Source organism: Natrix helvetica (assembly GCF_964273705.1).
Source record: "Natrix helvetica genome assembly, chromosome: 4".
Classification (NCBI taxonomy): Eukaryota; Metazoa; Chordata; class Lepidosauria; order Squamata; family Natricidae; genus Natrix; species Natrix helvetica.
In genome coordinates, this window is record NC_138550.1 from 28,778,948 (window position 1) to 28,851,036 (window position 72,089).

Consider the following 72,089-nt stretch of genomic DNA (forward strand, 5'->3'; position numbering starts at 1 on the left):
TTTGAAGATGAACTGTTACAACTTCTTCAGAAAGTGAGGGATTCCAATTTAGAAAGAGGAAGGATACCTGAAAGCTGTACAGATGCAAATATATATCATTTTAACACAAAGAAAGTCAGGACCCAACTTTACCAAAAACATTTTGACCAATGTCTTATCAAATATTGATTATAAAGTATGATTTTAGCTGAAAAAACATTTTATACACGAAAAACAATATGGCTTTTTTTGCATAAAATACAGTTAAGAAATAATATATTAGAACATTTGGGACATCATAATAAAAACAAGCTGGGTTAATTTTTAGAAATGTAGAAAAAGCTTTTGACAATTTGAATTAGAATTTCCAATTTAAACCTTTGTAAAATATGGACTTGGGAAGAAACTTTATTTAAAAAATGAAATTGATATATATATTACAAACAGCCTAAATAATAGCTAACATAAAACGGTTATAACCCCATAGATACAAAATGGACATTTAAAGGATGTCACTTTTTTCCTACTACTGTTTATTTTGGATCCTGAAGTTTTCAATAGAGGCACAAGACAAGATGGATGAATACCAGTGGTGAAGGTTAAAATGAGTAGTATGTAAATTAAGGGCATTTGTGGGTGATTTTATGTTTTATGCTGAAAAATCCTTTGGAAAGAATAGATATATTAATGGAAAGTTAAGCAATTTGGTCTATTATCTGGGTTTAAAATTAATAAGGAGAAAATGAAGATGTTAGAAAACGAAGATGTTAATAAATATATGAGAATGGAAAATTAAAATAAAAATGGTTTTCAAATTTAAAAACAAGTAAACTATTTGGTCATTATTATGGTTAACATGAATTATATGTTATTTCAAAATAATTATATTAAGATAGGGAACGAAATGAATAATGACTTATTAAGATGGAAAAGTTTTACTTATGGTGGTTTCCAACAATTTCTGTGACAAAAATGAATGTAATATCTAGAATGTTGTTTTTATTTCAAACAATGCCTGCTTTTAAAAAAATGATATGCCTTTTAAGCAATAGCAAAGAGATATATTTAGATATATATGACAAGGGAAAAAAAAACCAAGGGTTAAATATACAGTAAAATTGTTCAAGGTCCAAAGGAAAGAGGAGGATTATGATTGCCAGATTTTAAACTGTATTTTGCAGCCTGCTAGTTGGTTTGGATGAAAGTGTGTGTGATGCTGAGAAATATGAGAATGTTTAGAATTAGAAAAAAAAATAACCTGATGTTTGCTTGGCAGCCTCTTTATGCTACGATAAAGTTAAAGTTGATGTGGATTTTAAAAACCATTTTGTGAGAAGTGCCATATTAAAAATATGACTTAAATACAAGCCAGGCTGTTTCCAAGGATACTTTTTCTGATCTCAGCAAAAGAAAGATTTCCTGGAAAGTAAATAGCAAGCAAAAATCAATTAACATACCAAGATTTGCTAGTGCAGGAACAAGGAGAACCTGCTAGTGGTACACACACACACACACACACACACACACACACTTAAATATGTACTACACACACACACATACAGTTAAACATGTAAGGATTTGTAAAACAAAAATAGTGGAGCCGTTGTCTTATTATTTCCTTTCATGTCATTAGCCAAAAAGCAATTATCAAAATAAAGAATATAGCACATAACTCCACTAGAAACACATTTCGTCTCGTCTATATAACTGCCATCCGTATACTGTTCTTATGCGAAGCTGCCAGCCAAAACAGTCTCCATGGGCTCTGAAGCAATCCAAAATCACACACACACTGAGAGACACAAAAATACAGATATATAATCCACAGGAGAGCTGAAATGAAAGTAATGAAACAGCCATTACAAAAAGACAAGAAAATGAACAACCCCCACCAGATGTGCCAGTGACAATATTTGTTTAACAAATATTTGAATGTGAATGTGTTCTGATCTCATGATTAAGTAGTATCAACAATTTAATCACAAGCTCAACCGTATTCTCTCCTATTTTCTTGTTTGCCTGGAGATGTAAAGCAGACTTTTTCTCCACCTTGACATTCTTTCTATTCTCCTAGGATTTATCTAGTACAATAACTTTTTGCTCTTTATTATGCAAACAGTATTTTTTAAAAAACAACAACGAACAAACCAAAAATGTTTTTATATTCACATTTTGGGTACAAATGAAATTGTCAGCTAAGACATCTTAAAGTATTTTTTTCCTTCAAATATCAAATTTAATCGGAACAAAATAATGTCGGTGGATCAAAAGATGTACCTCCAGATATGTTTTCCAATTCTTTTAATTTAACTCTCTGTTAGATTTATTTTGTTTTTATTTCTGCATATACACAAGTCTTGTCTGGGATTTTGTTCCCCAACAATTGTGTTTATCTTGCCACAAGATTATTTCAAGCGACAGAATAAAGCATCATAACAGGCTTCAGAATTAGTTTATTATGCAAGCCAGATCCAGATCTCCAAATGGTATCAGTTCCTCTATTAAATAGGAAATGGATGGTTATTATTTGAGTAGTCAGGAGACAAAGAGAAAAGGAAAGAAGAGGAAGAAATGGAGTGAAAGCTTTAGAAAATGTAGGGTTGAGCTGGTGGAAATAAGCAACTCAAGAAATCAATTTAGATCCATTCTCATGGATTATTAACAACAGGGAAGAGGGGGATAACTCCCATAGGATGAATCAGAGATCTGGGGATTAGCCAAGTATGGTTACCAATGCGAGAATGTGATTTGACTGGATGGGGCTGATACTTTTAGCCTTTTGGAGAAAGGGATTTATGCTTTATTTTAGTGAATAAAGAAGAACAATGGCTCTTCCCAAAAAAGACAATGAGCTATGCATTGTTAATTCCTTAGCCCTCTGAATTTCTCCAGATGTTGATAAATGCTGATTTAATGTTTGCATTGTAGATGTTTTCCTATAATGACAATCTTATTAAACACTAATTGAGTCAATAACATTGGGTAGTTTAGAATTAATATAAATAAATAAATAAAAACATTTCAACAGCCATGAAAGGAAAGACGATGATGGGGCAGCTGCGATCTATGGTTCAGCAACATCTGAAAGGTGACTAATTCTTAATTCCTGACATTCACCCTGCAGGCAATCTTCTTTCCCTCCCTACAACATCATAAGTTATGTAGGTTAAGCTATTAACAGGTGTTTATGTTTTCATACATATTATTTTGTTTACATGGATGAAAATTAAATTAGTATCTCACTGTTGACTGATCTGTAAAGTAAGAAAAATTTAGAGATGGTTGGGTGGGCAGCAAGACAAACTGACTGACTGATTTTAAAACTAATTGTCTCTTTCCAAATATTAATTTCACAAAACACTTAAAGTCTTAAAGTTGCTGACATCAAATACAATCCGGTTTGAACGGAGAATGGAAGAACAGGCATAAACATTTTTTTTTGGGGGGGGGAGAGAAATAACTAAAACTCAGAGGCTTCTTTTAAAAACACTCCAAATGGTCTCATATGTTCCTTCAAACAAAATATTCACTTTGATATCAATGAACCAATAAGGAAAAAAAAGGATTAGCTGAGTCACTAAGTGAGCTCAGTGAATGAGCAGACGTGAACCTCTTTCAAGTTCAGCTCTACATATGATGACACATGGGCTGTTGTGCTTACTTTTCTTCTGCTTCAGAAAGTATAATATACTAGCTGATAACTCGGTGTTGCCAAGTTATTGTGGAGTACTGTGAAGCTGTTAACACGGCAACTCCACTGTGCTGAACAGTAGAAGCCATTTTAAGGCAGTACAGTAGAAGCCATTTTAATGCACAATAGACTGTATCTTAATAGAACACACACACACAGAGGTGTTAGTAATATCTTACCCCCACAGCAGTGATGGGTTCGAAGTGGTACTGCCCAGTACGGGCGTACTGGTGGTAACTGGGAGCAGCGACCACCATACCGGAACAGTGGCTCGTTTGGCCCACCCGCCCACCCGCATTCCTTACTGCTTTTTGTTGCAAATGGGCCAATTGCACACATGCACACAGTACCTGCGAGACCAACTTCTGAGACGCTGTGTGTTGCACGCGTGCACAGAGCACATGCCCGATGACGACACCCTGCCCCATTGCAGCATACTGGTTGCGACGGGATCCGGAACCCACTACTGCTCCACAATATCTGTTTCCAGAGAGTAAATCATCTGTTACCAAGTTTGGTTGAAATTGCTTGAGGCATTCCAGAGTGGAACATACACACATATTTTTATTTTATGTATGTATGTATGTATGTATGTGTGTGTGTGTGTGTGTGTGTGTGTATGTATGTATGTATGTATGCATGCATGCATGCATGCACGCACACACATACACACACACATACATACATACAGCATATATGTGTGTGTGTGTGTGTTGTATTTGTGCTGATAAATAAATAAATAAATAAATAAATAAATAAATAAATAATAAATAAATAAATAAATAAATAAATAAATAAATAAATAAATAAATAAATAAATAAATCTGACCTTCAGTTGGGCATACCAGGGGTTGTAACACAAATACATACATACATACATACATACATACATACATACATACATACATACGTGTGTGTGTGTGTGTGTGTGTGTGTGTGTGTATTGGAAGGGACCTTGGAGGTCTTCTACTCCAACCCACTGCCTAGGCAGGAAACCCTATACCGTTTCAGACAAATGGCTATCCAACATCTTCTTAAAGACTTCCAGTGTTGGGGCATTCACAACTTCTGGAGGCAAGCTGTTCCATTGATTAATTGTTCTAACTGTCAGGAAGTTTATTCTCAGTTCTAAGTTGCTTCTCTCTTTGATTAGTTTCCACCCATTGCTTCTTGTTCTACCCTCAGGTGCCTTGGAGAATAGTTTGACTCCCTCTTCTTTGTGGCAACCACTGAGATATTGGAAGATGATGTTTGAATATCTCTCTCTGTGTCTGTTTGCTTGTATCTCTGTGTGGGGAGAAAGTTAGACAGAGAGACAGAGGGAGTATAGCACAGCAAATGAAATATAAATTCATAGAAAGTGAAATTATTTACTGTAATAATATTAATTTTAATAATCAAACAAATTGTACTGATTTTTCATATCGGATCTTTAATTACTCCTTTAAGTTGGTGTCTTCTTTGTTTAATGTTGTTAATATTTCTTAACATTTGAACATCTCTTGGTTCTAAGGAATCCCTTTTGTTAAAGTCCTGGTGACTTAGAATTAATTAAAAATATGATTTAAAACTAAAATACTAATGATAATAAAAATTATTATTTCCACTGTTAGGCTACATCTAAGAAGGCAAGAACCTAATTGGACAAGAACAATATAACTAAACTGATTAAAAATATTTTGCCATACACTCTTGGAGGCCAAATAATTTAAAACTTTGTTGGTTGATAAGAATGGCCAACAGAAGTATGCATTCAATTTTGATTTCTTTGTGATGAGACAAAGCCAATCATATGTAGCTATACCACAAAAACCAGCATCCAGAAGGATAAGATCTATCTGATGAACTTTGTCATGCCTTAGTACTATTCACTTTTCCCAGATGAGAAAAATAATTTCTTTAACAACTGAACTAAGAAAAGTACCACAGTAGTTTCTTTTGCTTGTTGATTCTGGAAATAGTCCCCAGGTGCTGTTTTCTTCATACTACAAGATGGCTATCTCAACATCCCAATTACCAGTAATTCCTGCTTATCATCACATTTATCTCTTGAAAAAAAAATAACGAGCATACTTTGTTATTGTAAGAGTTTGACATTCTCTTTGCTTCCATTTGTGTTGGTAAGCTAACACTGATTCCTGGATTTGACCTATTGTTTATTTTTTGAACAAAGGGCATCACATTTCTACTTTATCATCTGTTTCTTACTTTCTCAGCAGTTCTTCTATATATTTGCCTATTTCAACTAGATTGTGGGATAATTGTCAACAATTTTCCCTCTTCAGAAGGGCTTATAAAATGAAGGGGGATCCAGATGGATAATACACAGAAAGAATTATGGTCAGTAGAATGTGACACCTTCTCTGGCAACAAACATTTTAGCAGACACCTGAAGATGCCTGTAGCAGAGTGGCAACAAAAAGAAATTGTGTTGCACTGCTCACAAACAGAGGACGGATACCTGTAGCTGCCTTGAGGCTTGTTGTTTGCTTTGAAAAGGCTCAGACATCTACTGAGACACCTGTCCAAGAACTATCAATTCAATCATTTTGATTTGCAACAGGATTAAGCTAAACTATGCTAAACTATCCAATGTCTTCCCTCTTACTTGTCACATTAGGATTCCATCATTTTAAGTAATATCAGCATGTACAATGAACAACATTGTTGATTTTATCTGCATCTTTTCATGCTGTTCTATTCACACTAAAGAAAAGACAGTTGTCTTCTTTCTTTTTATCTGTCTTCACTATACAGTCACAACATTATGCTACATGACTCTGAATATTTAATCTAACAGAAAATACAATATATTTCAATTTATAATGAATATATGAAATACTTTCTGCATGGGCTATGACAATTATAGATGTTCTATTTGCAACTAACAAATCACAGGCTAAATAAAAGCAATATATCCTAATTATGGTGAGTCTGTCATCATAGTATGGTGCATTTCAAGGTAATCTGGACAGTAGTGAAGGTCAGATTCTTAGGTTTTGGTCCAACATTGACTAATAATAATGGCATATAACCTTAATTAATCCTGAAATGGCTGTAGTGGTCTATCTTTTAAGAAACCCTATTATCTAAAAGTATGACCTCTGGTTTTCTTTTAAAGGACTAGAATTTTATTCTAGAGACGGTAATAATACTGTAATGTTTCTATTTTTAAAAAAGCCAGCTTGGTAAAGTAGTTAAGCCATTAGAAGTTGGGAGACCATGAGTTCTAGTCCTTCCTTACAAAGCCAGTTTAGTGATTGGGATCAGCCATTTTCTATCAGTCCTAAGAAATAGCTAGTGACCAACTACTGCTGAAATCTTTTTAAGAAAACCCAAGGGTTTGTCCAGGCAGTGGTGTATTAACCATTAAGCAGACTAAGCACGTGCTTAGGACACCAGGCCCAAGGGGGCACCACAAAGTTGAGAAAGAAAAAAAAACAATGAAGATTTGTAGAGTATGTACAAAGGAGGGGGGCACCAAGATTTGTCAGTGCTTAGGGCACTAGTGAGCCTTAATCTGCCCCTCTGTCCAGGCAGTCACCAGGAGTCAAGACTGACATAAGGGAACACCCTCTCCCTCCAAAAATGCCCCTATAAAAACACAATCATATTCTTATTAGTCTTGCCTCCAGAAGTTGTGAATGCTCCAAAACTAGACATTTTAAAGTAGATGTTAGCTATCCATTTGTCTAAAGTGCTGTAGGGTTTCCTGCCTAAGCAGGGAGTTGGACTAGAAGAACTTCAAGGTCCCTTCCAACTCTGCTATTCTATTCTATTCTATTCTATTCTATTCTATTCTGTTCTGTTCTGTTCTGTTCTATTCTTCTCTTTTTTTCTACATGAACTTGTGTTTTTTATTCACTTTACTTTTATTCACTTTAGGAATGTTTCAATAGCAGTTGTTAAGGAACTATTTCTTGTGTACACAGTATTGGCTAATACCAACATGCCAACTGTTGAAAATAAAGTTTCGTAACAAGTTCTGTTTCTAAAGCACACTGAAACAATAAAATCAAGGTGATGAAATGTACAGTATTTTATGGATTTTAGTATATATATTTTTATCACATCTTGCCCATGAAAGGATTTTCTTCTGTTATTTAAATGGCAAAGTAGAATGTGGAATCATGAAGTTGACATGGACCATCTGATTGTGTACTGTTAAATAGATACACAATATATGTATAAACATGAAATCATGTGAAGAGAACAATGAAGTTTTAAGATCAATATGAAACACTTCCTGGGATAAAACAAAGCCTTAAGAACTATTCATTATATGAAGCATGAAGGTGGTTGACTAACAAGACTAATCTGAAGACAAGTTTCTGAATGACCAAATGAAGTGCAGCATTTTCTATTGAAGCAATTAGGATTAATGTAATTCTGGATAGAAAGAAGGTGATGGCCATGATTGTAAATTAATATTTTCCAGTGGCTACCCATGTACTCAAGTGTCAGTATTGATCAAACTTACCTCTGCACAATTAATGTTGATAGATTCAGCAGCACTACACGCTTGCTCATCTGTTAGCCAATTAAGATAAGCTCTGGATTTCTCCTAATAGCTGTATTTATTGTCATCAGAAATATTGATATGTCTAAGTGGTAAGCTATAACCAATACAAGCTCCAACCATGATAATTCTCCAAGTTTCAACTTAGGTCTAATGAGCCTTAATGGGGTGAACAACTATCATTTCCCTTCCACTGATGAGGACAATCTTGATCAGCAACAAATTTTCATGAATCTTCCTCCTCCTCCTCTAAACATACTGACAAAACAGGATAATTAAAGAGTGATGTCCATTATTGTCAGTGACAGGGTTTTGCAGATAATATGACACAGAAGGCACCATATTTCAGCAAATGAATATGTGTGCGTGTGTGTGTGTATGTGTGTATCAAATACTCTCTGTGTGCACAGATATATACATATAATCAGTAATATAAATCTAATGGACAACGATTACTAATATGGGCAGCTTTTTAAAAAAGAAAATAAGGCTTCAAAACTGTAATGCTTCTGAGATTCCTGTCTCCCTTCAATACACATCCGATCACAATAACATTGTTTTTACTTTTTTGAAAAGTTTCTAACTATGTAAATATTTTATTGCTTGAAAATTAACTTTTCAAAAAGTATACAGTAGCTCCCGTTTTCATTTTTGTCAACTAATATAAATATAAAATACTAGCTGAGCCAGCTATTGAAATCCTCTATTATCATGACCTCTAACTGAGCTATTATGCAAGATATTAGTTTGCCTGAAGGTTTAGGGAGTGGAGGAGAAGGAGGAAAAGCAAGGAGCTAATAGTTATATGTTGATTAAATTTTTAGGTCAAACAATAAGATAATAAAAGCAGGCTATTCCACCAAAACCAATGGTCCAATAAATAGAGTATAGAGCTAATGCAAAGTACTGAAATTACTCTGGGACCTAGGGTTATATTTTTACTGATCAGTGTTAGTAGTCTGTCTTGGAAGATAAAGGGTATAATCATTTCAAATAAGATAGATAGATAGATGATAGATGATAGATAGATAGATAGATAGATAGATAGATAGATAGATAGATAGATAGAGGTAGAGATAGATAGATAGATAGATAGATAGATAGATAGATGATAGATAGATAGATAGATAGAGATTATAGCAATAATATAAATACACACACACACATATACCTATACCTATGCATATATCTATACCTATACCTATACCTACCCTGTTTACCTGAAAATAAGACCTCACCAGATACTAAACCCAACCAGGCTTTTGAGTGCTTGCCCTCAAAAATAAGCCTTCATCAAAAATATTGCAACACAACAGCAGCCATGAGTTGACCACGCTCATTGCCTCCTACACCTCAAAAATAATAAGACCTCCCTGAAAATAAGGCCAAGTGCTATAAATCAAGGATATAGTACGTCAGAGGTACATTTCTCCATTCTCCCAATATATGATCACTAGTATGGGTTAGGATGAAGATGAAAAATAACCTCCCAATTTTATGTAAAATAAAGTAAGGGAGTTTATTTTTGGTAAAGTTCAGAGAACAGAAGCCAATACTTGGTACTGGATCATGTGGCTAAGAGAATACAGTACTTGTCTTCTTCTTTTCATAACTCTTATATATGTGTTTATGTGAAATTATACATATATGGAATTGAGACACAGTACTGTGGATATGCTACCTACAATTCTACCAATATATACTGTAAACAGAATTTTTAAGAAAAGCCACAAGTGATAAACATCAGATAATAACAGTAAATCATGCTTTTTATGCATGTGTAGTATGTCCCTCCCCCCAAAAAACCAATCCAATCCCATTTTAAGTTTTAAAAAAACAATTGAATTGAAGCATATAGAGTTCATGACATTTTTTATTAAGTGACTTTATCCCTTGACCCTAGCAGCCTATGATTCAACAGGTACAGATAGTTTACTGTTGTTTCTTTAATTTGATTTAACTCAAAAAAACTTGTAAAGCCATTTATTGGCTTCCAGCCTGCAAATTGGGCAAGAGTTATAGGCTAATATTTTATACCCTGTGGTGCCTTATTACTTAACTAATGACAATATTGTCCAGGGTTTTCAAAATCGTTTTAGACATGTTTAAAGAAATCTTGATTAAATAACGACAGCCAAAGTATTGGATATTAAATATAAATAAGAATAATATGAAGAGAGCTTAAGAATTGGGCTGTTGTGGTTTGCAATATATCAGAGTAATGTGCAACTCAGTTTTCTACTGAGGTTTCCCAATTGCCTGGGCTGATGCATGCTGCCTGCTTTTTCTCACCTAGAAAGAAACACATTCTGGTGAGACTTGTTTTTAATCCAAATATTATGTTATCAATTAGATTGCAGAACTTTCTTACTAGAATCGGTATTAGACCTCCAAATCAGCCTTCAACCAGGACATCCCCAGAAAGATAGACCTTCTTTTCTGGTATCCCCCAATCAATATGGCCACTCCTTAGAATTCAAAAGTACCATATTTTTTGGAGGAGGAGCCAACATTGCGATTATACAGACGTGCGGTCTCGATGCTCCGAGACCACAGCCGATACTTTTGCCACTGGGTGGTCCAATCGGACCTAAAACGTCCTGCAGAGATGGTGAACAGGAAGAATACGTCTTGCTGATCTCAGGGACATCATAATGTCCCTGATCAATGCAAGAGAAGTTCTTCAAATGGTGATAAAAAAATCCAGCCAAGGCTGATGAAGTCGGGGCGGCTCCAAAACGGAAGGATATGGAAAGAGAAAGTGTTTCCAGCTGGTGAGGAATTTTTACCATTTTAAAGGAGACTGCCTATAAAAAACTTAAAATTAATTTAAATTGGAGATCAGAAGAAATAAGCAGCAGAATTAAGTTTGGAATGGTTTTGGACAGTGGGTTATCTTACTTTTTAAATGCTATGTTCATGGATGGAATTTATGCAAGCCTTTTAAAACAAATGGATTAAGTTTTCTTCTTTTTTTCTTTTATTATTCTTTGTAACCTATGGACTAACATTCTCCTCTTTCATTACTGTGGATGTTTTTCTAACTCATTCAAGAATTGGACATTTTTTTAAACTTGAAATACAAAAAATATACAAAAAGAAACAAAGAAAATTGCAACAATAACACTGCTACTTGGAGCCTGGAGTTTTGTGTATTGGAAACAAAACACTTTTACTTTCTTACAGATTATCCTGGCTTGGCACTCCAAGGTCTCACTGCTTGTTTATAGAGAGTGATAAGAAGAAAAGCATACAGATGTCCCTTTGAAATATATCTTCAACCAGAAAAAAGTGAAAATAAAACTTTATTGTGAATCTATGCTTAATCTTATAAAAACCTTCCAAGCTAGAGCAGCAGTATTTGTTAGCTGGAGATAATGGCACAATTTCAACAGCAGAAAGAAACTTTAAGTCTGCAAAAGATATTCTTAGAAATTCAGAAATTATGGAACACATTTGAGAGGACAGAGAAGAAGTTGGAAGATTTAGAGCATCTAACAGTAAAATATGATGAAGAAGTTGGAGATGTTTATCAAGTAGAAAAAGTGGAGGTTAGAATCCTAAAAACCGAAGAGGAAAATGTCCATAAAGAAATTAAATTTGCTGATATTTATGTGATTAGTTTGTTTCTGGAAATGGAAAGAGTGGAATACTGAAAGAGGAATTAAATGGAGGGGAACTCTACCCTAGATGGCAAGACACAGAAGAAGAAAAAAACAAAAGAATTTATGGATTTAAAGAGAGAAATTTTATTAGCAACATCATTGATAACACTACTGATAATCAAAGATAAGCTGATTAAGGAAACAGAAGAAGGGCATCGAAATTACATGAGAGATTTTATAAGCAAGGAGTTGCTAAGAGGAGTCCATACAAATTTGATTAAGGAGATGATTAGAGGACGGACACCACAAATGGCAGAAGACATGAGACTGTTTTGCTACTGGAAAGATACAGGTTGATAGATGGAAGTGTATAATTTAAAACTAGTTTAACTTAGTGAAATTTAGTGACAATAGATATAGTTAAATAAATAATTGATAATGATAATAATGTATACAATGTGTAGTGTTATGATAAGTAATAATTGGATATGAATATTAAATGGTACCCATGAAAGGAAGATTAGAAATCCTTTTGGATTATATATAAAGGTTAATTAAAAAAAAGATCTAAGTTAGATTCAGTTAAGTCTTGATTATTAGGGGAAAAATGTTATGATACAGGATATAGTCAAATAAGTGTGTGTGTGTGTGTGTGTGTGTGTATGTGTGTGTGTATGTGTATGTATATGTATATGTATATGTATATGTATATGTATATGTATATGTATATGTATATGTATGGGTACAACATAAGGAAATGGGATGTTTCATATTGATCTTAAAACTTCATTGTTCTCTTCACAGTGATTTGGAAAGAAGGATTAGAAAACCTTGTTATGAAATATTATGGATGTTTAGCTAGAATAGGACATAAGGATTAAGTATTATTGGAGGATTTTAGAAATTGTAAATGAAATGCCAGTATGTGGTTATGTATTAAATCTTGGTATATTTTATGATGAAGGACATTTAAACAATTATAGTCAAACGAAAATGGAGGTATGATGATGGTAACATGTATAAATATCTGAGTTAAAATACTTAAGTTAACATGAATTATGTTTGTTGACTGTGGAAGAGATTCACGAAAGCCTTTTTGTAACCAACTGATACACTTTCTACAGTATGTAAAGAAGAAAGATTTTATGTATTGTATTTGTTTTGAAAAAAAAATATTTTAAAAGAGTACTATATTTTTCAGTATCTTTCAGAGTACAAGACGCACCTTAGTTTTGGGGGAAGAAATAATAAGAAAAAAAATTCTGCCTCTGCCTACCAGCATCCATGTTATTTAGCTGATACATGGCAATAAGACAATGGTGGGTGCAACTGATACACAGCAACGGGAGCCGGGCGTGCACCACAGGCATGTATGCTGCACTTGCATGTGCACCCACCCCCTGTGGTGCTCCAGCTGAAGGTAGAACAAGAAGCAATGGGTGGAAACTAATCAAGGAGAGAAGCAACTAAGAACTGAGGAGAAACTTCCTGACAGAACAATTAATCAGTGGAAGAGCTTGCCTCCAGAAGTTGTGAATGCCCCAACACTGGAAGTCTTTAAGAAGATGTTGGATAGCCATTTGTCTAGGGTTTCCTGCCTAGGCAGGGGGTTGGATTAGAAAACCTCCAAGGTACCTTCCAACTCTGCTATTGTATTGTATTGCATTGTATTAATTAATCTTGCTAGTAGATAAAGATAATAGAATATTTTAGGAATTAAAATTGGGCGGGAGAGAGGATGTTCAGCCGTAGGCAGAGATTATTGGCAGACACAGAACACCAGAAATTAAATAAAGATCGGGACTGTCAAAGAACAGACTAACCACTTTTTTTCCTGCTTACCTCTTTTCATTGCCCCCCAAAATTCATAGGAATAAAAGTAGTAATAAAAGTAAAGGAGAACCATACTGAAATTGATTGTGGCAGCAATTAATTTTCATTTAGATTTCATTATAGCACTTGCTATTCTCCCCCCCCCCCTTTTTTTTTTTGCTGGCATTGTTTGACTTGCTGTATATCAAGATGTAATGTAATTCCAAAGGTCTTGTTGAGAAAATTTATGATGTCACACGTCTCACCTAAGTAATTACTATAGATTTTCTGGCAGTTTTAAACCAACATTTAATTTTCCTTTTCTTTTTCTCTGTAGTCCCACAGCTGAGAGTGACAGTTGCAACTGATATGTTACAATGCTATAATCAGTTTCCATCTGTAGTAGATCTATAGGCACGTTTGTACCAGTTGAATGCAAAGGTAGAATTTAGCTTTGTGACTTAAGCCTTTCCAGGGTGTAGCGATTCTATCAATAGCCACGCTAGTTTAGGAATTCTGGAAGTTGAAACCCATAAGGTAAAGGTAAAGGTTCTCCTTGCACATATGTGCAACTTGTTCCAACTCTAGGGGGCGGTGCTCAACTCCGTTTCAAAGCTGAAGAACCAGCGCTGTCCAAAGACGTCTCTGTGATCATGTGGCCGGCATGACTAAACACCAAAGGCGCATGGAATGCTGTTACCTTTCCACCAAAGGTGGTTCCAATTTTTTCTACTTGCATTTTTATGTGCTTTTGAATAGGTTGTCAGAAGCTGGGACAAGTAACAGGAGCTCACTCTTGTTATGTGGCACTAGGGTTTCGAAAAGCTGAACTGCCCACAAGCTCAGCGTCTTAGCCACTGAGCCACTTGAAATCCATATAACTGGAAAATTATTCTTGTTTGGAAGGACTTATGCAAATCATGTTCTGTGCTTCCTTTTATTTCTTAAATGGTTTGCGAAGGTGCAACATGAGCCAGTAATGCTAATAATCCAATGTAAATCTGTTGCTGTTATTGTGAACATGACAATTATTCAACTCATGACAGCATCTCTTGAAAAGAAGTCCTGGGCTGTGTACTTTCCATAGGAAAAGATGTCTAAATACCCATTTCCCAAGACACCTAATATCCAAAGTCATCTGTTTCAACCTTGAAGGTAGCAGAGAGGAACAGATGCCTCACAGAGATTCCCTTCAACTCCTACTAAAGTCACAGAGATTTCCCTTGCACCTAACCATAAAACAAGAGGGTCCTGACAAGTGTTCCCCCCCCATGCCTTGTCACATGTTATTGGCTTACTTTTGTCCTCTGCTAATTGATGAGACAGTTCTTAGTTGCTGTCCTTAATTGTCACAGTATTAGGCTATCCCCCCCCCCCATTAATATGTTGATATTAAAAAGCAGCTGTGGTAGTGAATCACATATCTTAGGTTTTGCAGGGATTCAGAACATAGGCAAGGAGGCTAGAAAGGTAATACAACAGGACAGGAATCTTCATGCTGACATTGTTTTCTGTTTACTGAAGAATGAGTTGAGAACAGTCCAACTCAGTAATGAGAAAAGCCTATAGACCAGTGATGGCTAACCTTTTTTGGCTTCAGTGCTGAAAGCACACACGGACATGCGATAGTGTGGGCGCACATGCTCATACCCATAATTCAATCCCAACTGCCCCCGTATACGCCCCAGTACATGCACGCATGCCCTCCTGCTGCCCCGCTACTGCACATGTGCACACAATGCCCCACTCTCATGAAGCCTGGGGAAAGTGAAAACAGTCTCCCCTGGCCCCTAGGAGACCCTCTGGAAGCTGGAAACGCTCCATTTCTGAACTTCCATTAGGCCAAGTAGGTCCATTTTTTGGCCTCTCCAGACTCTGGGGGCTTTCCTGAAATCTAGGGAGGGTGAAAACCGCCTTCCTCTTCCTCTGGAGACCCTTCAAAGGACAAAAAACAGCTGGCCGGTGCACACATACTTACTGCAGCTGACCTAGAACAACAACTCGTGTGACCTCAGAGATGGCTCCACATGCCACCTGTGGCACACATGGCATAGGTTCGCCATCACAGGCTATAGACCATGGGTGTCAAACTCACAGCATCACATTGCCGTCATGTGACGTTCCACAATGTTTTTTCCCTTCGCGGGGCTGGGTTAGGCGTGGTCTGCATGTGAGGCATCTGCCCCTTGGTCCACCAATTTGTCACTCCTGCCATAGACATTGGATTTGGGAAGAAGCAAAGATGGCAGCAGGACACAATGTGACAGCAAATTACATAGGTATAAACTTCTGGGTTTCATTGCCATCATCAACTCACATTGATTAAGGTATTTCCAATATATACTTGAAACATATAGACTTGAGCTGAACTAAAACTTTTAGACGAATCAGACAAGAATTTGGATTATCAGTGCACAATTTTTCACGCTCTACTTTGCCTTCTATCATTCTAGGACTTTATTTACAATCTCCTTTTTATCACTTCCCTAAATGTAAATGATATCACATTTTTTTTTGTTTTTAATTGCATATGTTACCTTAACATGGAATATATATCTTTGTGATTAATTATAGAGTTCGAGCAAGAGGGAAAATCTATAGCAGGCAATTTCTTTTTTAAAATCAGTTTGGTGCGCAGTGAATATACTGACAACGAATAACATTATTTCTTAGGTTACATTATCTCCATCACACTTAATAATATTTATCAAGATTCTAAAAATAGAAGTCCCAGTGCAGAAAAGCTAACCTAATGTAAAAGTCTGAGATATATTTTTTTTAAACTACTACAGAATGCAGAAATAGATATTCATTTTTTTTTCATTTTATGTCCTATCTAGTCATGTCAGTTACTTAGAGCTTCTAGAACAAACTTAAAAACAATTTAACACCCAGGTTAAAATGAAGAAAACTGGATGTGATTGAATTCCTTACTGCTTATTAAAAAACAAATGCTTTTCAAGTGTTGCTTAATTTTTTTTTTAAAAAAACCAAAATAATTAGAATAATATGGTTTGAGGTCAGCAGCTTGGAGTTAGGGGCAATGCTGTACACTGATACTTAATAGGAGATACTGTGGTGCAAAATGTCTGAAGAAATTCTTAGCTAAGAATTTCTTCAGACATTCTTCAAGTTCCTTTGGGATTTGATTTATGTAGTTATTACTTTAAAAAAAAAGTGGGCCAATGACCTTCTGAAAATTTCCACCAAAGTTTGCAGATTGTTTGTAGATTTCCCCCCCTCCCCTGAATTCTTACATTTTGAGAAATACTGTAAGCTTCTCAAGAGCAGGACTCACTTTATTAGCATGGGCAGTTGAAAAAGCCCAATGGGAGAACTCATGATATTTTTTATTTAATTGGAATGTAGGAGAATTTGATATGTAATGGACAACAAAGAGAGGAAATTACACATATATCTTGCTCCTCTTTTAATGTGCCCAAATGCCTCAATGCACCACTGATATTTTTTTTAAAAAAAATCTTCTGCTTTAAAAATGATGCAAAAATCATTTCCACCAAAACCAATAAGAATTATTAAAGAAAAAATATAGCATAATTTTTCGGCATCCTGTTTGTGTCTCTCAACAATTGATTCTGTCAATACCCTTCCCTCAGACCTATTAGTTGTGCTGGCAGTGACATGGTGGGTGGTATGAAGGACAGGATCTTCTTTTTCCCAGTATGCTGTTATCTTGGACACCAGGTAGTAAGTGTATCATACTTAGCCATCCTAGTGTGGAAAATATATGTCTTTAAGGAATGCAATCTAATTTTGAATTCAGACATAATGCCTTATCTCGTTCAAAATGGTGGAAATATTAAAGAAATGTTTTTCTACTGGGAAATTCTAGATCACTTTATCTTAGCAATGGTTCAACAGAACCGAGGTGTGTTGTCATTGCTTGGGCTCACATAACTACAATTGTTAAGCATCTTTGGTTCCCTGTGATTGCCCTCTAACAAATTATTTTTAATCAAACTGACACAGAAGGAAAACACGGAGGGAAAAAAACCCCTACAGTAGCTTTCATTGCAAAATTCTGAACCTTGTTAAAACATTCTAAGCTATTATTGACCAGAGGCAAGTAAATACAAATTCTATATCTGAATGGGAAGAGCGATGTAAGTATCCATATCTATTCATTTTTACAGTCCATGTTTAAAGGAAAATATTAGGATCCATTTTATGCAATTAAATAATTATATGCCATCTAGTTGGTGTTAATTGTTAGTGACAATGTTGGTATGTTTTCTATCACCAATATAATCGAGGTACTCATCTTTTGGCTGACTGCCTGTTTTTTTTTTAATCTCATCTTTTTCAGCATTATAGACTTCTCAAGAGAACATGGTACTTATGTAATGTGTTCAAAAAATATAATAGGAGCCTGGTCATATGTGCTTTCCAATCAAAATTCTAGGTTTATTTATTTGTATTCTGGCTATCTACTGTTTTCTCAGGGGTTTTCTCCAACAACAAAGTTCAAAAGCATCAATATTTTATCCTCGTTCTTCAATGTTTTCTTCCATACAGTATCACAGGAAAAATGTTTTTGATCTTTTTTTCTAGACAGATTTTATTTCCTATACAGATCTTTTTCAAGGTCTCCATTGCTAATGGCTAGTCTTCAATGTCTTTGATTGCTGATTCCTTTGTTGTTGATCATTGATTTTGCCTTATTAAATAGTTTCATTTCATTATCAAAGAAGACTAAGCAATTCTGTCTTCTTTGCCTTCCATGCAATGTGACTGACTATTAGAAGCTAACTTTCATTACATAATTTGTGGATCATTTTCAGGTAACAGTATTGTCATCAGCATATTATAGGTTATTCAGGTTATTCACAGTCCAATTTTGAAACTGTAATCATCTTGTTCCAATACATATTTACTTAATATGTATTCAGTATATAGTTTTAATAAATGGGAGAGATTATGCAGCCTGGCCTCACTCATATACCCATGTTCTGGCCAGGCTATAGATTCCTATCAAATATACAAGGTTGACATAGTCAACCAATCTAAGGCCTTTAATATAAACCACAAATTGACTTCTTTTTGTTCATTAGTTTTTTAATTATATCATCAATAATGTATCTTCTTCCTCAAGCTTTTCTAAAACCAGCTCCAACATCTGGCATCACCCTATCTATGTAGGGCTCTAATCCCATGTTCGATGGTCCTAAGTACTATTTTTCTAGAATGAACATTAACAGTATTTTATAACATCTCATATAGTCCATTAATCATCTTTCTTTTATTGGTAATTTCCATATTTATTCTGACATCTAGTTTTCTGGTAATCTTCTTTTACATTCATGCTTTAAAAAAATCTTTGTTTTCATTCCCCAATTTCTTGGATTACTTATCAATATGGTTTAGAACTTGAAGACGACTTCTGGTCCCCGAAGGCGACAGATGTTCGCGTCCGCTGCTCGTCTTCTCGGTGGGCTCCTTTTAGGAGCACAGGGGGCCTTGGAGGGGCTCCCTGCCATAGGGCGGCTTGTTGGGACCCCCTGGATCGGCGGTGGCCGCAGGGGGGTCTCCAACTTTGCCCCAGGAGCCGGGGAGCGTGGGGGGTGTGCAGCAGCATGCCTTCGCCGAGCGGAGCCTGGAAGGAAATAACTAATCGGATGTTACAGCTGAAATGCGGTGAGGTGGGAAGTTTCCCTCAATCTCCTCTTTAGCTAATCAATTGATGAACAGCATCTTTTCTAAATTGTGGTTTCAATCTTCCAAAGTGTTAAGACTGGAGGGGGGGGTTCCACCCCCCCTCGGAAAAGTGGCATTCGGAATATCCCTCTCTCTCGGAGGAGAGAAGAGAGTTAAAAGTTACTTTCTCTTCCTCTAAGCAATGGGAGAATGACTTTTTGCTACAATTGCAAAAGATGACTGCTGAGTTGATTCTTTTAAACTATTTTATGGAAACTTTGGACATGTTGCTTTCTGATCTCCTGTGAAGGCGGAGCCAAGATGGCCAACTTCCTCCTTCTTCCTTGCACTTATGAATGAAGTTTCCCTTTTGAAAGAATTTCTGGCTTTGTATTATATCACACCCTAGAGATCTCCAGGAGCCTCTCCTTTCACATATCTCCCTTGGATTTGGAACATTTGATTCATATTACTTGGCTTGGAGCTGTATAGGAAGATTAACGTTCTCTTCTGGGCTTGCTTGCCTCACAACCTCTCCTAGTTGTGCTTCTCCACAGACGCCATTTCTTTGTACAGGCATATAGCTATCTCTGAACTTAATATGGGTCCCAAAAATTTAGATGGTAAGGCATCTTCGGCCCTGACATCCTCTACGTCTAGCCCGATTACTCAACAAACACAACTGGCTTCATTTCTACAACCTAAAACAACTGAAGAAAGTTCAAAGGATTTATCTGTTGCTCAAATGTTTCAAACTATTATAAATATGTATTAAGTAAATATGAACTGAAAAAACAACTGGCAGATTTAAATGACCAGCTCAGAGAAATGCAACGACAAGCAACACAAAATAAACAGAGAATAGGTGTGCTGGAGGAGGGCGCGACTGGGCTGAGGGAAGAGGTTAAACAATTCAGAAGGGGAATATAGAATTTGAAAATCACATGATAAAGGTGGAATTTGAAAGAATGTCTTTTTTTCTTAGATTTCAAAACTTGCCAGAAACAGAGAATGAAGATCTCCAGGAGATCATGACCACAATTTTAGCAGAGATAAAGAGATAAACAACAGCTTTGGTGGGATATTGATTTGATTTATAGGATCAACTCAGCATACGCTAGAACACACAACGTTCCAAGGGAAATACATGTTAAATTTCTTAGAAAGACTACAAGAGATGAGGTCTTAGGAGCTCAAAGAGTGGGACCACTAAAATATAAAGACAAAGAAATAACCATTCTTAAACAAATTCCAAAGAAAATAAGAGATAAGAGGAAGAAATATTCCTTTTTAGCAAAGAAATTATATAATAAAGCAATTTGGTTCAGATGGTTATTTCCAGAAGGAATGCTGATTTTTTGGGAGGGCAGCAGAATTAGAATTAATACAGTCATGGAGGCGGATGCCTTCATTAAAAAACACAGTGCCCTCCTAGATGAAACGGGACAGTACACAAGATATGAAGGAGGGAGGGGCAGCGGCTCTGCCAACAGACAGGGGGGAGGATGCAACACTGAAAAGACTCAGGTCACAAAAATGAGGTTGAAACATTATTGCAATTGTTGTTATAATGTAATTGTTGGAAGTGACACAAAAGATGATTGAATATATTGATGATATAATGTAAAACCAAAAGCTGCCAATGTTTATTTAAATCTTGATTTTTTTTCTTTTCTGTAAAAGTTGTGAGATTTGGGGGGATTTCTACCTTTCACATGATGTAGCTGTCAAAATTTTCTATACCTATTTACCCTTTTCCTAAAAATATTTGTAAAAACCAATAAAAATTTTCAAAAAAAAATATGGTTTAGAACTTCAAAGCAATTTCTGACATTCTTTTTCATAATAGTGGTATGTTGTATATTCAAGATCATATCATGTAAATTGATCTTCTTTAGCTTGAACTGGAACTTGAACATGATCTGGTCCACTGTCAGTCCTTGATATGTCTTTGCTGTTGTAACTGAGCTCTTCTATGTCCAATCATGATGTTAATTTGATTCTGAGTATCAGTGTAGTGATGTGCATGCATGTATATATGTGTGTGTGCATATTTTTATTGTCTGAATAGCTTGTTAACAATGAAGAAAACACTGGATTGGCAGAAATTTATGTTAGTCCCTTGCTAAACTCAGTGTGCAGCCACAAACACCATGTCTTCTTTGCATGTTCTATAACTGTTAGATTGAGCTTAATGACAAAACATATCAATTCCTTTTCTTCTGCATCAGTAGTTGCAACATAAACTTGGATATTCATCACATTAAAACATTTCCCACAAAGTCTAGTTGATACTGGTTGGATTGTTGTCTGCATTATATCATGTATTCTTTATATCTTGCTTGACTATGAAAGTAAGAGCATTCCTTCTTTGTTTTTCATGTTCTGAGTAGTATCTTCTGATTAAAAGTGTCTAATTACAATCCATTTCAATTCTCTGATGCCCAAAATGTCTGATTATAATAATTTAATTTCATCTTTCATATGTTGCTTGTGTTTCTTAAGATTCCAGGCAGAGGTGGTATTTAGCAGGTTCTGAGCAGTTCTGGAGAACCAGTAGCTGCAATTTTGAATAGTTCGGAGAACAGGTAAATACCACCTCTGACTGGCCCCAACCCCCTCTATTCTCTGCTTCCCAAGTCCAAGCTGATCGGGAGGAAATGTGGATTTTGCAGTAATCTTCCCCTGGAGTGGGGAGGGAATGGAGATTTTACAGTATCCTTCCCCTACCACACCCACCAAGCCATGCCATGCCCACCAAGCGACGCCCACAGAACCAGTAGTAAAAAAATTTGAATCCCACCACTAATTCTAGGTTACCTTTGTAGCTTTGGACTTTCTTTTCCTGAATAGCAGCACAAAGTAACTAGACATCTTTAATCTAGTTTATATAGCCAGATTAAAGCCACTGTTCCAAAAATGCCTCTGGTTTTTTTCTGTAGTATGTTGAATGTCACCCAATGTGAAAGATCCATATCTGTTGTCAATTGCGTTATATTGTCTGCTCATGTGGTTTTCTTGGTAAAATATAGTAGTGGTTTACCACTGCCTTCTCCTACATGGTGTTGTTGCCAGTTTTACTACTGGTTTGCAAGCCACGCACCGCATGTACATGCGTGCCAGACACGTGCACTATGCACACATGAGCTATGCACACACAGTCACTGAAATCCAAAATGACAGCAGCCCAGTGGCGGCAAGGGAACTGGTTCAAGGGCGTGGCAGGCCTGGGTTGCTGATGGTTCTGCGACCCAGGCCTGACTTCAGTGGTGGGTTTCAAATCCCGTTCCAACTGGTACAGTTGAAATGGGGCCGGTGGTGTCCTCATGGACGCGCACAGCACTTGGCAACACATGCGCAGTGCACGCATGCACATTAGTGCCTCTGCAACGCTCCAACTGCTCCGCGGAGCATCGTGCAGGCACTGTACGCACTCTGCACGTGCCCTGCAGTGCAGAAGCTTTAAAACACAGGTAAGGAGCTCAGGCGGGTGGGTGGGCCCTCCAAAGAACCGTACTGGAACGGTATCTGATGCTCCGGGCTGGCTCCGGTACACCCGTACAGGGACGTACCACCTGCAACCCACCACTGCCTGACTTCCACTACCAGTTTGGCCAAAGTGGCAGCAACCCACCTCTGATGCTTTGCTATTGTAACTAAAGTGATCCTCAGCATTTTCCTCTATTGCTGCAACCTGATATGTATTGGGATAACTTTCATGCCTTAGATGACCCTGCTGAATGTACAGATTTTTGTTCCTCACTTATTCTTCCAGGAACAGTTCCTTCCACAATTCTGTAGTAAACTTGGGGCTGAGGGGGATCTTGACTAACATAGTTTCATAAAAACAAAACAAAACTTTCAAAAATCTAGATCCATTTTTATTTTCCCAAACCTGTGAGATATGGCTTTCCCTATTTTCCCCCTTGTGTAAATTCCCCCGAACTTTAAAAATCAAATTAAATATGAAATTCATATGAATTTTTCAGTATCAGTCATGAAAATGCAATTGCTTTCAATACAATGTAGAAAATAATAATAATAGTGAAAAATTGATTGTTGTGAACAATATCATTGCTATTCATTGTAGGTTCTGTTTCTGTGAATCTTTCAGATATGTTCCCATTTAATTCCATGCTCTTCTAGATCTAGACCTATGGAAGGCTAGAAGACTAACAGAACATCATGTAAGAAAGAAATTGGTCCTTGTTACTGGGAAACCCCTCATATGAGGAGTGTCAAACTCGCGTCATGACAGCGGCATCACATGATGTATCTGGACTTTTCCCCCCGTCTCTAAACCGGGGGGGGGGGGGTATGGCCAGCATGTGATGCATCCAGCCTGCAGGCTGCGAGTTTGACAGCCCTGTTCTAGATTGTGGATGAAACTCCTATGAACATCTAACAGACTCCTAAGAACAATGACAATAATATATCAAGACTCAGAAGTCTGAGAATATTGAAGTTTGAAATGGCAGAATATGGGACCAACGGTTTATTAGGAAATTCCTGTTCCTCCTGAATAGACTTGCACAAATTCTGAATTCTGAACAAATGCAACCCAGCTAGGTTATAATGAAGATTTTAAAACCTGGTACATTTAGCTTACAGTTTGGAAGTGACCCATATTGGAAATAATATCTTCATTTTGTAAGCCTGTTACCTTGCTTTGGATTAACTATATGGACCCAGATCTAGCTTGCTCTTTGACTTTGCTCTTGTCTTTTGATATTCAGAACACTCTTATGTATTAGCTGAAGCCAGAATTATTATTAAATCTCAATTTATTACAATTCTTTCTTATTTGGCTAAAAAGAAGAGTCAATCTAAGTGAGCTCTATTGTCTGCCAAGATTCCGATGGTAGACTACTTCTACGCTGGGCCACTTATCACTAAATTATATTCAAATGTTACATCCAGTCATTCAATGTTCCCGGAATTATTATTCAAGTATTTGCAGGTTTTATTTAGTACAGGAAAAGCATAGCCCATGTCCAATGTTTTTTAAAAAAATTATGTCTTGGAAAACATTTATAAAAATGTGAGCTTGACATCTGAAGGCCAGATCACAGGCCTCTGAACTGGGACTTCTATATCGCAACCCGTGTAATTTGACAATTCAAATTACACAAATTGACTTGTTGCTTCAATTGTAGAATCGCTAAGTGGAATCCATTCCAAGGACAAATGCATCCTTAGAGTGACAGAGCACAGCAATAAGAAGCAGCAGGCTTCAAATAGCCAGCCACATTGCATGAAAGGCAAAGAAGACAGAAATGCTTAGTCTCTTTTTGATAATGAAATGGAACTATTTAATAAGGCAAAATCTTCTGAAGCTTTATTAATAAGTCTGAGACACCCATCTGCACTTTTAGAAACACTGCATCAGGAGACCCACTTAACATATTGCTCCATCTGGCCTTGTATATGGGATTCCAGCCATGTTTCTGAACCAGGCCAAAGCTTTGGACATATTCAGAGTTAATGCATATCTTAGGGATATAGCTAATGCCTCTTGGTCCTATCTATGCTATGAGCCAAAGCTGCCCTAACGAGATTTTCTGGTACATCTGCATAGCAATGCACCAATATTATGAAGAAAGACACAAAGGTAGTTTCTCCAAGGATGGAAAAGGGAAAACAACTGAGCCTTCTAACAGCTGGCATTGAAACAGTATCTTCCTAATCTTGCCAATTTGTTTTAATTGCCAAAGAGTTTCAGGTTACTATAGGAATAAAATGTCTTGCACATGGACTGAGAGTGTAACAGCATTTTCAACTGTGTCACATATACAGTATAATCTGGATGCCTTGCTGCTGTCTTATCAGAACTTCCTCCCAGCATTTAGGGAGGAATAGGAACTCTTCACGTTTTGCTGGTTGTTAAAAAGTGTCTCTTCCCCCTCCCCCCCCCTTGTTTAGAAAGATAGATAAAGTGCACTTGGGACCAGATGCTGTTAGAGAAGCTGTTAGATTCCTCAAGGAGGGATCTATCCCTTTATGGAAAGAGACCAGCTGATCAGGCTAGGGATGAAGATAATTACCCAGCTGAGAAGAATGATTGGATGTGGGAAGCAACCCTATGTTAATTGCTGAACTAGCAAGCAAGTTAGAAAGGAGAAGATACAGTTAGGAAGAGGAAGCTTAGAGGTGGCTCTCTGAATATGCTAATTAACCTTGATGGCTTCTGGGAGGAGAAGATGCTGACTGGCATATATGCATATTAAACTATTAGAATCATTGAAAGAAAAGGCTCTCTCAGGGAGGCAGCATGAGAAATTATGCCTTTGGCTTAAGTGGCTTGGAATAATGAGTCCTGTGCAGGCATTTAGACTGCAGATGTGATAGCTAGTAGGGGGCAATAGTGTACATTCAATCCCTGCCCCATTAGCTATCTCCCTATCCTTCTCCTTCATTATACCACACTGAGCAGCAAATTCTAGATGGGGTTTTCCCCCCACCAAACATTTAAATGTGAGCACAGTACAGTCATTATGAATTCTATGGAAAAGATCTATTGGGTTCAATAATGAATAGGGCAAGGCCAGCATACATGGGGCGGTGGGGGAGGTTTGGCTAGGTCTAAAAGATAAATGTGCCCTCATCCCATTTATGCCACCTTTCTAACTCCTGCTGTAGAGGCAAAATGCCTGCAAATGGGTATAATTTCCAGAGAAAGGCTGTTAAACTTCTCACCATGGTATTCAATTAGAAGTTCCTTGATAATGATGATAGTGGGGTAAACAGACATTCTTGGTAAATGCTTGAAAATGCACAGTACAGTTATGTATGGTTTTTACCTTGAAGGGGGATAACCAGGGAATTCCAGGACTCTAGACTAAATTGAGAAATCTTTAAAAATCCTAGAATTTAATGGTATACTAGCTCTTTAAAACTACACGGATGGGACCATGATGTTGTAGGAGTCAAGCTTCACTTAAAAGGGACATCTCCTTTTAAAAATTGTCTATGAAAGAAAAAAATAAGTTGAAAAATTTCTGATTTTTTAAAAAAAACACATTGGGGTAACAAAACATCCTAGTTTCACACCATAAGAACCATAAGAACTATAATATATTAATCATCAATACTTTTTAAGTTATTCTGGGGCACTCTTACATATCAAGCTCTTCTCCTTGAAGGTATCAGGCAGATAAAGAGATGTCCTGCATTAAATGTTGCCATCTGATGAGACCTTGGTGGCACACTTCCTTGGTGGCTTTGAAACAGTCATCGACCTGAGATCAGAGGGATTTCTACACTTTAGCTTTCCAAAATGCCGTGAAGAACAGGGTCTCCTCTCAAACATTGGGCTAGGAGGGAGGTTATTTGGTCTGGTGCCTTGGTAAAAAGTACCTTTGTTTTTAAACTGTGTTTTATGGATTGTTGTGAGCTGCTTAGAGTCACTGTATAAGATAGACACTCATTTTTTAAAACCATGTGTTAGGTGGTCATTTAAGTCCACCAACTAACTAACTAAACAAAAGCCATTGTATTGTTCAGCTATTCAAACCCATACTGGCTATATGTACACAGTGGAATTTCCTGGAAAATTTGGTAATATATACATTTTCTAATATGAAGAAAATTATATGGCTGCTTTTATTATATAGCTAACAAACAACCATAAAATTAAATTCTACTGCACTTCAAATGATATAGTTTTACATGTCAAGTTCTACTGCTAAGAACAATGAGCCTGACTTCCCTGTTGTTGGTTTTGATGATGTAACACACCATTTGAATACTCAACTGTTCTTCTCGCTTTACTTCCCCAAGTTGGACCATTTCCTATAGTTGGCATATTCTTGTTTCTGGTCTGGATCCTTTGTCTTAATACAATACAATAGTAGAGTTGGAAGGGACCTTGGAGGTCTTCTAGTCCAACCCCCTGCCTAGGCAGAGAACCCTATACCGTTTCAGACAGATGGCTATCCAACATCTTCTTAAAGACTTCCAGTGTTGGGGCATTCACAACTTCTGGAGGCAAGCTGTTCCACTGATTAATTGTTCTAACTATCAGGAAATTTCTGCTCAGTTCTAAGTTGCTTCTCTCCTTGATTAGTTTCCACCCATTGCTTCTTGTTCTACCCTCAGATGCTTTGGAGAATAGTTTGACTCCCTCTTCTTTGTGGCAACCACTGAGATATTGGAACACTGCTATCATGTCTCCCCTAGTCCTTCTTTCTCTTAAGCTGAACATATCCAGTTCCTGCAACAGTTCTTCATATGTTTTAGTCTCCAGTCCCCTAATCATCTTTGTTGCTCTTCTCTGCACTCTCTTTCCTGAGTATTAGGTCCCAGTTCTGCATGAGTAATACCATTCAGATAAGCTGTATTCCAAACCACTTTAAAGAATGCATTCAGAAAGACACTAGTGAATTATGTGTTATATAATAGAAATTGATTTTCCCCCCTCTGGGGTGGGTAGCATTCAGTGAATAAGTAGCAGAAATGTTTAGGAACAGCATTGTGTAAGTCTTATTCTACATTGCTTAAGCAAGCTCAGATATGCTGAAGAATGCTGTTACCTTGCAAGTGTTGATTCTGATGACAATATGGTTGGATTTTCAGTTTGTAATTTTTTTCCATTGAGGCGCAGTTTGGTATACTGGTTAAAAATACTGGGCTAGAAAATGGGATGCCATGAATTCTAACTCTGCTTAGGCATGAAACCAGCTGGGTGAGTTTGGCCCAGCCACTCTGTGTCAGTCATAAGAAGGCAATGGAAAACTGCTTCTGAAAAATATTGTCAAGAAAACTGTATAACTATGAAGTTCTCAGGAGTCTTATTTGAAAGCGTGCATACACACAAACACACACAAAATACTGCCAATGATCTTGCTGTGGCTTTGACCCCCCCCCCCCCAATTGTAAATTCTAAGGGCATTAGAGGAATTGGTAATCATCTTTATCACAGAAGTGATATTTCAGTTTTACATTATTACAGAATTGGTTTAATGAGGCATACATGTCTATTTCTGAGCAAGACGATGGAGGCTGATGCACGAAAAGCATGACTTTTTATATGGAATTTCTGTTAGATTCTGCAGTTCCTTAATCTAGACATTGCCATGACCTGAGATGTTCAAACCTCTGTGTAAAATTATACTGAATAGTATTCAGATCAAACTGGTTCACCTGTCACCATCTATTAAGAAACATAATTCTCTCTTGCTTGGCAAAGAAAGAGCTCATTTTATATAATTGATTTTAAAGAAAAGATTTATAGTGTTTGCCCTTCCCTTGAGTCCAAGGCATATTTACATAGTGCAGAGATGTTTTGCTTTCAATTTTAGGAAGAAAGACTACTGCAAATTTTCAGGTGCTCAGATAAACACCAAAATAGGTTTCTACTCTAGATAATTCTTTACAATGATTCTTAAAGTTTTGAATTTTTGAGAACTCTAGAAAGAGTTCTCTAGGGAGAAAAAAAAAGTCTATTTTATAAATCAGTTTAGTTATATGACTGGAAGATTATATCAGAAATCTAAGTGAATCTCTTCTGTAGAAGTCAATATTAGTATGATGCATTGTATATCTACCAGTTTCTTTCATTAAATATCGCTCTATTATAAAAAATGAAGTTGTAGGGTTCTAAAATATGGAGGATTTCATCCTGATAATGAAGTGAATCAATCTTTAAAACATTTGTCTATTTCTTCATTGCTTCCATTTAAATTTTGGTGCCCATAAGATTCTCCGCCCTATGTTGTTTAAAAGATAGTGGTAGCTTCTAAAAATTAAGAAGTAGTAGCAAAGTGGCATGCCACCAATTGTTCTTTCACAGTCTTTAACATTTTTGTTTATAGGATTGCATTTTGATCTTGTGTAGACCCCCATTGATATTCCTAAAAATGTAAATTATCTTCTTGTGGAAGTAAGCACCCCTTGTAGGATTGGGCCTGGAAAAGAAAATCAAATTTAATTTGGACATTATAGCATCCCATGGAGTTATCAGAGTTGATATTAATGCATTCTATTGATTTGCTTAACAATTAATGGATGTTTTATCATTATACATACCCACAAAAACTGCCATTTTACAAATACCTTTCTTGTACAAGGGACAGTTGAGGACATGTTGTGAAAATTCCATAACTGTCTATCTGTTGCATATGTTTGCTTGGTTCTGCATTAGAAAGACTACTATAGATCACACTCAGACTAGTTTGGAATGACATGACTGTCACCTAACAGCAAAAGGTATTCATAACTCCTCTTTTAAATTGAACTATAGAGGGTCAACAAAATTGCTTACTGTTTTCCCTAATGAGGAAAAAAATGTATGATGCATTCTTTCTCTCTCTTCTCTGTTTTCATAATAGCAAAAGTTTATTCCGATAAATCAAAGCAAACTAAAAAAAATGAAATTAAAAATAAAGATACATGATAATCAATACCAAGCCAAAGGAAAGAAAAATAAAAGAAAAAATGGGTACAGTATATACACATACACACATTTTAAAGATACATGCAGATATTTTAAACATACAGCTTTTCTATTCCAAATTAATATTTGAGTAAACAAAAGCTTAATATATTAATTAAGAGCTAATTGATTAGAAAATCTCTATTTGTGTAGTTAATAATGGCAATCAGTTTTGAATGGAATTCCTCTTTGTCCATTTTTTCAGAGTTCTTTGTTATATTAATTTTCCAGGCAGCGCAGTTTCCTATTCTTTAAAAAAATGTCAATTTAATGGAATACATATTTTAGGTTCCTGCTATTTTGTGATAATAATGTCTCAAATCTCTTATGCCTACTATAACAAGAGATACAAGAAGAATTAAATTGATGCATTTACAAAGAAATACATCCAGAAGAAATGTTTACCCCCTTTTACAAATTCATGGTAGATAAAGTCATCAGTGGTGCCTTGATCCGAGAATGTTACAGTATATTTACCTCTGCTAACAGAGAAGACAGGATGTCTTTCAATAGCAGCTGTTGAAAAGTGCAATTGTAGTCATGATGCCCTTGCATGGACATTTGATTAGCCTTGGTGCCACCAAAATTCATTAAGTGGTCCAGTGATCTAATTGTCCAAGGCTGAATATATATTGTTTTAGTCTTAATAGGCAACAGGTTATTCAAGTCTGTGACTGCTTTATATATTGAAAATTCTCCTTATATATCTCCATTAAGCCATTAGTTTGACACTTTATCCAACACACTTAAGAATTCTTGAAGTATATCATCAAAATTTCCTTGATAACAGTCTCTTAGACATACAGTATGTATCTTTAAATTATTATGAGACAAAAGTTTGCTTCTCTTTTTTTTTAACTAAATATAATTCTATCACAATTTTTTAAAAAAGGCTATATGCAAAGTAAGTATAAAAAGTAATTTAGTATGCAGGATTTATAGAGTGAAATTATTAACAGATTTCTGTACCAGAACTTTCAAAGTATTTGCTTAATAGGTCAACTGAGCTATATAGAATAAAAAATTGTCCTATTCTTTGAAGATAATGAAATAGATGAAGTAGCTTCAATACAAATTTTTCTTTAGTATATTTCCTAATGTAATATTTACTTAATTTTTCTTACTTCATATTTCCAACACACACAGCTGACTTGAGATAGTGACAACTTTTCTCCCAAATCATTAAATATTCTTTTAGCAATGATATTTGATGGGTTTACGTAGGTGAAATAATATTCACACAATTTGAAATATCTTGCAGTGCCTTCCTTAGCAATTTTTACTGCCAATTTCCAAAGATCTTTTTCTCCAAGGATCAAACAAGGAGTTCATCGCTGTAATGCCCATTTTATCATCATTTCTAGATGAGTATTACTTACATGGTAACATTGTTACCACTTACAATGTCTGACAGATAAGATAAAAAAAAGATTAAAAGAATTTTTTTTCATATCATTGGCCAATAACCAAATGCTTTTTTCTGTAAGGTTTTCCTAATTTAACTAATTTTCTCAGCCAAGAATGCGATGCAGACAATGCTTCTTCTGTGGTAGGTCTAATGATGATAGCTTCTATCAGCATGGAAACGTTTCTACTTTTTCCAAACTTGTCTATTTCAGATTTATTAGAACAAAAATGTCATCATAGTCATTGCCATTGGGCAGTGTTAGATCTGGGCAACGAGAGACATACTGCGGACACGAAGTGACTTAACAGCTCTTTATTAGTAGTAATAGTGATCCAGCTTGTTTGGTAGTCGGAGGGTTCCCCTTTTATAGGGATTGGGCACGCCCCTCGACCAATCAGAGGGATACCTGTTTCCCGCTGTAGGAGCGGACCAGAGGGAAGACTTATCCCGATATATGTTAATATCTAACACCCCTCCCCTCCTAGATGGGACGTTGCGGTAGGTAACATAATCTTTTAGGTAGGTGGGTGTTTGTCTTGCTCGGGAGGAACGTCGTAGTTCGGGTTGGCTTGAAGTGGTTGCAGGATCGGGTGCTTTTTCTATTTCCCGTTCTGGAGGTCTTGTGCCTTCGTTGCTCGGGCGCTCAGGAGTTTGTTCGGCTGCGCTGTCTGGGGGTTGCTCTGCTACGTGTGTGTAGTCTTGTTCCACGCTTGGCTCGCCGGCGTCGTTGTTTCCTATGCTGGGGTTTTCTTGTGGCTGACTTTCCGTAGACAGGAAACTTTCGTCTTCATTTCTAAGGTTGGAGTGTGCTAGGCGACCCCGCAGTTGATCGATGTGCCTTTTCCAATTCCGCCCATCTTCTAGCTCTAGCAAATACGATCGTGGACCCGTGATGCCTATGACCTTTGCCGGCATCCATAATGTTCCCCCCGTGTAGTTGTGAGCGTATACTGAATCCCCTACTCTGAAAGACCGGACCTTACTTGTAGAGTCTGGGGGAGCCGTGGCAGAGTAATTCGGGTGGAGCCGGTCTAGGTGAGACCGTAGGCGACGGCCCATGAGTAGTTCAGCGGGGCTCCTACCCGGCGTTGCGCTCGGGGTAATGTGTTGAATGAGGAGGTAATGGTCAATGCGTGTTTGCCAATCACCTGGACCCATCCTGGCGAGGGCCTCTTTTGCGAATCGCACCATTCTCTCCGCCTGTCCGTTTGATGCTGGATGGAATGGCGCGATGAGGGCATGCCGGATTCCCAACCCTGCTAAAAATGTTTCAAAGTGCATGGCCGTGAATTGGGGCCCGTTATCGGATACGAGGAGATCTGGCAGGCCATGGGTGGCGAAGAGTCGCCGTAGAACCTTTATGACTGCCTCTGCCGTGGTTGAAGTCATTAGGACTACATCTAGCCACTTTGAGTATGCATCCACAACTATAAGGAAAGTCTGACCTTGGAATGGCCCTGCGAAGTCGATGTGTATTCGCGACCAGGGTGCTTTGGGTTTCTCCCATTCTGTGGCGGGCGCTTCCGGGGGTGCTGGTCTCGATTCCTGGCATGGGTCACAAGTGGCCACCCACTCCTCTATTTCTTTGTCCATGTTTGGCCACCACACGTAACTTCTTGCTAACGCCTTCATTCTAACAATCCCCGGATGACCCATATGTAAAGCATCTAATACATTTTTACGTAAAGCATGCGGAATAACAACTCGATCCCCCCACAACAAACATCCTTGTAGTACTGAGAGCTCGTCCCGTTTCGACCAAAACATTTTGAATTCCGGGCCCACATTTCCCTTTGGCCACCCCCTCCAAACCCAAGTTTGAACTTGCTTTATTAAATTGTCTTTAGAGGAGAACCTTGCAACATCGTAGGAAGAAACCGGTCCCGAATCCAAACAGTCAATGAGCAATACCGGTACTTCTGGAGTGGGGTCTGGCAGAATGTCAGGTAATGGGCAACGGCTGAGTGCGTCTGCGTGTCCAAGAGTGGAGCCCGGTTGATGTATCAATTTGTATGAATATGCAGCCAGGAAGACAGTCCACCTGGTCATGCGAGGAGAAAGGGAGACCGGAGTGGGGCGGTTTCCCGCCAAAAGTCCCAACAGCGGTTTATGATCTGTGATCAGTTCAAAATCGCGGCCGTAGAGGTATTCGTGGAAACGCTTTACTCCCGTGACGGCAGCCAGCGCTTCCCTGTCCATTTGGCTGTAATTCCTTTCGGCCGATGAAAGAGTTCTGGAGTAGAACGCGATGGGTGCTTCTTTTCCGTCGGGCATCCTGTGGCTGAGGACTGCTCCAACTCCGAAAGGTGATGCGTCGCAGGTCAATACCAGCGGTAGGGTCTGGCTGTATTGAACAAGCAATGAGTCAGTGGTGAGTAGACGCTTTACTCCGGCGAAAGCTGCAGCTTCGGATCGTCCCCATTTCCATGGTGCGTTCCTCTGGAGTAGACGGTGTAGTGGCTCAGCAACGGTCGCCTTCTGTCTCAGAAAAACGCTGTAGAAGTTAAGTAATCCGAGGAAGGACTGCAACTCGGTCTGATTTCGTGGTGTGGGGGCGTCCTGGATCGCCTTAATTTTCTTTGAAGTGGGGTGTATTCCCTGACCATCGATCCTATAACCCAGGAATTCTACGCTAGGCACGTTAATTTGGCATTTTTCTTTTTTAAGGCGGAGACCCTTTTCTCTGATTCTGGCCAAAACAGATCTGACTCTTTTGTTTAATTGCTCCTCATTTGCAGCTGACACCAAGATGTCGTCAAAATAGGGGACGACTCCTGGTATCCCTTGCAACAGTCGTTCCATGACGCTCTGGAACAATCCTGGGGCAATGCTAACGCCGAATTGTAGCCGGTTGCATTTGAATGCTCCTCTATGCGTCACTATCGTTTGGGCCTCCGCTGTGGCGCTATCAACTGGCAGTTGCTGGTAAGCTTGTGCCATGTCTAACTTTGCAAATACCTTTCCTGGCCCCAACGAGTGCAATAAGTGCTGTACTACTGGCACAGGATATGCGCTCTGTTGTAGCGCGACATTAATTGTGCACTTATAGTCCGCGCAGATGCGGACTGATCCGTCTGGCTTGACTGGGGTCACGATGGGCGTTTCCCAGCGCGCGTGATCTACCGGCTCAAGGATTCCTTGCTCCACTAACTTATCTATCTCTTTGTCTATTTTAGGGCGGAGTGCAAAAGGCACTCGTCTCGGTTTAAGTCGGATTGGCGCCACTTTAGGGTCTAAATTGAATGATATTGGTTTACCCACATACTTACCAAGACCGGGGCTGAAAACATCCTCGAATTCCTTAAAAATCTGTTCAGCGCTGCTGTTTCTTACGGCGTTGATCCCGGTGACTTCTAACCCCAGGGCTTCAAACCAATCAAGCCCCAGAAGGTTCTGCAATGGCGCGCTGGCGATGGTCACGGGCAGCTGGGCTTCGATGTCCTTGAAACAGATGTGGAATGTGCCTTGGCCCACGATGGGGACTTGGTTCCCCTGGTAGTCTCGTAGCAGGACGTCTGGAGCGTGTAGTTGGCTCTTTCTGAGGCTAGGGATAGCCTGTTTCATGGATGCCCATGAAATGATCGTCAGGGTCGATCCTGTGTCGACTTCTAGCTCGCAGGGTGAGCCCTCCAAAAGGACTGTGACTCTCAGCCTTTTGGGCCGCTTAGGGCGGACTTGATGTATTGTGGTGAGATACGTTCGCAACTCCTCTCTCTGGGTCAACTCTATCTCATCGTCTACATCCTGAAAATACTCTCGTTGAGCGTCTTGATAGAACGCTCGTTCAGCTCTTTGGAAATGTTCTCTCTGGGTAAACACTTGTGGATTTCTCTCTGGGCGCCCTTTTTGATTTTGCCAAGCCCCTGGGTTGGGCTTCTGTTGGCGGTACATGGGTGGCTGCCGTGAGGCAGGGACTCCGCTCCGGCACACTCGTGCGATGTGCCCAAGTTTGTTGCAATGCGAACAAACAACGTTCCTGAACCTACAAGTAGACCTGGGGTGATTCCCTCCGCAACTTGCGCAGGGCGGCAAACGGGATCCGGGTCTCCCCCCAGGCCTCAAGTGACTGCTCTGCATCAGGTGACTGTCCTCGAACTCGGGATTCTCGTAGTCAGGGCTTGCGTCCTCATAGTGCACTCTGGTTTGCCTTGCTGCTGGCTGGTTTATGTTGGCCCCTCGTTGTATGGTTACAGATGATTTTTCCGCTGATTCTGACGCTCTTGCTTCGTTTAACGCTGTCTGTAGGGTTAAATTCGGGTTTGCCAACAGCTTCTTTTGCAGCGAAATGTCTCTTAACCCACAGATGAGTTGCTCTAAGATGTGTTCTTCCAGATCCCTGTATTCGCAGTGAGCTGCTGCTTTTCGTAGGGCTGCAACATATTGATTAATGGATTCTCCCGCCTTCTGAGTCCTCATGTTGAATTCTTTGCGGCAGACATGGTGGGAAGGTTTTGGCGCGTAGTGAGTTTGCAGAGTCTGTTGCAACGTTGTCCACGATACTGCTTGTATTGGAGTAGGTGCGGTGAGGTCTCTGGCCGTATTGAAGACTTCTTTTCCGCAGTAGCCGAGGAAGATGTTTTTCTTCCTCGCATCAGTGATCCCCGTGTATTCGTTCGCTTCGAGGAAACACTCGAAACGAATCATGAAGGCTTCCCATTCGTCGTTTGCTGGGTCGAAAGGAGCGGGGGGAGCATGCATCGCCATCTTCTCTGTTTGAATTTGCCGCGCTGCGGTGATCTGAGATGGCTGTCGGAATTGCTGCCGAATTCCTGGGCTGGATCAAATCCGGAGATTCTAGAGGTAGCGTTCTTCGTCCTATCTGTCTCTCGATCCCACCTTCGTCGCCAATGTTAGATCTGGGCAACGAGAGACATACTGCGGACACGAAGTGACTTAACAGCTCTTTATTAGTAGTAATAGTGATCCAGCTCGTTTGGTAGTCGGAGGGTTCCCCTTTTATAGGGATTGGGCACGCCCCTCGACCAATCAGAGGGATACCTGTTTCCCGCTGTAGGAGCGGACCAGAGGGAAGACTTATCCCGATATATGTTAATATCTAACAGGCAGACCTGTTATACATTATTGTATGTTAAATGATGGTTGTAAATTATAATCTTTTCATGTAATGGATATTTATATTTTATGACTGTAGCTACCCTAATCACTGATACCATTTGCTTTGAAGATGCACACACATATATACATGGGTGTGTGTATAATTTATATTGTAATCCTTCTTGGGATGTTGAAGGCATAACAACTCTATGAAACTATGTTGAGTGGCACAACCTGAGTCCACATATATGAAACTCCTGGGATCAGTAGTTGGATTCAAAATTTTTACTACCAGTTCTGTGGGTGTGGTGTGGCTTGATGGGCATGGCTTGGTGGGCGTGGCTTAGTGGGTTAGGGTTAGGGCAAGGATACTGTAAAATCTCCATTTCTACCCTACTCCAGGACAAGGATACTGTAAAATCTTCATTCCCTCCCCACCCCACTAACCTGCTTTCCAGCTCTGTTCTCCTGTTCAGGGCAACAGAAGAAGACTCAGCCAATTGGCTGGGACACAGATCAGTTGGGACTCGGGAAGCAGTGACTAGATGGGGGCAGAGCCAATCAGAGGTGGTATTTGCTGTTTCTCTGAACTACTCAAAATTTCCACAACCGGTTCACCAGAACCGGTGAGAACTGGCTGAATACCACCTATGCCTGGGATGCAGAGAAGAGTCAGCGCTGGAAGTGATTAGTTCCTTAGATCATTTGCAAACATAATGAAAGGAAGACATAAGTCAGGTGAAATGCACTATGGATAAAATTTAGAAGACAATATTAAATGGAACACTTGGACCTTGTTAGGGATCAAGCGGATTTCACCCTCAAAATAGCTATGCACTTCCCATATATATTGTTCATTCATCGGAGTCAGGGTAGGTTCAAAGTATACCTGCAAGGCTTGTCAAGAGACTTATACAGTGATATCATTTTCCTAAGATCATAGCTAAGCATGATGACAAGTTGATTGCACAGCTTTAGATAAGATTTTCATAGCTCACATTTTATGTCTTCTTAAAAAAAACTTGAATCCATACAGCTTTCATATTCTCACATTGTCTTATTCTTTTTTTTAATATTTGGCCTTAGATATAAAATGTCATAGCAATGTTTCCTAGTAATTTGAGTATTAACCAATTTGATTTTAAGGAAAAATGACAATTTATGTAACTATTTTAAAAACTAGAATACTTAAAACATATAAGCAGCAAGGAATAATACTCCTCTGGTTGTGCTCATAAGATATGATGTGTATAAGACAAAGAAATACATGTATCAGAACTCTGGTAAAGGTAAAAACTTGCACATAAAACATGTCAAAACAGATGGCCTTTCTAAATGGCTTCAGATAGAACATTAAATAGTATTGTAAAACTCCTGTCATAGAGATGTAGATAAATCTAGGAACAATGGTTTAGCTATTCTTTTCCAGCAGTCTTTGCTAATGAACCTGTAATTTTGGACAGACTGGCTACTATTAATATTACAAATTTATGTTACAAGAAGTTTCCATAGAATGAGGATCTTTTCATGCAGCACTAGAACAAAGTCAATAAATTCCATTAACAATACCAGGAATCTATTACTAGATTTGAAAAGCTTCATTAGAGCAATCTAACATATCACATTCATGCTCTTAATCATACAAACTAAACATATCAAGAGACATTCTTCATTAGCTAGGTAGCCCGCTGTGACAGTCGCCAATGGAATTGGAAATGGGACTTCACATTTCTCTTTCTCCAGATCTCTTTTTCAAGCAATATTATTTCAACTTGGCAGCTTGGACTGTAATTATTTGATGATTTACTGGTGATTTACTGAATTGGTGATTTTCTGGTATGGGCTTTTATTCTTCATCATTCTGCAGAGGTCATCCACTTTGTAGATATTGTAAAGAGTTGGATGTTTCTTTTTTTACGATTGAACATTCTAGGATGAAAGGAAGTAACCCATTAGAGCTCTCCCCCACAATGGTAGAATGTTTGGCACAGTGGTGGGATTCAAAATTTTTACTACCTGTTCTGTGGGCATGGCTTGGTGGGCGTGGCATGGCTTGGTGGGCAGGGAAGGTGATGAATACTATACAATCTCCATTCCCTCCCCACTCCAGGGGAAGGTTACTGCAAAATCCTCATTTCCTCCCAATCAGCTGGGACTTCGGAGGCAAAGAATAGATGGGGGTGGGGCCAGTCAGAGGTGGTATTTACCAGTTTTTCAAACTACTCAAAATTTCCCTACTGGTTCTCCAGAACTGCTCAGAACCTGCTGGTTTGGCATCAAGAATCATAGAAATAAATGCCAAAGGTGCTGCAAGAAGTCTGCATAAGAAATCTCAGTGGGAAAAAAGCTTTTGAAGCTATTATAACTGGGGCCAAAGGTAAAATGAGGCTCTTGAAGGTCAGTCTTGGGATGGCATGCAATAAATTGAAATGAACCTACTGAAGTTCATTGCATAATAAACTTGATAGCTACTTTAGTGAATTATTATATTTTATACTCCATAATAGTTTTTGAGCAGTCTGAAAAAAAATTGTATATAAAACAGTACACACACACACACACACACACCCCATGCAAATCAGAACACCTGTAATAAAAGCAACAAATGTAGCATAAAGTCATAGAATGATTATACGTGGTGAGAGAACAGACTCAATACTGTTATTTCTGCAGTGGTCATATGTATTCATCCAGAAGAATAAATTGTGTGGAGTCTAACTAAACTTGACATACAGAAGCCAGATTACTATTTCTGGGCATCAGTTGTCACTTTTATTAAAGGATGTCCTCATCTTAAAAGGGTTGCTCTTCTTAACGTCATTGTTTCTTAACTCTGCAATTCTAGAGCACACAATAATTGTTAGTTACTGCAGCTCAGTTCAGGTGCATTCTTTTTTCAGTTTATACATAACTGGATAATAATTAGATAGACTAATAGTGGATTTTCTGTTTTACAAAATAGAGTTGCAGAGACTTTTTTTAAAAAATGTGACTGGTTGTGCATTCCCAAATAGTCCACAAGGGTAGGTGAAAAAGGGAGGCAAAAAGTCAAGTTGGTTTCTGTGACGTTGTTCAACTTCTCACCATCGTAATCAATTAGAAGTTCCTTGATGTTGATGATAGTGGGGTAAACAGATGTTCTTGGTAACTGCTTGAAAATGCACAGTAAAGTGGTTTTTATGGTTTTTATCTTGAAGGGGGATAACCAGGGAATTCCAGGGCTTTAGACTAAATTGAGAAATTAAAAAAAAAAAATCCTAGAATTTAATGGTATACTATCTCTTTAAAACTACATGGATGGGTCTGTGATGTCATAGGAGTCAAGCTTCACTTAAAAGGGACATCTCCTTTTAAAAATTGTCTCTGAAAGAAAAATCTGTTGAAAAAATTCAGATTTTTTTTTTTAAAAAAAAACACATTGGGGTAACAAAACATCATAATTTCACACCATAAGAACCATAAGAACTATAATACATTAATCATCAATACTTTTCAAGTTATCTGGGGAGCTCTTAGACATGGAACCTCTTCTCCTTGAAGGTATCTGCTCATCCTACTGAGACAGATAAATAGATCCCCTGCATTAAATGTTGCCATCAATGAGACCTTGGAAATAAAAAAAAATTGTAACCAGTTGTGCATTCCTAAGACATCCACTGGAATGGGCGAAGAAGGGAGGCAAAAAGTCAAGTTGGTTTCTGTGATGATGTAATGGAAGCTACGTCCAATTTTACATGCATCTCTTGTAAAAAGTGGTGGGGCTTCAATTGTATAGTCATATTTTTTTACATGCCTCACCCAACGCATTCCCAGCCAATGGGTTCTTTTAAGTATGCCTCTGAATTTTTCCCAGTGCAGCCTAGGAGGTTTTTTTTTTTTAAAAAAGATAAGTACCTTTTAAAGTAGTTTTGCCACTCTGAGATTTGCCTGAGCTTCTGATATAATCTCCCCATATAGAATTAGCACCAAAGCCATTTTTACTGTCTGTTTAAAAAATAAAACAAGTTGCTGTGAAGAAAGAAAGCAATGCAGGGTGAGTGAAGCAAATAAAAAAAGGATCAAAAATGATGCAGAAATTTATTTTGTATTCCCTTCCCCATCTCAACCATATATTGAATCATGCAAGCATGAACAAGATGTATTGAGTCTCAAAGGGAAGAAAAGAAGTGGAAAATTAACTACAAATGAAAATACCCTTAACGTACCCCTGGATTCCTGCATATTAATAATCGCCCCTTCTCTACTTGGGTCAGGCATGACTACTTCAGAATGTGGTAAGAACAAAAATAAATTGCGAAAGGGAGCAAGAAAAAGAAGCAAATAAAAAGTTTCCAGGCAGGCCTTCATGTCTGCATCTACAATATACATAATGCACTCAACATATCATTCCTTCTTCCATGAGCAGCAGGTAGAAATACAGAAAATCTGATAAGCAATCAAAATGTCAGTATGAACATTGGGTGAATCTTACAAAGATCACTTCAAGACAGAGATCTATGACCTTCTCACTAGCGGTGGGTTGCCAATTTTTTCACTACTGATTCGGGTGCAGAAGCATCCGGGCAGGTGGGTGGAGCCTCCCGCTGCTGTTACTACTGGTTCGGCTGACCCACCACTGCTTCTCACCCAGTTCTGCTTCAGATTCCTGTGTAAATCCTAGTCTGTGCTCAAAAGTACAAGTTGGGATGCTGTCTAAGAACTGGTTCCAGATCAGACCCTGTTCCTTTATGTTTTTCTATTATTCTGGATAAATAAAGATCATCAGAAAGTTCAGTTTAGTTCTAGAATGTCTGAGCTGCTACCCCAGTAACCATTTATGTCATAACCAGCCATGTTATTTGGTGACCAATTGCATGGAAAGAATCCTTAACATTTTACATTTCTAGAATACAGAGTAAAAAATATCCCCCATGTGCCATTTGTGTTCAGTGAGTACTTGCTTTAAAATAATTTTAAGTTTCAAAAATATGAATTGTTTCCAGAAATTCCCAGTTCTGCTATCACTCTATTTATTACCACTGGTACTAATGTGATTGGTTTGGAATATATTTCTATTATTCATATTGCAGGGCAGACTCTTTGCTATCATCACACTCCTATTTCATTTTCTATTTATTTCTTTATATAAACACGACTCATCATTTTTGCTGGAGAACATACAGTATATTCTACAGTACTACAATGCACAAAAAATGAACAAAGCATCTTTTCATGCAGGAGGAAAGGGAAGATCAACTCAAGAAGATGTGGCAAACACAAATTACTGCAAGAATTCCACAACATGACAAAACTCGCCTTGATAATACTCAACAAGACCTCAACAGAGAAAGGGCACGCCAAAATGTCTGACTTGCATGATGTTATATTTCTGCTATTGTTGTTGCCATGGCCAGAGTCTGCTCTCACTGTTCTGGGTTCGTATTCATTGAAGGTATTTCCAGTTTCTGCTATATGAAAAGTCAGGCTAGGAAATTTGCAACTTCTTCTCAATGAACTCTTTAATTTAAATAGCAATGTTGAATGATTGGAAAAAAGTTCAGGAAGAACATTTAATAATACAACTGTCTCTAAAATGATATCCTTTGGTGCCAAAGGAGTTATTCTGATGAGAAATGGATATAATCCTGTGATTATTCAAGAGTAAGTCCACATTACATTGCACATTTAATGCTAGAACCCAAAGAGCATGCCAAATTTCTTCAAATTTAATTCATGAATTCTCAATACAGGATAGACTTGAGAATGGATATACCCCTCAATGATAGAATTCTATCTGGTATTTTTTAATTATTGGATAGGAAGGAAGGAAGGAAGGAAGGAAGGAAGGAAGGAAGGAGGGAGGGAGTAAGGGAGGGAAGGAAGTTCTCTCTACTTTTTTATCGATTGGTGGTCATTCTTGTTTTCTGTTTAGATAATGAAATATGTCTGAATAATGACCCAACAGGGCACAATCTGTTATCTATTTAAATGGCTGATACATCCAAAGTTTTAGTGTTCTGATTTGGTCCCTCTAAGCAAGTGAATAAATTCATTATGACAATGTTTATTCCACAGTTCTGATAACGCTTAATGATTGATCCTGAGTTAGAGACCAAAGTACCAAAGAAAGTTGCTGTTCTCATTTTTAAAGTAAAAACATTTAAACTTTATTTATTTGTATCCTGACTTTATTATTTTCACAAATAACTCAAGGCCGTGAACATATCCAACACGTTCCCCCCCCCTCTCCTATTTTCTCACAAAACAATCCCGTGAGATGATTAGGAGAGAGAGAGATATTGAGATTGGCTGAAGGTTTTCAGATGGCTTTCATGGCTAAGCAGAACTAGAATTCATGGTCTGCCATTTTCAAGGCTGATAACTTAACCATTAGACCAAAACTGGCTTTGTGAATTAAAACTGAATTTAATTTTCAGACTTCTAATTCAAAAGTTTCAATTGGACAATGTGCTCAGTTACTTCAAATTACACTAATAAGGAGAGCAGAGACTAACCTTTCAGCAGACAGGATTCAGAACTCCAGGAACATGTGTTAATGTGTTAAAGGAACACTCTTGTTAGCATTTAAGGGGATTTTTTTTTAAAAAATCATTCAGATAGGAAATGCTGGTAGAGAAATATGTAATACGTAAGTTAAACAAGTCCAGCAAATTATTAAGTCTCTTGATATATATTATTTCATTCCATAACAGAGAAGATCCATTTTATGACATACAAAAGGCAAAGTAAAACATCCTGCTTAGTAATGCATTAGCAATGGGTTTACCTGGAAAGCCTGCAATTACTGCCTGTTAACAAAGCACCAAACAGATTGAAGGTTACAAATGATTTACATTAAGCATAGAGACAGCTCAAAGAATGGTTGTATAAATTGATTGTGGATGATTTAAAGAAGGAACAGCACAAAACATGTTGAAATGCATGCATAAATATCTTTGTGTTCTATGGAGCAGGGAAACATCTGCTTCTTATCATTGCTATGAGGTATCTTGTAAGGTATAGCCTATAGAAGTCTTCAAAGTTTTTGAGGGACATTTTAGAATGGTGAAGTTTTAAATGAACACCCTTTCAAAGCTATTCTGTGCTTGTGATCCCTCAGTGCACAAAGTAATGTGACCATGTTCTTTCTCCTTACTCCATTTCAGATGCCTCTTCAACATTCTCTTCCATAGTTTTCATAATGAGAGAAAGCTCAGTGGAGACTTGTTTATTAAGAGTATTTGGAGAAAGTCCAGTTCTTCTTCAGGTCCAGCTTCCCAGCATTGTTGCATGCTTCAGACCTTCTGCTTTGAAGTCACCCAGTCTGAAGCTTTTCCATGTCACTGGCCAAAAATTTGGTTGAACATTCTGGAAGAGGATTAGCAGTGCATCCTTCAAAGCTTAGGCCTGAAGCTTAGCACTGTGGATGACTTGTGGCCTGAACTGCTTTGTTGAAATGAATTAGTATTTGTTGTTGTTGTTAGTCATGAAGTCATGTCCGACCCATTGCGATCCCATAGACAACATTTCACCAGGCCTTCCTGTCCTCCACCATCCCCCAGAGTCCATTTAAGATGACACTGCCTATATCAGTGATTCCACCAAGCCACCTCATTCTCTGTCGTCCCCTTCTTCTTTTGCCCTCAATCTTTCCCAGCATTAGGCTCTTCTCCAGTGAGTCCTTCCTTCTCATTATGTGGCCAAAGTATTTGAGTTTCATCTTCAGGATCTGGCCTTCTAAAAGCAGTCAGGGTTGATCTCCTCTAGGACTGACCGATTTGATCGCCTTGAAGTCCAAGGGACTCACAGCAGTCTTCTCCAGCACCATACTTCAAATGCGTCTATTCTTTGGTGCTCAGACTTCCTTACAGTCCAGCTTTCACAGCCATACATTGCAACGGGAAAACCATAGCCTTGACTAGGTCTAATAACCTATGGCTATGAGTAATGTTAATGCTACATTTGTGTATAGTTGCTGAAGAGTTGATAATGTCCAGCTCTGTTATATTACTGAAATGTGATTCTCAACACTGTGTCATTAAATTTCTAGTTATTCTGTGTCAACATTTATACTTAGTATTTGTCCATGAGACACTGGTTTTCAAAAACACAATTGCTGCTCAGAAAGCATATGCTGAAAAAAATAATGCAATATCTGCTGTGTTTAGAGCACATATCTCACAGCTTTAGTTGTATGCAGCATGTACTTTTTATTTTATTTTATTAAAGTCAACTTGTATCTTCATTTTGGTACAGGTTTAAAGCATTGTTCCTTTATTAGCATTTGAAATAGTCCCCCCCCCCCCCAATCCATTCTCCTCCTACCAAACCCTTGGGGAAGTACAGATGCCCTTCTCTTTCATTGTTCCCTGGGCTCTCTGCCCATTCTCTAATCAATTTCACAATTAGATTTCATAGGGGAAACCAATCTAGTTAATTTCATAGCTTCTCCAATTCACAATGTCAGTAGAAAACTCCCTTGTTCAAATAGGTAGGAACATTTCCCTCTAATTGTATTCCACAGGTAAAGTTGAGAGTACTGCAGCTGTCAAACACATCAAGCAGGTGCAATGCAGGATTAAGACAGGAATGCCCTGTATTCAAATCAGAGGGGGTATTCAGCCAGTTCAGACAGATTCTGGAGAACCGGTAGCTGAAATTTTGAGTAGTTTGGAGAACCAGCAAATAGGCTGGTCCCACCCCCTCTGCCTCCCAGCCTCCCGGCTGATCTTCTTTTGTTGCCCTGAAGAGGAGAACAGATCTGGAAAGCAGATTAGTGGGGTGGGAAGGGAAGGGAATGGGTATTTTGCAGTATCCTTCCCCTGCCACGCCCACAAAGCCATGCCCACAGAACTGGTAGCAATTTTTTGGAATCCCACCACTGATTCAAATCCACCCCCAACTTCAATGTTCCATACAGGATTGGAGGAAAAACTGCTATAGTATGTACAATACTTAAGCTCCTGGAGTGAAGATATGGTATAGGTCCCAAAAATGATTTATTTGAACAGAGCAATGTAGCTTGAGCAATCAGGATTTAAAATGACCTTCTGTGAAAAAAGGAGTTATTAGGATAAAGAGATGGAAGAAATGTTCAGTTAACATACCGATGTGATATAATGCCTATGTAGGTGTACCTAAGGTATTTTTATGCATTATATTCAAATATCTCAGGAGGTTGCAATTTGGAATGACTGAAGAATTGTGACTGGGACACTGTGAGGAAGGAAATGGAATAGGGGTCTGCATCATCATGCAAATCACTCAAAACTGCAGCCAATTTCGGGGGGGGGGGGATCCTAGAAATAAATAGAAATAAAATAATTTCTATTTACAGCAGCCATACATATAACAAATGCATTGCCTTTCAATCATTTTCCACAAAGCCTCATTTGAAAATACATTTTGTCTCCAAAATCAGAATGATATCAAAGCTATAAATTTAAGAGAGAGAGAAAGTTACATGTGATGGCTTAATTTTATGATGCAATAGATATTGAGATCTTTTAAAATATAGGAGATCTATTTATTATCCTTTTAGGAGAAAAAAAAATATTCAATGTATCCATTCAGAATTGGAGTTCAGTGCATGGTTAGACTTTATTCAGAGTGTGCTATAAAAATAAACACCCACACCCACAAAATAAAATAAAAATAATGAAGAGAAAAAAGAAACAAATGAGGTGGAATCATCGAAGCCATTTCCCCCCACTACAGAGAATATAAGCATCGTTTATGGAGGCAAGAGCATTATTCATTTATCCTTCTCAACCTCTCTTTCCAGCCACAGGTTGTATAAGAGGTCAGCTGTCAGATAAGATAAATATCCTTTTGGAATCTTCCTATCACAGCAGAGATATAAACATCCCTGCAGATGGCGGGCCCAGGTCTGTCAAGTTGGATGAGAGAAAGAAAGAGATGATCTGTCTTCTTCTTCCCAGCTTCTTCCATCCGTTCAATCTGACTCCTAGTGCAGGGGCTACATTGTCTTGCACTCATCTGGTAGATGTTGGGGAGTGAAACAAGCTTACCCAGTATTTTATGGTTCCTTGCTAATTTATAGCCAGCTCAGCATATTTGTAAATGGCCATAAATTGGACCGAAGTGATAAATCATAGCCAAAGAGAAACTCTGAGCCCCAGCTCCAGTACAGCTTGCATTTATGAAAATAACCATAAGTATACTTCTTTTCAAGCCATTAAAAAGACCTATAGTAGTCCACATATATTATTTTGATGGTAGACTACATTCCAATGGGTTCTGACTTTCAACAGCCAAAACAATATCTTCCTGGTAGATGTTTACATCTGATTGCCTCTTGGCACCTAGAATATAGAATAAGAGAGTTGGAAAGGACCTTGGAGGTCTTCTAGTCCAACCCCCTGCTTATGCAGGAAACCCTACACCACTTCAGACAAATGGTTATCTAACATTAAAAACTTCCAGTATTGGAGCATTCACAACTTCTGGAGGCAAGTTGTTTCACTGATTAATTGTTCTAGCTGTCAGGGAATTTTTCTTCAGTGCCAAGATGCTTCTCTCCTTGATTAGTTTTCACCCATTGCTTCTTGTCCTAGTCTCAGGTGCTTTGCAGAATAGCTTGACTCTCTCTTCTTTGTGGCAACTCCTGAGATATTGGAACATTTCTATCATGTCTCCCCTAGTCCTTCTTTTCAATAACCTGTTTTCAATAGCCCAGTTCCTGCAACCGTTCTTCATATGTTTTAGCCTCCAGCCCCCTAATCCTCTTTGTTGCTCTTCTCTGCATTCTTTCTAGAGTCTCAACATCTTTTTTACATTGTGGTGACAAAAACTGAGTGTAGTATTCCAAGTGTGGCCTTACCAAGGCATTATAAAGTAGTATTAACATTTCACATGATCTTGATTCGATCCTTCTGATTATGCAGCTTAGAACTGTGTTGGCTTTTTTTGGCAGCTGCTGCACATTGCTGGCTCATATTTAAATGGTTGTTCACTAAGTCTCCAAAATCCCTCTTGCAGTCACCACTATTGAGCAAATTACCACCTATACTGTACCTGTGCGTTCTGTTTTTCTTGCCTAAATGTAGAACCTTACTTACTTACAAATCCTTGTCTTGCATAATAAATGCACCACAAAACTGGTATACACAAACCATTCATGATAAACAGTATAAAGATAGATATTTATCTATTATATGTGATTTGGCTCCAAAAACAGGATTTTTATAAAATTCTGTTCCAAAATATCTTAATTTATACACAAACTAGAAGTAACTCATGTTTTTGAGGTTGCTGATTTTTTTTAAAATCAGTGCAAAACTTTTATGAAGCATGTACTGTATAAAAGCATTTCATTTAGATTCATTCACCCCGATTTTGCAATGCATCCTACTCAAATAAATCAAGAAATGCAGTTTCATTGGACTTAAATAATACATCTTAAATGTTTTCTAAATATTAATTAAATAGGCATATGGAATATGGAAACCTTTCATATTTAAAGTTTTTTCCAGGAGTATTTGTGAGATACTTCTAAAAATATTTTATTCATTATATTTGTAAGCTTTCTAATAATGATTTTTTTCTTAAATTTCATTACTTCTCTCTCCCCCTTTCAAAACAAGCCCCTATAAACCCCAAATTAAAAAGAACTCTACAAATGAAGGCAAATAAAAGACAAACAAAAGCAATGTAACTAATATGCATTTATAAGAGTGTCATGCAAATAATAAAAATATTAATAAAAATAATAAAACAAACTTTTTATTATTAAGAACTAGGGAAGGATCCTGCAGAACTGCATATTCTGGCATACAGTATTTCTTTGGCATTTCTACAAAAGTCTATATGAGCTGTATATACATAGGGTTCTGACAGAAGAACTAATCAATGAATAAAGATCAGAATTAGGGACAGGAGAACATCTTGCCTTGAACACATATTGATTTTCTCTAAATTTAACTTCAGATTTCATATGAATTCATGGAAGAAGGGACCAGTATTACTTATATCTCTTGGAAGATTTTTTAAAATCTGCAACAGATTTGAATGGGAAATGAAGCAAACTTCAGACTAGAGTTCACTGCACTCGGATTAGCAGCAATAAATGGATTTCATTAATATGTCATTCTCTGTCAAAAATTCAGACAAAACACTTGTACATGGGGGGAGGGTGTTAAAACCTCTGCCTGCCTTCCTGCCTGCCTGCCTAACTACCTACCAGTGGTGGGATTCAAATAATTTAACAACCAGTTCTCTGCCCTAATGACATGGCTCTGTGGTTATATGACCATGTGGGCATGGCCAACTCAACATCACTCAGGTCGATGGGTGCTTCGCCTTAGCTGTTACAATGTAATAAGGGGTTAACAAAAGAAGCAGTTTCTGTAAGCAGGGCAATAAAAATTAGGCGGGAAACAGCAACAGAATGTTTCCTTCCTGCCTTCCTTACAGGATTAGCCCTGTAAAGTAGAAAAAACAAAATAAGCTTCTTCTAACAACCAGTTCTTCGAACTGCTTAGAAAGTTAACAACCGGTTCTCCCAAATAGGGGCAAACTGGCTGAATCCCATCACTGCTACCTACCTACCTACCTACCTACCTACCTAGCTACCTACCTACCTACTACCTCCCTCCCTCCCTCCCTCCCTCCCTACTACCTACCTACCCACCCACCTACCTACCTATCTATCTACCTATCACTATCTAGCTGTCTAGCTATCTAATCTATTTTCATAAGATGAAATTGGTTTGTCATTGCCTTAATTTTCTTTATTTCCCCCCTTTCTAATCTCTAGCCCTACATTGTCTGAAAGTCTTCCATCCAAAGATTAGTTAGTCCCAAAGCCTGCTAAGTTTCCTGGCCCAGGAAAGATTAGTCAAGTGCTGCAGTTGAATTTTTAAAAGTGTTTATTATTAAAAGTTGAATACAAAATTTCTGAACAGTGAAAGGTATGTAATATATATTTCATCAATGGAATTGTAAATTATGATGTAGATAGTTTCTGTTCCCCCATCCCCCCCAGTAATGGTCCATTCTTGACAGAATAAAATAAGTGAAAATGTAAACTTAACCCAGAATAGATTGAAATTGATTTGCACATTCCTTAGCACTACCTTGGTGTATTTTGTGGTAAAGTCTGGAAGCCTATGTGTCAGTGGTGCGTTCCGGATCCCATTCCAACCAGTACAGTTGGAAAGGGTCTGGCATCATCCTCACGGAGCATTGCTCAGGTGCCGTACATGTCATGCGTGTGTGCAGAAGTGCTAAAAGCTTAAAGGACAGGTAAGGAACTCGGGCGGGCAGTTTAAATCTCCAATCAACTTTCAGTTCTTACAAAAATACAGGAATGCAATTTTTAAATACACATTTCCCTTGACCAACAATTCTTTATAAATTTATTATCCTTGTACCTGAATCCTTGTATTAGCACTTAGTTACAACTAAATTCTTTTCAATGTGCATGAACCAATTTGATATTACGCTACAAAATTCATTATATGAAAATAACACTTTCTACTCCTTCTAAAGTTCAAAGTCATAAGTCATTTCAAAAGAGCAGATAAAACCTGGTTCAGCTTGCTAATTTTATTTATGATTTATATTGATTTTGTGAAACTTATACTCACATCCATTTAAAATAAGTACCCTTGCCTAGCCATAGGGCCTTGCTGTGACAGTTCTTAAATATGAATCAATGGCCAATTCTCAGCTTAAGTGATATTTTGATACAAGATTGTGGGCTCCAAAAAATCTGAACTTAGAGTCTTAGTGTGTGTGTGAGAAAGAGGAGGGAAAGGAGGGAGATGGGGAGAAGGAGGGGGGGAGGAGGAGGAGGCGGAGAAGATGAAGGAGAATGAGGAAAAAGAGAAGGAGGAGGAGGAGGAGAAGAAGAAGAAGAAGAAGAAGAAGAAGAAGAAGAAGAAGAAGAAGAAGAAGAAGAAGAAGAAGAAGAAGAAGAAGAAGAAGAAGAAGAAGAAGAAGAAGAAGAAGAAGAAGAAGAAGAAGTAGAATTATTGAACTGGAGATAAGGTGAGGTTACTCAGTATTTTTTTGTTACTATTTTACCTAATATCTTACCTTTCCTGATTTCAATTTTAGTAATAAGAAAAATAGGTTTGCATATGTCTTGTTCCTTTCTTATGTTTTATGTTTTGGGAGATTTTTATTTGGGCTATAATAATTGATTATAGAGCTTAGACTATACTTTTCATCTGTTCCTCAGAATGGTAGGAAAGATGCTAAGTTTAATTGCTGCAGGCTCAAGAGAAGCACTCATGGATGCATAAAATCACACTCACACTCACATACACATGAACACACAATATAAAGGTTCAGGATCCTTATGTTGTTATGAGACTATGAATTGCTTATCTCTGCACTAGAGTATTATGCACCCTTTAAGACACTTGCCAGCCAAGCAATTTCTGATAAGATAAATATTTAGCATAGGAATCCATCAAACATATTAATTCTTTATATGAAAGAATGAGTTGCTGTTGTGTACATTTTTCTGTCCCAGTTTCAAGGTCTATAAACCATTCCTGGAATATTGTGGTAAATTGGCAAATTCTGATTCTAAACTGTTTAAGGAAAAATACTTTCTTCACATAAGTTAGGCATTAAACTTCCACATCTATATTCATCAATTGATGTGGATATGTGAACTCAGGTTATTCCTATGTCTTCACAAAAAGTGAAGTAGATAATGGGTTCTACTTTGGAATCCAACATGTTACTGGATTATCAGTCAATTTTGCAAAACTTTCAAAGCAGTAATTTATTTCTTCTAAATATATCTTGTTATATCATCAACAATTGTCATTCATTTAGTAATGGTGAAAATGATAACATTCAACATTGTACCTACCTATGCTTGCTAGGTAAGAGTTAGTGATTGAGAAAAATAGCAACATAGATGCAAAACATGAAGCCTGATTTCAAAAAAGGAAACTTTTAGTCTTCTCTTTTCAAAACTAAACATTGTCATTTCTTTCAAACTTTCTTTATAGGATTCTTTGCTATTCCTTGATCAACATTGTTGCTATCTCTGTTCCAGTTGAGTTGTTCTAAAGTATGATGACCCTAAGATAATACTTGGTGAGCATAGTTGAACAAAATAGATGGAGTTACATTTGTACATCTGGTTTTTCTTTTAATTTACAAGAACACTTCTTGCTTTTGTCAAATATTGGTCTATAGTTTCAGGCTGGAGGTTTACTGTTATACCTTCAGCCTGAATTTATTTTTTACCTTCAAAATATTAATACTTCCTCATTTTATGTCTTTTGTTTGATAAGAATTTCCTCCATCTCCTTATTCAAGTAATCAATAAAGATCTTGAAAAGTAAAGGACTGACATTTGCACCATTTAATACTCCAGCTGATATCTTTATTTGGTTATTTAGGAACAGCTGATAACTAATTTTTTTAGTATTTTTTTAGTTAACTAGTTATCTACTTCATTGTCAGGCTGTCTAGCCCAAATTTAACCAGCCACTAATCAGAATGTAGGTTTCTGGGTATACAATAATTTGTTAAAATCAAAATAAATGACATTTATAATACTCCCACAAGCAATTAAGGAATATACCTTTTTAATAACATCCTCAATTAAAAATGATATAAGATTAGCTTGGCAAGACTTGACAAATCCTTCTGGTTCATAATTACAACACTGTTGTCAAAGTGTTTGCAGTTTAATTGATTTATGATCAGCTCTAGAATTTTTTCACAAATTTGATATTATACCACTTTATCTGATCCCGGATCCTTGTTTTCTCCTTTTTGAAAATAGGGGTGATATTTACCATCCTCCACTTTTTGCACACTTCAGCCTTTGTCTATGAATTCTAAAAAAATAATACATGTAAAGTATGTTAGTAAAGTTATGTGCCGATTATCAGCAAATGCTTGAGATGCAATTTATCTAACCCTGGAAATTTACACGTTTCCAAAGTAAATTTATATTCTCTGGCCAAATTTTCTTTTCAATATTGGATTTCAGTCATTTCTGTTCTACATGCACCTTTTATTCACTTTTTTTCTGGTGAAGCAGTTGTTGAAAATGACTGAACCAAACAGTTAAGCAATTCTGTCTTTTCTTTGATGCCTTTTGGCATTTTCCTCCTTTCATGAAGTTGCTTATATATCCATTCTTTTTTCCTTTACTTTAACACTTTGAATGTAGTCTGTAGGAATTCCATTTCACTGACCAAAAGCTCCATCTTGCAGTCTGCCAATTTTGACTGTTTGTGTTCTGTGTTGCCAATCACACCCACGCAGAGCTTGTTTCTGGTACAAACACAAGGTATTTATTGCAGTTATAAATCCTTAGCTGTAGTAACACAAACACTTTGCAAATTGCAAGCTTTGACTTAGAGAATGAAAATATGAAAGCCTAGTTTTTAGATAGTTGAGAGTCCAAAAAACAAACACCCACACACTAGCTATGATTCCCAGATTGGTCAGGGCCCAGTCCAAGATTTAACTGAATAATCCAAAGAAGCATGCAGATAGGATTGAATATATACAGTATACGCAGTAGGAGTGGAGCATTAATCACTACAAACAGTCTATTAAGATGCAGTTTTCTTTCTGTAGCCTTTATTAACAGCTTCACTAGTTTCCCGAGTCACACTTTTTTCTTTCAAGTAGATGCCTTAAGTTTGCTTGATCTTCTTTTCTTTGTTTCCTTGTCTTGGGGCTTTGTCTAGCTCAGATTGTAGATCATCCTACAGCTGTGTCTCCTCAGGTCTGTTTATTCCAGTTAATTCCTATGGAGCCAGCTGATACTCAGTCTGGTGAAGTTATTCAGATTCTGAAAGTGAAGAGTTCTTAACACATCACTACTGTAATTGGGTGGCTGGCACAATCTTCTTGAGGCTATCCAGGATGTTCTCTAGTGTGACAATAGAAATGCCTATACTTTGTGTCTTTGCTGAAGTTACGTAGTGCAGTGGTCACCAACTGGTGATCCGCAGAAAAATTATTTACACTTTTTATATTGCACTAAATACTATTTATTTATTTTTTTAAAAATCATATTAGTGGTCCATGGGATTTAAAATTATGAATTTAGCAGAGGAGCTTGGTTCACTCATTAATTCTAATAATTGTTGATGCAAAAACAATCTTTATGCCCTTTAATGTTGGAAGACCTAACTATGTTTAATCCCAGATGTTCTAAACAAACTAGTAAGGGATATAATGGATGTGATCTGATACTTTCTGCACCTAATGGTCTGTGCTTTTCCATTTTATAAGGCATCTTTTCCCATCAAAATGTTGGAAAATGGTATATGGAAGAGAAGCTTTCCATGAACGTTTCACTTTCTTTGCAAAGCCAATTATATTCACTTTAATTTGGACTCCAGTATATCATAAGAAAGTAGCTTTGAATTCCTGGATTTGTTATAGTTTGTAGGTCTCAATGACATGGTCAAGATATCTAGAGAGATGAAGGCCAAAGTTTGCCTTCCTCACACAGTCAGGCTGGAACTGATCCCATATTTAAGGGAAGCAATCACATTTCTTTGAATATTTCCAGCCCTGCCACCCTTTATTTAAAAATGATACTTATGAGATGCTTACTGAAAAAAAGAACCCTTAATCTGGAATATCTCTGTAATTATAGGTGGTCTCAAATATTCCTTGATAGAGAAATAGCAGCATCACAGATCCAAGTACTCTATATTTGGTTGAAACTGCTTATTTGGATCCATTCAAATTATACTTTTATTTGAAATATGGTACTGGGATTGATTTGATTGCCTTGATGAGTAGCCATCTTCATAGATAGCCAGTAACTTGATGGGGAGCATTGCTCTTAATTCTTTTGATCGTCTCAGAATTGTTCAGTACCATAAAGCATGGTATGCTTATGGACCATCTGGAAGTACTGAGTTTTGATTATACTGTTTTTACAGTGGTTCAAGTAATTGCTTTCAGGGCATGGCCAGAATATGGTTTTGGAGGACAACTGTTTGACACTTAGATAACTAACAGTATCCCACAGGATCCTATCTTGACTCTATGCTGTTTAACTTCTACTGAAACAGAGAAAACCATTCATCACTTTGGAGTAGGCTACCATTAGTATGCTGATGATATCCACAGCAATGCTGTGTATCATCTGACTTCAAAGTAGCAACGCATAAATACCTTTGAATGCTGTTTAAACTTTATAATGGCCCGGATGAGGGAAAACACATTGAAAATAAATCTTCACGGAACTGAAGTGCTGCTTGTAAGAAGAAAACTGAGTAAGGATTTAGGTAAAGTCTTTCTGGGATATGATTGTATTTTACAAAAAGAGCAAGCTTGCAGTTTGGAAGTGCTCATTGATCTCTCACCTGTTTCAAGAGTTGCTCTGATGGAAGTGGCATTTGTACAATTACAGTTGGTGTGCCAGATACATCGGATTGGCCAATGACTATTCATATCTTGATTAGAATTCTCTTATCAATTGCAATTAGTTCTACCTATTTACTAATAGGGCTTATTCTTGAAAAGTGTTTGCAAATTGACTCAAATTTTGGTTGCCAAGCTACTAACTATACAGTTTAGTGTAGAGGAATTACATGGGTCTTGTATTAAAAGATTTTAACTGGTTGTATTTCCTTCTTACATACAAAGCAAGGGGTTTGTATTCATAGATCCAATCTGGGTCAGTCACCAGGAACAAATGTTTAGTCTTTTGAGCTTTCAGACTCATGCTGGAGCCTCTCCTCAGGGAAAGGAGGGCTCTCTTTCATCAGCTGTGCTCCAACATGTGTCTGAAAGTTTGGAGACTAAACCTCTCATCCTAGTAACCAACCCAGATTGGATCCTGCAACATTATCCTTGGACGTGTACAGTATATTTGCCTTCATTCGTGGTTTGTATTCATCTTTAAAATCCTCAATGGCTTCTTTGCTTGTATCTGCTCAGTTACTTTAATTGATGTTAATGTCAGGGTTCCAAATAGCATCTAAAAGTAAATCAGAGTCCAAGGCAAAGTATTGCTCAAAGTTCCAATTTATTAAGAGAGCCATGTTGGTACATCTGGGAAACCCTGAATCTGAAAGCTTCCCGGTTTTCCCCACCCAGTTGAAAGTTCTTTCCCCCATACCCACAAGTCCACCACATGGTCCAATCTTCCACTGCTGTGCTGGCAGCTTCCACCCATCCAGTTCTGGTCAAGTGCAGAGGTGCAAAGGCAAAGGATGACCTTGGCTTTCTAGAAAGAATTTTGTGATGACTACTTTTCATCTAACTCCATACAATCCCTCCTTCCATTTTCCCACAATAGAAAATGCTTAATAGAAAGTCTGGCAGGCCAAAGATCCAAAAGAAAGGATGGTGGCAGATGTCCCCATGCCAGAAATCAGCTATGCTGTACAGTATGAGGGAGAATTCCTGCAAGATTTTCAATCTGACAATGCTCAAAAATGTGTGTGGCCCCTTTTTTCCTCAGTATGCATATTACAAATGCACTTTTGGTAATATTTTAAACATTAATATTGATTGTAATGAACTTGCATTCATGTTTAATCTTTGATATTTATGGTTTTAATACACATTGAATGATTATGCGTTTAATGATTAAAAAAAAAACTATCTACAATATCCATTTTTTAAAAGTCCATCAAATTCTAAATTTCCTGGCATCTTCCAAAATTTGTTAGAAAAGTTATTCTTCTGCAGACTCTGGAAGCCTCTTGTCATTTGTTTTTAAAACCTTCTGCCTGTATTGGGTTATATCCCTTATCTCAAGGCTTTGAGAGCTGTGTCATTTGTCTTTGCACTTAAACCTCTACCTTGTAATGTTGTAGCTGTAAGTGAAGCTTGTGAAACTTGACCTTGTTTGTTCTTCTTACCTATGATTCTTTATTTAACAAGAACAGAGTTGGGAGAGACTTTGGAGGTCTTTTAGACTCATGATGGCGAACCTACAGCATATATGCCCGAAGTGGCCCAAGAAACCATGTCACCTGGCATGCACGGCCTTGGGCCTTTGTCTTCTCAGTTACTGGTGTGCATGTGCACACAATGGTCAGCTGCCCTTCACATGCATGGCAGTGCCAAAAACTAGTTTGCTCATGCACACCAGTCCCAGCTTCTGCCAACCTGATTGTTGGGTGTGCATGCACACCAGAACCCGGAAGTTTGGCTTTTCCAGAGCATGATCCCTTTGCATGCATGGAGTGCCAAAAACCGGCCTGCACAAGCATGCCGGCCAGCTGATTATCGGGCATGCATGCACACTAGAAACCAGAAGTTCAGCTTTTCCAGAGCACGGCCCCTCCAGAGCGCGCGTGTGTGTGTGTGTGTGTGTGTGTGTGTGTGTGCATGCGATGTTTCTGTGCTACCTTCATCACTGTTCTAGTACAACCCCCTGCTCAAGTAGGAGACCCTATTTCAATTTCATGGCTGTCCAATGGCTGTCCAATCTCTTCTTAAAAATTTCTGATGTTGGAGCACTCACAACTTCTGGAGGTAAGTTGTTCTACTGATTAATTGTTCTAACGGAGAGGAAATTTCTCTTAAGTTCTCCTAAATTCTTAATTCTCCCAATTTTCTGTCAGAATATTTGTGGATTGTTCTGAATAAACTATATTCTATCTCTTAGCGGGGACAGAAGTGGTACACCAGGGAAGACAAGAGAAAAGGCATGACTGGGCAGAGAAGATGTGCAGAGATTCATGTGGATTCCACCTTCTTGGCATCATAGTAGCTACTAATGTCAGATTCTCCTAATACAAGATAAATTATTTCTAGCTACCTATTAAGATTAAGGAACGTGGTGGCTTAGTGGGTAAGATGCTGAGCTTGTCTATCAAGGTCGGCAGTTCAGCGGTTTGAACTCCTAGTGTCATGTAACAGAGTGAGCTACTGTTACTTGTCCAGCTTCTGCCAACCTAGCAGTTTGAAAGCATGTAAAACAATGCAAGTAGAAAAATAGGGATCACTTTGGTGGGAATGTAACAGAGTTCCATGCGCCTTCGGCATGTAGTCTACATGAGACATCTTCGCACAGCGCTGGCTCTTTGGTTTAGAAACGGAGATGAGCACCACCCCCTAGAGCCAGAAATATGTGGAGGAACCTTTACCTTTACCTTTTTACCTATTCAGATTAGACATTTTTGGAGGAATTTTACATGAGAAGAAAAGGGATAACATTTATGAAGCAATCATAATGAAAATAAACCAAGAAGAAACCTACTGGCAAAATTAGAAAAGAGAAATAATCCAGGAAAGATATAATTTCCTCAAGGCAGACTATGAGAGCTGTAGACAACCACCCCAGAACTAAAAACGAAGCAAAATAATGATTCTTCAAACTAATGCAACCTAAAAACTACAGAATTTTTTTTCAGAAAAAGATTCCATAGAAATAAAAAAAATGTGTTATCAAAGTTTTAAGCACTTAAACAAAAAATAAAACACCTCTTCAACAGCAAAGCTGTAAATCAGAATGATTAGTCCAAAAACATGCACAGAGACTGAACGGTGCTATGTGAACATTAATTATCAATATTTTCTGCTCTAATTTTGGCCTAGAGTTGGAGAATCACTGAATACATGTCCACATCAAACATAGGTTTTCCAAAGGTAGAGTATACTTTCATTCACAGCAATAACACACTTTGTTGGTTGCTCCCTTTTCTTTCTTCTTTTTTAAGTGTAACTCTTTTGTTTTTAGAAATAACTGTTGCAACTTTGTTAGAAAGTTGAGCATCATTTGGCATCTCTGCGATACTTTTGATGGATTTGGGTATTGCAGTTAAAAATGATGTTATCAGAGAAGGAGATGATTCCATAGGAAACACGAAAGTGGTATTGTTATTAAATGGATAAGATACAAAAGCACAAAAAAATGTACAGAGAAAACAGTTCTCAGAACTAACATTACCACATTTCAGTGATAACTACAAGCAGGACAGACTATTCAACCACAGTTATGGATAGTTGTATCATAAGCTACACTCCTTTCCTTATCAAATTATATTTTTTATTTGCTAAATAGATGGAGTCATCTAACACTTTTGTGATATAGAGTTTCATTATATATCTTCAAGTCTTTAGTCATTCTCCCTTCTTTTCCTAGGTCCCTATGCCATTTTTCACCCTTCCTCGAAATGTTGTTTGTAGGAATTTCTTCTGCTTTCTGTAATGAGCTTGACAGATTTATCCTTTTTAATCTTCCCTTATAAATCAATCCCTCTAACTTCCTGATAATTTTGGTTGCACTCTGAGCAGTTTTGCTTTTGTCAATAATTTCTTAATAGATGATCCTTATGGAAGGAAAAAAAAGTGTGGTAATTCTGCAAAATGCTATTGTGCTATATATAAGGACTTTCACCATTTGTATGTGAATTAAGAGGAAAAATAAGGCAAAATTTTAGGCAATTGTGACATTATGTCAGATATTCACATTCTCTTTCATGATTGATAAGTGATGAGTGTGGTATGCTCATTATTAATAAAAGACTGAAATGTTCATTAAATCTAAAAATCTTTTAAAATAAATTGCAAGCAGATTTTTTTTTAAAAAAAGAGAGTTTAAAAAAGGAAGATAAGAAATGAATCATGAAGATTAAACTTAACAACATTCATTCCACACTTTTTCATTTCCACAACCATATTCACTTCTGTGCTCAAGTAGTTCAGCAATTAATATTTGCTCAAGCTCTAGAAATGGCTGAAGTAGCCTCAATACAATGATAAAAGAGGTAGAAGTGATGGAAGAATGGATGAGTGGGTGGGTGAGTGAGTGGATTAGTGGAGTCAGTTTTGAGTCCAGGTAACTACCTGAACAAGCCTTACAATTTTCTTGGCAATATTTTGTGGTTTGGTTTTTGGTCCTCATAACTGCTATCTTGTTCCCTGATGAAATATCTGGTCCCCGTGCTGAGATGTTCAATTCTCATACTGCTCTTCAAAAGAATAGAATAGAATGGAACAGAACAGAACAATAACTGTAGAGTAACTTTGTTGTGAAAAGATCAAGCTGAATTCCATTTGAACAGGTAAATTTAATTTAGAAAGTTCTTTTTGTAACAGCAGAAAAATATGAAGTTCAGGGTTGAGTTATTAGTTCTTGGTGTTGTGTGATTTTGGTTTTCTTCTTGCAGACATTTCATTAATGAGACTAGTAAGATGATCAATATTCTGACATGAGGACGTCATGCCCACTCATACATATACATACACACACACACACACACACACACACACACACACCCTTTGGCCGAGGAACCAGATAACTCAAAATACAAGAAAAACAAAACAGATATTCAAACACGGCTCTAAGACATTGACTTTCTTCACTGCTAATTTCGAACGGTTGTTTCCTGCAAATGTCCCCTCCCAATGCCTCACCTATAAGCTCTTTTGGGAGGGGCCAATCTACAATCACCTGTGCTAATTATCATCTGTGAGCCTGCCTATGAAGCTGCTGCTTTCGTTTCTCAGCCCTTCTCACTCTTGCATCAGAGAGTGACTGCCTTTGATCCTTCCCACTGCTCCATGCCTCAGGCGCCTCCTGGTGGCCAACCAGCCCCTCTGGTCCCTGTTCTGAATCTGCAACCTACACAGGGTCTTCCACATCATCCAGGACAGACTGAAATGATCACTCGCTATCCGAGTCCATCAGCAGCTGAACCGGATCCTGCTGGGCCACAACATACATACATACATACATACATACATACATACATACATACATACATACATACATACATACATACATACATACACACACACACACACATAAACTGTAATATACTGTGAAAAATTGAGAATACATGAGAGTTGTAAATATGAGAGACTTGTAATAGAATATGATAAGAAATTAAATGATAACCAGATGGTAATTTACAGAGGATACTGAATAAAGTAGCTGAGCAACCAACAAAGGTATGCAATGTATCATTAAAACCGTGTATCCTGAGAATTAAAGGATAGTGAATACTATTTCTGTCTGTCTCGTCCTCTCTAAAGAGTGAAAACCAGAGAATTATAAAGGAAGCGAATTTAAATCAGGAAGAAAAAATGATTGTGGAGGGGAAAATAATTAAGAAGAAATAGCTAAAAAGCTCCTTGATTACTGTAACAAAGTAAGGATAAAAAAAAGGCTTCTTTTATTTCATTTAACCTTGTCTTGAAATCTGTTAAAGAGAAAGAATGCGTGCAGGTTTGGAAGAAAGTATAATATAATTTATTGAGACTTTACAAAGGCTTTTTAATATAATATTTTACTAAACCCTATTAAGGGTTTACCCAAGAAGTGGGAGGTAAGTCCAGATGTGGATTTAAAAATAGATAAGACAAAACATAGAATTGGAATAAATGGCTAATTTTCCATACAAAAAGAAGTTAATAGTAAGGTGCTTTGGAGATCATTGCAAGGAGCAATGAGTGTTCAATACAGCCATTAATGGTCATAATAGAATTATAGTACACAACATTTTGCTTTAAAAAACCCTTTAAAAAAGCACCTTTTTGAAAATTTCAAACGTCAAGAATGGAAAATCTTGTTTACTGAAGTTGTTTTCCCACAAGCCACAAATGCATTTATTGGAAGTGGCAAATATTCCCATTTCCCCCACAAAACCCTATGAAACAGTCCTATTGATCTGGTTCTTTAAAAAAAGTTGCAAGTGAGCTGTATTGTAATTTTAATGTGGCAAATAAAAATAGTTGTTAAACATATTAGATTTAATGATATCAATTTAATTTTAACAATCTTAATAGACAGTGGCATGCAAAGGTTTAGGCAACCTTGGTCAAATTTTATGTTTCAGTGAATCCCTGAGTAAACAGGTGCTGACACAACTGCTGCGTGGTACAAAGTTAAACATGACATCTTTCTGTAAATTGAACACAAAATCAATACTTATGTGGTTTACAGTTTTAAAATAAGACAACGTTGAATATGGCAAGAACATTAATTTGGACAACCTTTCAATCAGCACTTTGTAACACTTGCTTTGCCCAAAGAAATAGCTTCCAAATGTTTGTTTTAACACCTGCATGTCTTTCTCTTCTTGCTTTTGAAAACTTCCACAGTCTTCCTTCCAAAACCCTTCTAGCTCTAGTCTTCCTCTATTCTTCCACCTATTATGCTTCTTGTTCCAACGAAATCCATGAGAACTCTTCCAAATGAGAAATGTTCTTCTATTTTATTTTATTTTTATTTTGTTTATATCATGCCTTTGTATTTTTATAAATAACCCAAGACGGCAATACCTAGTACACCTTACTTCTCTGTAAAGAGCAGGCAGAGTTGGGGCATGGAGTTAGACATGTCATCAGCTTAAAGTCCTTACGTTGCAACAAATGATCCAAGTCTAGCCCCCTTGAATTTCTTTGACCCTTATCTGGTGCCAATTCAGATTTGAACCTTACTTGACTAGATTCTTGTGCATGGGTTTGAGTAATAAATCTTCCTGAATTGCAACTTAATGCATGGTCCTGATCCTTTGCATCAGACATTACTCTTCCCATTTTTCCAAGAACAACAACAAACAGGCAGAAACCTAGCAGAGCACATCTATGAACACCAACTAGCAGTCAGAAACTACAACTAAATCTTCTTAATCTCGTGGAGAAAGTCAACCATAGTTTCAACTGGAAAATTATGAGTATTCTAGACCAAGCCAAATCCTAAAATGCTAGGGAATGTCTGGAGGCTTGGCACTTAAACAAATCAGCCCTCAAGAGAGAATAGAAAACTAAGAAGGAAACAAAAAGACAGGAACACATTCTGTCCATCAACCAACATCCAAGTAAGCAAGGATTAACACCAGACAAACAATTAAGCAGAAAAGTGATATCCTTATCGAGGAACTACCAAACAGAAAGCCATATCCCCACCAATAAACAATGAAGCAGAAGAGTGGCAAGGCAAACCACTTACAAGCTCTGATGACATTACTGAGTTGGGAAATGCAATGTCTGCAAGGAAAAATCCAAGCTCAGGGGGCACGAAGGAGTACACACAGACATACTTATATGCACACCCACATTTCCAGATGCTTATTTTAGCATCCAATTATTTGTTATATGGGCTAGTGGTTGTTGTTGTTTTTTTGAATGGAGAAAACATCTTGCTAGCATTTTCCATTCAATACTGACTTCCCTCTTGTAGGAGAATCAATTCTGATGCATGTTTCTTTCTGCTCTTCCCTCTTATATGTATTTATATTAGATTAACAGAGTTGGAAGGGACCTTGTAGGTCATCTAGTCCAATCCCCTGCCTAAGCAGGAGGCCCTACACCATCCTCAACAAATGGCAGTCCAATCTTCCCTTGAAAGCCTCCAGTGATGAAGCTCCCACAACTACTGAATGCAAGCAGTTCCACTGGTTAATTGTTCTCACTGTCAGAAAATGTATCCTTAATTCTAGGTTGAATCTCTCCTTGACCAGTTTCCACCCATTATTCTTTGTCTGGCCTTCATGTGCTTTGGAAAATAGCTTGACCCCTTCCTCTCTGTAGCAACCCCTCAAATATTGGAACGCTGCTATCATGTCTCCCCTGGTTCTTCTCTTCAGTAGGCTAGCCATGCTCAGTTCCTATAACCATTTTTCATATGTTTTAGACGTCAGTCCCCTAACCATCCTGGTTGCTCTTCTCTGCACTTTTTATAGAGTCTCATCATCTTTTTTATAGTGTGGTGACCAAAACTGGATGCAATACTCTAGGTGTGGTCTTACTAGGGCTTTATAGAGTGGTATTAGTACCACCCTTGAGCTTGGTTGAATCCCTCTGTTAATGCAATTTAGGATTGCATTGGCTTTTTTGGCTGCTGCAGCACACTGCTGGCTCATATTTAACTGGTAGTCCACTAAGACTCCAAGATCCCTCTCACAGTTACTGCTATTAACTTTGGTTTATCCAGTGGTATTGGTATATACATATACATATGTAACATGGGTGGGTTGCTGCTGGCATTACTGCTCGTTTGCTCCGTGCATGTGTGAAGTTGCCCAAAAATAGGTGTGTGCATGTGCAGAACATTAATAGGTCTGTGCATGTGCAGAACATTAATAAATGGGGAAAAAACCATGCTACACTGACTGGGGAAATGGTTTGGAGGAGTGGCAGGCGTGGGTCGCTGTCAGTTCTGGCAACCCAAGCTAGCAAACCACTACTGTTGCAGCTGAACTGGTCCGAACCGGCAAGTACCCACCTCTGATATGTATGTATATAGCATATCTATATCAGTGGTGGGTTCCTACTGGTTCAGACTGGTTCAGCTGAACCGGTAGTGGTTTGGTAGCCAGGATCGCTGGAACTGGTAGTGACCCAGACCCACCACAACCCCGAACCAGTCCTCCGGGTGGCGGCATAAGCACCACCATCTTGTTTTTTACTTCTGTGCATGCTCAGAACAATTTTTATCATATTGCGCATGCATGCGCGTATCACAGCCACGAGCGAATGGGCAGTAGTGACTGCTGGAACCCACCCCTGATCTATATGTCTGTTATGTATGTGCACACGTTTGAGAGCAGGCAACAGAATTTCATTTTTAATGTGTGCCACAGTACCCACAGAAAAAAAATGACAATACAGGTTATCTTATGTTTAATACTTAAAATTTATTTTCATATTTATATGCCACTATATCATATGACTCTGGGTGGTTTACAATAATTAAAAACACATAAAATCATAGAACAATTACGGTAAAAAAAATAAAGTTAATAAAACAGCTACTAAAATACAATAACATAGACTTCATATTTAGTTCCCAAAATATCCATGCAGTAGTATCTTTTTTTTAAAAAAATCTAAAGTTGAAAAGCTTGTACAGAAACTAGGAATACTTAAATTTTCTCTCCCATATATTTAATTGCCAGTTAAAACGGACTGTCTGTTTTATTTAAGCCTGCATAATAGAATGTTGAGGTTATGTTAGCAGATTCCATATTATAGTCATCTCAGTGCCTGGGAAGGGAGAGGATTGCTGGACAATATTGCCAAAAATATTGCAAGACCAAAACATCTACAGATGTTTCATTATCAGGAAAATGGATACCTCCTGTTCATCCCTGTGGTTACCAGAGAATGAAGAAAGCTTTATCCCTGCTCCTAGTTAACTCTGAAAAATATCAGATTCAAAAAGATCAAAGTATTCAGTTACTGTAACTTAATATATTTTGTCTCTTAATAAATCTGGTTAGACAATCTTCTTTGAAAAACTTGTTTTTGGCGTACTCCGCTGTTAAAAGTTTGGTGCTTAGGAATCATATTTTCAGGGAAGGAGGAAATAAAATTCTGGTGTTATCTAGCCCAGACTGGTACAAAGAGGGCTTACTTACAAGAAGGGCAATATGGTCAGTTGAATATACTACCTGCAGTGTAGACATTCAAATAAAGCCACTTTGATACTACTATGTGCACTTCAGAATAAGTGGAAGATACAAGAAATACAACAATAATGGAAGAACAATGATAATTTCAAGTGTTTAGCAATAATGAGCATATTAGCACACTCAAATGCTTATTTCTCAGGGGAAGGCCATAATCATTCTTTTTCCAGGTATGCTATGCATAAATGTATTGTGCAAAGGAAAGTATGCAGCTTGAGCCTGGTTTAGCAAAGGCCCCAGTGTTGGTATTCCTGTTGAGACAATTGTGAAAATCGTGTTAATGGAAATCTGAAAGAATGGACTACTGCATTTCCAGGAGACACTCACTAATCTTATACTATGCATTATTTAATGACAGAATTTGAAGGTTACTGAAATCCAAAAAGAACAAATGGATATTGAGATAAAATTGGAGCATTAGTGGAGAATGTTGATTTCCATTCTGTACCAGTTTTTCATGTATTCATGTATTAGTCTGTTCCAACCTTTTCTGACCTAGTGTCTTTCTGATATATAGAATGTCAACTCATTTATTCTCCCAACAGAGCTTTCAGAATCGAAATCCTAGACATTTACAAAGCTGAACCATGCTATACTACTACTATATTAAACTAAATTTTAAGGCAGGCAAAAAGCATCCATTCCCAAGCACCTTTTTGAAAATACTAATGTTTAAACTTTGTCTCTGAGTTTGTTCTTTTGTGCACATTCTTATATGCATCCTTGAATCTGTGAAAAAATGATAGAGAATGCTTCTCTTTTAGATTCCTAATGATGAGAAGGTAATAAGGAAAATATTAGAATGTGCAGAAATGAACAGATCAACATTAGCAATTAAGGAGAAAGAGCAAACTGAATATGATATGATTCGGGAAGTATTTTACCAATGGTTGGAGAATAAAAAAGGAGTTTGGAAATGAAGAAGGTTAAAAAATAAGTAGACAATACATTTAGATAAAAATATAAATAAGATGAAATCTGTTAGTATGTGTATGATGAGAATAATGATGTTTAATATTAATATATAATTACTAGAAGATATTAAGAAAAAATGGAAAGTTTTATAATGTTTTAATGTTTAATATATTATAATACTAAGCTTGGGGAAATAATGTCAATATGAATGTGAAATATGTGACAAATGAGGAACAATGTTGCACAGAGATGTTTGTACCCAGACGACACGCTGAATAAGGAAAGATATATAAAATTCTTTATATATATATATAAAAAAAGAATGATTCTCTTTCTCTCTTTCTGTGCATAAGCATACTGTATATGAATATATAGTCATGAAGATCAGTTTGACTGAAAGGAGATTTGACCTTAAATAAGCAGGCTTAGATATTACTCTAAGTGATACGAGAAGAAAATGTTCAACCCAATAAAACCTTCCAATGAAATCTACAACTTGTAAATTCAAATTTCACCAAAATGTGTGATATTTCAAGGGAAGTTTAATTCTAGATAGAGAAAATATATTTAAAGCAAGTGAAGAATGCTTAAAAATATATTTGAAGCAAGTGATCTTATATCCTAGCTAATATAAGAAAAATATCATAAGCAACCTTTCAGCTTTTCATATTTTCATACACACACACAAAGACACATGCAGAAATATGTTTTATTGTTGCTAGTTGCGAAGTCATGTCAAACCCATTGTAACCCCATGGACAATGTTCCTCCAGGCCTTCCTGTCCTCTACCATCCTCTGGAGTCCATTTAAACTCACACCAACTGCTTTGGTGACTCCATCCAGCCACCTCATTCTCTGTCATCTCCTTCTTCTTTTGCCTTCAATCTTTCCCAGCATTAGGCTCTTCTCCAGTGAGTCCTTCCTTCTCATTAGGTGGCCAAAGTATTTGATCTTCATGTTTTGGTCTTCTAAGTGTATGTAGGCATTCACATATATCATGAAGGTTTGGTTAAAGTATGGCTAGCATTGCAACTGTCTTTCTAACAGTCTCTATTTTTTTTCCCTTTACTTTCTTGATCAATCGTATAAACGATATTCCTTTATAGTCCTCCATAACCCTGCTGAGATTTCTTATGCAGACTAGAAATGAAAAGAGCATTTTTTCTATCAACATTTATTAACAAATAAATCCAATTTGGAGGTTCTGTGGCTGGATCACAGGAAGCTAAGATGTCAATATTTCAATTACAGAATAAAGCTGGAATAGACCTTGCAGGTCTTCAAGTCCAGCCCCCCTGCTCAAACAAGAGACCCTATAGTATTTCAGACAAGTGATTATCCAGTCTCTTTTTAAAAACCTCCAGTGATGGAATACCCACAACTTCTGAAGTCAAGTTGTTTCATTGGTTAATTATCCTCACTGTTAGGAAGTTTCTCCTTAATTCCAAGTTGTTTCATTCCTTGATTAGTTTTGATCCATTGCTTCTTGTCTTGCCGTCTGGTGTTTTGAAAAATAAATTGACCCGTTCCTTTTTTTTTGGGGCAGCCTCTCAAATACTGGAATACTGCTATCATTCATGGTCCCCCAGTCCTTCTTTTCTCTAGACTAACCAAAGCAAAATCCTGCAACTGTTCTTCATATGTTTTGTAAATTACTCACCGAAAGCTGATTAGAATTTTCTACTATCCCATGGAAGAATATATATATATATATATATGTATGTATGTGTGTGTGTGTGTGTGTGTGTGTGTGTGTGTGTGTGTGTGTGTGTGTGGTATTTCTGCTGATAAATAAATAAATAAATAAATAAATAAATAAAATAAATCAGCACAAATACAACACAAACACACACACACACACATACACATACACATACATACACATATCCCATCATTACATAAAATAGGACCTTACATGAATAAATGAATGGATGAATGAATGAATGAATGAATGAATGAAAGAAAGAAAGAAAGAAAGAAAGAAAGAGTACATCTTACTTGAATATTGCTTAGTCTGTTAATAACAAACTGAACTTGATTGTAAAAATCATCAAGCTCTTCTACATAAGTAGTTGAAACATAAACATGACTTAAATAGTTGTCCATTAAGTGAGTAGATAAAGTTAGATTGTTAAACATAACATTATGCTATACGTATTTAAGAGGTTTAATGCAAATTGAAGGCAATATTTCGATATATGATATAAAAAGTCAACTGGAGCTCTGAGAATGATTCCTTGTAAGATATTGGGCATGAATGTCCATTGAATTCAATAGACTAATCAGTCCCTCCCTCCCTCCCCCTTCCCTCCCTCCTTCCCATCCTTTCTATACCCCCACTCCTATCTATCTATCTATCTATCTATCTATCTATCTATCTATCTATCATCTATCTATCTATCTATCTATCTATCTATCTATCTATCTATCATCTATCTATCTATCTATCTATCTATCTATCCATTTATCATCACATTTAGAAACTACCATCTCACAGAGGGACTCTGGGTGGTGTACTGGTAAAATGATGAAACATAAAAACTGAATGAAAATATTTTAAAAAATGTTTCTTACTGGATAACTCAGGAGACCCTTTTGAGTTTGCTGGCTTGTGCAACAAATAACTAGAAAAAGGATTTGGATTGTTTCAGGAAACATTAGAGGGATCTTTTCAGGAAAATTCATGAAAGAGAATGTTTCAGGAAATATTGGAGTGGGATAGGATGCATCAGCTCTTGAATTCAGGATCAATTTCTGCGTAACAGCAAATACTATTTAAGTATTTTAAAAACGTATTCTCAATGTTGAAATTAAGAATTTTTCTGATTTTCATTGAATGCAATGTGACCAGCATAATTCTAAGACTGTGTGAAATGGCCTGAAGGTGACGATTCAACGAAGGAAGAAAATAAAGTAAAATGAGAGAAATGTTAACATTAAATAGAGTAGAATAACTAATGAAATCACATTCCTTCTACAACACACGCCATTGTAGGTATGGTAAATACATGCTCCCTTCCCTGCAAGCAGTAAAAGAGATGATGCCTATACAGGACAGAACAAGCCCATCCACACACACTGAAATGAAAATAACAATGAAAAAAAGCTGTTACAGCACAATTTTCCTGGTCACTGCAGTAGCTCTATATGCGCAGTCACCTCACACATATTTCAGGAACAGCCAAGCATAGCCACTCTGAGTTGGGTGTTCTAAATCATTTTAACCTTTCACAATGTTTTAAGTTTGTTACTTGGGGAAAAATAATCTATTTCTAGCTTTGATTTTCTACCTCTACACTCTGGTGCTTTCTTCATAGAAATAAGTAAATTGGTCTCTTTTGTCTCATATGCACACAAATAGGAAAAGAGAGATATAGCTGGGGGAAAAAAGATAAAGGAAAATAAATAGCTGCTCTAATCATCTTTGATTGGAAATCTTGCTTAAATAAGGTTCTTATAATGTACTTATCTCCATATTCTCTTGTGACCACTTTTCTCTTCTTAAATCTCTATTATCTATCTATCTATCTATCTATCTATCTATCTATCTATCTATCTATCTATCTATCTATCTATCTATCTATCTATCTATCTATCTATCAGCCATAATCATCATTTTAGATCATTCTGTATTCTTCTCTCCTCTCAACAGCTTGGCTAGAACTCATTCTGTTCAAATCAGGTCAACTGACTAGAACAGACTGTTCTGAATTTTGCACTGGGATTAATGTTGAGTTCTAGAAAATCCCCATATCTGCCACTTTTGCTGTATATTTCTCTCCATCTGTGCTTCCTTACTTTCTGGAAATAATATATGATCTTTTTATTTAGGAAGTTATTTATTTAGATATTCATGGGAATAATTACAGATCATACGCTTTGGAATCACCCTGTCCAAAATATGTTTTAACTTTAAAACAATGTGATCCAATAGTGTTATTCAAAGCAGTAATACGGTTTCCATACCTGGATATTCTCACACACTGCTATTTTCTGGGTCATTGATTTCAGTGGACAGAAAACAAAAGAGCAGATAATGATTTTGACATACTTCTGAGTGAAAATGTATTTTTCATAATAGGAAAAAACCCAACTTTTTTTCTCTAGGAGGCATATTAAAACAGTTGTTGTTACTTTGTAATTTCATTGGTTTGCAGTAAAAATACCCCATAGCCTAAATGTACCTAAAGTTGCAGGTTGGCCAGAGGATGTATTTATCAAAAGGGGACTGAGGGCTTTTTTTTCCCTGTATGAAACTTAACAAAACTTACCAAAGTGGTTCAAGACACTTTTTCTATCTTGCAATAGTTTAAAGAGTCATTGTCTGACATTCACAGTGATTTTTAAAAGACTTTTCACATTGCCTGCTGCATAATCTTTTTTTTTCAAAAGAAGTTATTAGAGTGACCTAGGATACTCTGCAATGAAAACAGGTGCCTTATAATCTTTTACTAATAAAAGAAAATAACACTTATTTAAACTAGTTTTGCTTCAAACAGGAAACAGTGTGTACCTCAATTGGAAGAGTATAGAAGACCAACAGAAGGGAATATACGTATGTAGTTCAGGGTTCAACTGTGAAGTTCTTTGCCCTTTGAAACCTTGGTAACAATCATGCTGAGAGCACCAAGGACCCCATCAAATAAATATAGATTAGAGTTACATGATGGCAACTCAATACAATTAAACATAATGTGTCAATTTATGAAAATATCACAAAAACATTGCTCCGAGAGGCTGTGAGCTGAGACCCAGATTAAACCCCTAAACTACGTGCAATTATACTTCACACATATATCAGAGATTATTTCAAAAGTCAAGAATTATCTTCACAATATTATTTCTGTACTTATTTATTTAAACATATTCTTATTTACTATTTCTTTTAAGGGGATTTACATCTAAACTAACAAAACAAAACAAAACCATTTTTAAAAACAAAAGAAAACACTTTACTCAGACAACACTGCTATATTAAGTTTCCAAATGTTCTGCAAAAAATGAAGATCTTCAATAGCTTCTCTTTTGATCCTCTTTAATATTTATAAGCTACTATAAGTATGCTACTATACTTGTTTATCTACAGTATTATTCTAAAGAAGAAATTAAACACCCTTTAACATAAGAAATGGATAATATCTTTGGTGCATTTAATATATAGTTCATTATATGATAAAGGAGTACGATTTACTAAAATTTATAAAATATTACATATTGCGTAGGGAATTCAACTTTCCAAATTTGCTTCGTTCTCATATGAACAATTTTTGAAAGCTTACTGCATTCCCACCAAATAAGACAACATGATTCTAAACTGACTGAATTTCCAAAACTTTTAGAAAATGGCTTATTCCTTTTTGTGATCAAACCTGGAATAATATACCAACAATAGAACATCTTGCACTGATTTTATCTAAGTATAGTATTCAAATAGTATTTAATCTACTTCTTTCATTGAAATTCTCATTGTTCCATGTCTATTACTTCATTCAAATTCTGCAGCCATTTAATTATACAACCTTTGAACTGATTCTAAGTTTTATTTCACTAAGAGTTTATAAATTAAAGACAGTCCAGGTATTACAGTAAGTGAGTATGAGAACAAAATATAGAAAATAGAACATAAAACAATTGGGTTGGAAGGGACTTTGGAGGTCTTCTAGTCCAAACTCTTGCTCAAGCAAGAAACCCTATACCATGGTTGTCCAGTCTCTTCTTGAAAACCTCTAGTGATGAAGGGCCCATAACTTCTGGATGTTAGCTATTCCACTAATTGTTCTCACTGTCAGGAAATTTCTAATTTCTCCTTAGTTCTAGCTTCATCTTTCTTTAATGATCTTCCACCTGTTACTTCTTGTCCTGTCCTCAAGTGCTTTGGAGAATAGGTTGATCTCCTCTTATCTGTGTCAGCATCTTAAATACTGTAAGACTGTTACTATATCGCCATTTGTCCTTCTCTTGGTTAGACTACACATATCTGATTCCATCAATCATATAGTTATCATCTTTGTTGCTCTTATCTGCACTCTTTCTAGGGTCTCCACATTGTTTTTGTATTGTGGTGAAGGGAACTAGATGCAGTATTCCACGTGTGGTCTTACAAGTGCAGAATAAAACAGTACTACCACTTCTCATGATCTTAAAACTATCCTTCTGTTGTTACAATTGAGGACCATATTGGCTCTTTTGGCAGCTGCAGAACACCACTGGCTCATATTTAAGTGGTTGTCCTCTGGGACTCCTAGGTCCCACTCACAGTTGCTATTCTATATCTGTGCATTTGGTTTCTCTTGCCTATGTGTAGGATCTTACTTTTCTTATCACTGAATTGCATTTTGTATATTACCCAATGCTCGCATCTATCAACATCCTTATGAATCTTGAATCTTGGTGTTGTCTACAAATTTGAGTTCTCCTTCTATCCCTTCATCTAGATTATTTATGATGATGTTGAAGAGTACTGGGCCCAAAGTTGGATATCTATTTCCAATCTACAACAAAGTCCTTTCAGCAGTTCCAAGAAGGCTCCACACCAATTTGCAGACAGCTGGTCTGGTGTCCTTGATGACACAGATAAATTTCTATGCAACCTTAATGACATGGTAAAAGAATGCAAATGACCAGCTATCTGCACGGGGTATAAATCCTTCCATTCCCCATCATCAAGTCAGTGCTGAAGAAGCTTCTTGGAT